General features: G+C 33.8%; 1 protein-coding gene across 1 annotated transcript; it reads left to right on the forward strand.

Annotated features, from left to right (window-relative positions):
• Positions 1-45891: 45891 nt before the first annotated feature.
• On the forward strand, positions 45892-52741 carry LOC149541900 (glutamate receptor 3.5-like). The gene is made up of 6 exons (XM_089796135.1): positions 45892-46188; positions 46316-47541; positions 50023-50300; positions 50422-50453; positions 51333-51736; positions 52015-52741. Exons 1-6 carry the CDS (start codon positions 45969-45971, stop codon positions 52378-52380), a joined length of 2526 nt encoding a protein of 841 aa, XP_089652261.1. The 5' UTR covers positions 45892-45968; the 3' UTR covers positions 52381-52741.
• Positions 52742-65535: the final 12794 nt, after the last annotated feature.

The following is a 65535-nucleotide window of genomic DNA, read 5'->3' on the forward strand; positions in this document are numbered from 1 at the left end:
CCAAACCTTCTCTATTACGAAACCACCATGTGATCATGCATAAATTCCCTTCTTTTGGTTTTTGAGCTTCTAGGCACCTAGATGTTACCATTCCAACCTATGGTAGAGGATGAAAAAGTGGAATCCAATGTATAAAATCCTATAAAGGTTAAAAGTACATCAATATTTACAATTGCAAGCCATAAATTTTCTTCAAAGAAATGTCTATTTTTCTTTTCTTTTCTGAAACATGAGTTGTCAACATAATATCCACACTGGTTGAAGTGCATAGATGTGGAACAATGTATACTGAGTTTCGAGTAAATTCAAAAAATCATGTTAGATTTTTTTGTCTATCACATTAAATTATGTGATGATATATCAACATTCAAATGCATTCTTCCAGTGTAATCTTCTTGATCATATTTTGAGCTAAGACTATTTTTCTTGTATCATAGACATGAATTGACAATAGTAAGCCTTATTACAACAAAGAAGATAGTAATTTGACTCTGTTCTTCAATGAATGTTATTTTTAATTGCATAAGAATAAATTTACAATTGTTCTACCCAAAAATTGTACTCTATATAATTACCCAGAGTTGTAAGGGAGCTTCCTTATCTTCTTTGAACTGATGATGACGCTCTTCTACTCCCCTTTTAAATTCTCAGATGTTCTAATAATTTGGAAATAGGCTTCAATATTTTATAGGCCACATCTTCCTTATCTATTGGAGCAATAACTTATCAACCTTATCTATAGGAGTAGTAGTGGATGGTTTTCCCACAATGTATTGATGTGTTTTAACATATTTTTAATAATCCAAGATGATCATTGAAAACTTGCTCTCTTACCAAATTACCATGTGATCATGCATAATGTTGGCGTTTTTTTAAAGGACTAAAACTACTAAGAAACAAAATGCTTAATACCAAGATGATAATACTCATACAATCTAAAGGTCAGCCAATTCTTGTTAACAATTGCATGTGTAAAGCATTTGGACCCAACTTCAACAAAACTAAAGGTGGTTTTCTACTCTTTTGGCTCTGCAAAACCAGGGTGGGTATACCCAGGGATGATTTAAGACTGGGAAAACTGTATGAGGATTACTTTTAGTTTCATTCTGATTCTCATCTCAAAATCCTCAAACACATACATAATTCTTAATAACTCGATAAACACATCCCATACAACAGATATGGCCAAAATTTCTTCTATAGATCTATAGATGTTCTTAACTATAGTGGCTAACTGAAGCTAAAACATTCCATGCAAACAAGTACTGGCCAGCTTTGAAGATCTATAGGAAACAAAAGTAAAATTGATTTAATTCTGCATTTTTGACAACCATTTGTGACATACTTCTCCTTTAGCTAAATCAATTGGATCAGTGCCTAATCCATTAGGGTTCAGAGTCTGTAGCAAATTCTTAGATCTAACTTGTTGCCTTACAAAAAATTCTATCAGCAATTCTTATCAGAATTTATCATTAAAAACCCTTTCCATTACTAAAGAAACCTTATCACATTCATCAAATCTTTTATTTAATCTATTGAATTAACAACAATGATAAATAGATATACAACCTAACTAGATTGCATTCAATTGCACAAGCCTTTACTTATACAATATTAAGATAACCAAGTAATTGGAAGGAGACAAGATTCAGAAAAAAATGATATGGGGACAATTCACAATTTGTATTGATTTTCTTTGAAAATTGTATATCATTTACAATAGACTTAGAATGACCTTCAGAAAGAAACAGAGCTCATTCTATATTCATGTATTCTTAGAGAATTGATAGAGAAAATACATCTTAAACTTTCTTTCAAAAATTTGGACCAAAGACAGACTAAGCATATCACTTAGAAAATCAGAATTTGGACCATTCTTTAGCCTTGGAATCTCACTTAAATAGTGTGAGATGCAACAAGCTTCAAGCTAAAAGAAAGTGACAAGTGTCTTACAAAAGATACTGACATATATCTATCATAAAAGAAAAAATAAAATAATAGAAAGAATATTACATCGAACATTCCTCGGTGAGTCCCTTTCTATTATGCTTCTCAATTGTTGAGACAAGAAAATATGATCCGATTCTTCATTTATTGTAAATCCTTAGAGTAAGTGGCCATGAGGTTAAAAAGTGACATATCATCTTCAACTACCTGCAAACTTAATTTAATCTAGGGACTTTCCATGTCTTCATTACTAATTATGAGGGTAACTTTTACTTTTGCATCTTCCTCCTCATCATCTTCTGATATTTGTTCTATAAACTGGTTTTCCCATTTTTTATAAGCAGCATCATCTAGCCAATCAAAATTTAGAGCCTCTCTTTGTATAATCAATAAAGAATTTGCAAATTCCTCTAAATCATCAAACTCTTTTCTCATGGCCTTATAAAATAACTTTATCTTTACTAACTCTTTGTTTGTCCTTGCCTAGAACCAGTGGCCAGTTTCACTCATGATGCTCTTGATCCTTTCATAAAATATTTCATCCAACACTTTTTTCCACTTTTCCTTTTCCTTTATTGTATCAATAGATTCTAAAGCACAAGGAAATAAAGTGAATTTTTCAGCAATATACTGGGAAAAACATAGTGTTAATCTTTTCTGCTAAGAATCCCTTTTATCATCAAAATCTTCTAGTTTATTTAACAAATCAAAAATTTTCTCTACTTGATGATAAGGTATTTGGACAGCAAATATACACATAATTGTGATATCATTATTCTTCTCCCTCCATTTCTGTGCAAGGGGAGTCAATTTATCCTTATCTCTATTCAACTCATCCATGAGGGTTGTAATTCTTGTCAGCTAATCAAAGAAGGTTGACCATTGTATTTTATCCCTTAAATACATCACACCCTGCTTTAATTTTCCTTCATATTGATTTTTTAATTCTACTTGCAACTCATGTAATTTGGTTTTTTCTTCTTCAAAGTCCTCTGCAGTATAGAACTGGGACCTTTCATGGGTGTATAGTATTTCAACAATACGGGTTTCTCTATCAAATGACTATGGAGGGTATGCAATTCTAGGTGCACTGGATTCTCCCACCTTTCTCTTCCTGAGTATATTCTCCATTTCAAACACTTTGTTTTCCAGTGACTGTATCTGTATACCCCTTTCCTCATATGCTTTTAAAACTTCTTCAAACCTAGCATTGAGTTGGGTAAATCTATCTTCTTCCTGGCCAGATACAACACCATCAAATTTCAGCACTTCTAAGGCCATTCCCATTATTTGTTTACTACTTACATCACCAGCCCTGTATACTATCAATGTACCAGTGTGCTCTGTAGTGGGAAACTCATGCATCCTGGTATTTTCCCTCTTTTCCATAGACCATATAACAAGGGCTTGGTGGTCATCACTAAATTTGACTCCTCTATGAGCTTGTAATATTTCTTGAGCAGCTGTTAGTTGAACATCTTTCTACTTTCTTACTAAATCAAAAACAATTGCATTTTCTATATCCCATTTTGTTAGAAGGAGAAGTCCTAACCGTCTAACTATTTGCCTCCCAACTTCAAGAGTAAAATGTGCAAAATCATTCAAAAAAATTGACTTCACCTCTCCCTTAATAACTGAGTCAGATTTATCTGGTTGTTTAGCTTTGATTTTCTCACAAGATTTCTCAAAATCTCCAATATTTAATCTCCACAAAAAACTGAGCAAAAGCCCTAGATCTTACAAAACTTTTATCATTAATAAATCTTTCAGAAGCCTGTGCAACTATTGGGTCAATTTCCTTACCTTGGTAATCAGCAATGGTTAGGTCCAAGGAAGGTGTAGGAGGTTCTTGTGGCTCTCCAACATCCAAGTCTCTAGAAGTGACAATCATATCCCCTTCTCCACCCATTTGTCTCAGTTGTTCCCTTAGAGATGCTTCATCATCTAGATGGATTAGGGATTGTCTTGGGGAGTATTGTTCCTTTTTAGAAGAAGAAGACCCTTGCTCTAATTTTTTCCTTTTTGGAGAGCGGGCTATAGATGGGCTTCTTGACCTTTTCTTTTGATGAGAGTGTGCTTGTTGCACATTTTGAATCATAACATAACCTACCCTCTTCTGCAATGTATATTGGCCAGGAGCTACCACATTTGTAATGCTTATTCTTCTTTGTACTTTTGCAGCCTTGTCTAGATGTGTCTCAACATATATAGCTTTCTTTTCATTCATGATTTGAATTGTTATGGAAAAACTATTAATTAATGCTTGTATTTTAGCTCCCCAGTATTTCTTATCTTTCAATGCGTCATACTGGTCGTCAAAAGTATTAATAAATTCTAGGGTCTTACTAAAAACTATCCATTTCTCTTTTCTCAATTCTTGTTCCTGCAATGTGAAGATATTTCTGATTATATCCTCTAGATAGTAAATCTGATGTACGATATGGGAAGCTCTTACCCTTTGTTTTAAAAGGTCATAAAATCCTTCAGGATCAATGAATCTGGCATGAGACTCTACCATGTTATATGTATCCAAAAAAAAATTTAGGTGCTTCCTCCCTTTTTTGACAAAGACAAAATCAAGCACTACAGTAACAATTGGAAAGAAAGTTCCATTCTTAATCAATTCCCTCTCATCTATAGTGCTTGTCTTCCATAAGAGCTTAGCAATCCCAATCTTCAAAGGCACATGAAAAGTCAACACATGTGGCTTTCCCACAAAACCATATACCCTTATCATAGTTGAAACATTATAAGGGATTATATCCCCCAATTATGACTAACCAACAACCCTTGTGCAAGATCTCTAGGTCTAACCAATTCCAACAATGCTTGTGGAATTCTGGGGCTGTCCCCTCTCAAAAGAAATCTCAGCCTAGATGCGAAAAATCTGTCAAACCTTACATAACTAGCATCTATGGCTTCTGAAGTCATATCCACACTCCATAACTGCACTGGATTCCTTTCTCCATCCTTTGTTATTTCCAACTCCATACCCTTGGAGAAGAAAGTGTATCCCTTGTATAAGCATACATGCATCAGCAATGAATACCAATAGAATGGTTTATTTACTTTTCCCCTCGCTATTCCAACCAAACCATTGTGAATCTCTTTTTATAGAAAAGTGGCAAAATCCAGAATGGTACTCATTCTAAATTGAAGGGTTTGAGCCATTATAAGTACAATAGAACCTATAATTTGATCACCTTCATCTATCCGAAAAATCTTGCAAAGAGAAAAATGTAGTTCTTGAGCTCTCAAGTTGAAATGTCTTCTCAACAATGGCTCTAGGGTACTGGCTGTAATCACAGGCAAATTACCAACCTTGGCAGCATGCTCTTATAGTGGCCCTATTCTTAGGTAAATTCATTTTGCATCATATCTAGCTTGTAGATCATCCATATCAATGATTTCATGCATAGTGTGGTTAGGGTTAAGGTTGAAAACCTCACTGAATAGCTTAGGGCAAACACTAAAAAGATTGATTCCAGAATGATTTTTTACCCATCCTGTAAAAGGATCATATTTGTTTGCTAGGTCTATCAATAAATCACTATCAAAGAAAATAGTGGGGACTATTAATTTACCAATATCAAACTCCCTAACATTGCTCATAGGAGTGTCTAGTTTTTGCTCTGAAAAACATTTCTTAACTAACTCTAGACCTCCCATGGAAACCTGGGCATCTCTTACCCAATTATCTTTGTCATAAAAACCTTCTACTACAACTATTCTGGGATGTTTCGGGATGAGTTCCCTACCCTTAGTTATTTCATGCACTGATAAGGAGAATTGTTCAAGAAAGTCATCATGCACAGAACATTTCAAATAATCTATTTGCCTAGTAAACTCTTTTTGGAGAGGCATTTTGAAAGAACCCTAGAAATTTCACAATAGAAGATACTTTAAATTTACTTAGAAAACCACAGAGTACTTACCTGCCAAAATTCTGCACTATGTGATAACTTCTACAATTTTACTTGATTGTTAACCAAGAATTTCCATGCCCTAGCTCTGAAAATTTTGTATGCCCTAATATTCTCTTTGTGATTTAGTGGTTGATTAATGGTGAAATCGTGGGCTCTTACCATACAATAAAATTGCATTCATAAGATCTGAATCATATTTACTCTTAGTAACCGTTACCCACAATTTGCATCCAAGTTTGAATCCCATCCATAGATTTTCACCGGATTGGATAGTCCTGATTTAAAAGGTAAGAAGCATTACAACTTTTAAAACAATGCTATGTGTCACAATTTTGCTTCCCCGTATTATTTAAAATCCCTTCATCTTAGAATTGCAAAGAATTGTCGTTCGTCGATCAAGACAAGATCGATGATTAGACTAATCCACTTTCTAATAAAAACTAGTCAGTTGTATTGACCAATAAGAAACTGCCATATGAGCCCATGCCGTCTGACCACATTCTATGCTAGCAAATCCCATATCTTCTTTTGGGCAAGCAAGTACTTGGCATCATTCATTACACATATCTTGTTGGCACATTCTTTCTTTCCTTATCTAACAAGAATTTTCAAATTGTGGGCTTGCGCTAGCCATCGATCTTTGAAAGATCAACGATGATACTGATCTTACATTGTAGGGCATCTAAACAAAATTTTTGATGTCACCATGGACACGTGTCTGCAAGATGCATTCCCAACTTTGTTTAAACTTCGCTCAAATTCAAAATGCAGGGAAGCGCCTTTCGTTGATCAAGATAAAGATCAATGATAAAAAACAACTCTTCATTTTATGCTCACATTATCCACTTGGGACAATGACATGACTACTTTTAACGCACATGTTTTGACTATTATGTTTATTTCTGACACCTTTCTGGCCTAGACCATGAATAGCTCCAGGTAAGCACATTTGGGAGAACCTATGGCATGACTCCTACATTCTTCATGGTCTGGTCCCATTGTGACATGCATCGTAGAGGCGCATTTCCCCTTTTCTTATCTGACTTGCAGCTTCATAATGTGAGATTGCACTAACTATAGATCTTCGAAAGATCTACGGTTGATAAGACTTCATTTCCATTCAGCAATCAAAACTCCTCCATGTGGCACATCTGGCAGTACATGTCATCAATCATTTATAGCGTGGCATACTGCTTTGCAAATACCTAACTCCACCTTGCCACATGTCAAAAATTTTCTTGCCCGCATTACTTATTTCCTGTGCAGTTTCAAATTGTAGGCATGCACTAGCCTTTTATCTCTGATAGATCAACAGTTATATAAAATTTTCCATTTGAGTAGCATATTGGCTAATAGTGATGAATGATGTTCCTCCACCTATTCCAACACATCTAACACACACCACGGAGGACATCTCACCATTATTCTTTTAACAGCAGGCCCATCTCGTCAAACCATGCCACTTGTCCAACTTTCACTTCCCTGCATTATTTATCTGTCGAGCATATTCTTCTTGCAAGGAAGCGCTAGCCCTTGATTGAGATGAAATCAATGGCTGATGCTTCTTGGTGATAAATTGCATATCTCTGCAGGCAAATCCACCAATGAAATTGTGGGAAAATTAGGACGTGTGCAAAAGTAATGACAAACCTGCAAAAGTTCTTGACAATTTATGATTCACCAAAATTTAGAAATGTAAAGGCTACGTGTCACCAAGTCGCATGCTTGCATTACTTAAAGGCCTTGCATCTTGAAATTGCGGGTATGCGATACTCGTTGATTTGAATAGGATCAATGATTAAAAAGACTTTGCGTCATCAAAGGTAATTGCTAACAGAATGATTAATCAATTAGTATGCTAAGCGTAGTCACGTAAGATCTAAACAAAAATATAATGACCTCATGCTTATGCAAGTCCTCCCTTGGGGAAAAATGTCATTGAAAACATTTTTCTAAAAACAATTTTGAGGGTACTCTAAAGCTAGGGCAATCTGATGACTTTGAAAAAACACAAGGAATAAAACCCTAATTTTCAAAATTTCAAGATTTAAAAGATTTTTCACAAGATTTTCCTTTAACCTCTGCATAGTGAAAAATCAGGCCAACACATAAATTGCCTTCTTTTGGTTTTTTAGCTTCTAGGGACCTAGACCTTACCATTCCAACTTGTGGTAGAGGATGAAAAGGTGGAATCCCATGTATAGAGTCCTGTAAAGGTTAAAGCTATTTCATTATTTACAACTACAAGCCATTAATATTCTTCAAATAGATGCCTATTTTTCTTTTCTTTGCTGAAACATGAGTTGTCAACATAATATCCGCACTGGTTGAATTGCATAGATGTGGAACAATGTATACCGAGTTTAAAGTAAATTCTAGAAATCATGTTAGATTTTTTTGTCTATCACATTAAATTATGTAATGATTTATCAACATTCAAATGCATTCTTCTAGTGTAATCTTCTTGATCATATTTTGAGCTGATAATATTTTTCTTGTTTCATAGACATCAATTGACAAAAGTGAGCCTTATCACAACAAAGAAGAAAAATAATCTCACTTTATTCCTCAATAAATATTATTTGTAATAGAATAAGAATAAATTTAGGATTGTTCTACCCAACAATCATACACTATATAATGTCCTAGAGTTGTAAGGGAGCTTCCTTATTTTGATATGTAATCCTGATTATGAATGTTAGGAAAAAACACTTTGAAGTGATGATGACACTCCTTTGCTCCTCTTTTCAATTCTCAGAAGTTTTAATATTTTGGAAATAGGCTCCAATATTTTATAGGTTACATCTACCTTATCTAATGGAGTATTATTTGGCCAACCTTATCTATAGAAGTAGTAGTGGATGGTTTTCCCACTATGTATTGATATGTTTTTAACATCTTTCTGATAATCCATCTAATTTTTGAAATACTTGAGGGAAGTACATGGAAAGTATCAATTAAATGTACATACTAAGTGCAAGAACATAACAAATCAAAAGACTTCTTTATAGATTTAGCCAACTATTGAGGAGTCACTAAATACCTTTGTCTTGTTGAGATACCCTACCAACTTGTGAAGGGAAATCCACAAGTTCTACTATTGTTCATTCAAGTTGCATCATCATTGATTTGACCTTTATGTACTTATGCAACAACCAAGGATTGTAGGATTCTTAATGGCTATAATGCTTTCTAATTTTAAAGATTCTTAGTTATATCCCTCATCTAATTATGGTGTTGGTTACTAAACTTTATGATAGGTATTGCATTAGGGTCTTTTTGCATCTGGGAAAGTAACTTTTTAGGGATTTTTGTATCTAGGAAAGTGATTTTTCATACCAATCATTAGTACTCAACAACAAACATTTGGATGAACTCAACTTGTGTGCTTCATGTTTGTGCTACTAGCTTATGTCAAAAATACATAATGATGATAACATCATCACTATCAATACACTCAATAGTGATGATAACCCTTATAATGAGAACAATATTATCACTATCCACACAAAAAGTGATGATGGTGCTCTAGATGTTGAGTAGGCAATAAATACTACAGCATCAGAGGTAGAATCAACTTTTTTTTTTGGTCCTATAATCAATATTCATGATATTGAGGTTGTTGCAGAAAACATCATTACAAACTGTGATGGATTTTTCATGGATCTGTGGTGGGAATGCTCTATGAAAAACACTATAGAAAACTAGAATATTGAAAAGCTAGAGGAGGTAGTCACTACAATGGATGTAATACATAAGAAATGTGTAGCATTCTAGAAAACAACTTGAGGAATAGGCCACTACTAATTTTATAGTATGGAAAACTTAGCTTTATGCAAAGAAGATTTTATGTAATATTCAAAACCAATGTGGCCAGCAAAGGAAAATTAGTCCAAATTCGGTTTCCGTTTGTGACTAAACAATGCTATTGTTTCAAAGTGTAAAAATTTTGCTGGCAAAGAATGATGCCCAAATATTGTACATATTTCTAGCTATTAGAATAGTGACACAATTTTGTGATGATGACAAATCTATGATCTTTAATTTTGTGTTCGAAAGTGCATCACTAATAATAGTATCACAGGTGGTACTAGAAAGTCAATATATTGTTGGAATAGGAATCTTGTTGTATAAGCCTTCAAACTTTTGTATAGAAAGATCCACTAGAAATCTTGTTATGTAAACCTTTAAAGGATTTTTTATAGCACTGAGATCATCCTAGATTACATTTAAAAATTGATATGTTCTTGATATTCTTATTATGTATGCCTTCAATGAATTTTTTATTTGGAATTTTTAGCTAAGTTTTCTAAACTATAGCTTCATAGCCTTCAAAGGATTTTGTATCACAATATTATGTATGAAAAGCCTGGAAGATCTATATACATGCCAATCCATTTTTTTTTGATCTTGAAGGTATTTAAACGTATTGTTATTAGGTATCATTAGTTGAGAGTCTTGATACAAGACAAAAAAGTAAGACTGGAGTATGTGAACACAAAGGAGAAGATAACTGATATTAATAAAATTGTATACATCACATCCCATTTTGTTTTATACTACAATTTTGTGTAGCTCATAACTACTCCTCTATTATCAGATCAAGTTTGAGTATGCATATTTGTAAAAGACTTGGTTAATAGCTTCACTTATTTCTAATCTTGTAGTTTGACATCAGTGGTGTCTTTAGCTATGCTTTGATGATAAGTATTGGAGGCTTGAGTATGCAAATTTGTAATAAACTTAGTCAGTACCTTTACATTTTCCTCATCTCCTACTTTGACATTAATGCTGACTTTAGCTTGTTGATGTAATATTATATTTAGGCTACACATTAGTATGCTTCAGATACATCAGATTGAATATTGTAATATTACAATTGCACTTATCTCATAACTGCTTCTATATTATTGGAATAAAGATTACAATATTACCTTAAAATCTTATTTACAAAAAAATTAGAAGTATTGTGTAGTTCAATTCCCGTTTCTCATTTCTATTAGAGGTATTGAAAGCTTGAGTGTGCCTATTTCTATGAGACTCGAATAGTAGCCTCACCTATTTCTAATCTTGTAGTTTGACATCAGTGATATCTTTAGCTTTGATGTAATAGACTTACTTAGTAGCCTTAATTTTTCCTTATCTCTCGTCATTACATTGATGATGCCTTTAGCTTGTTGTGATGATATTACATTTAAGTTACACATTTCTATCCTTCACATACATCAAGTTGAAAATTATGATATTACAATTCCATGTATCTCATGACTGGTTTTCCATTATCAGAATAAATATTGTAATATTACCTAAGAATCTTATGTACAAAAAGAATTGGAATATTTGCTTAGTTAGATTTTACTTTGTTTCTTGTTGTATTTTTTTTCTATTATAAGTACTGAAAGCCTAGGTATGCATATCTTGTAGAGACGCAGTTAGTAGCTTCACTCTTTTCTAATATTCTAGATTGACATTAGTGATGTCTTGAACTTTGACATTAATGACATCTTTATCTTTCTAAGCCGATCTTACATTTAAGTAACATATTAGCATTCTTGACATGGATCAATATTATTATTGTCATTTTATAGTTGCACATACCTCATAACTACTCCTCTATTTAGGGGATTCCCAAGTTAAAGATCAATGCAATAGTTTTATAAGAGTTGTGATAATTTACAACACATGGATTCCTTTCTAACAGGAGGAGCAATTGACCTTATTCATAGTCTAGAACATCCCACAAACCCAAACATACATATAGTTGCAACCTTTGATCTTAGAATTGGGCAAGAATAAATTAAGCGATATAGGATAGACATATCAGATGGGGAGTACAAAATTAACACTTCATTGCCTAGGAAATACAACCATCATATAGTACAATATTAACTGTGTATTGGGACGATACTACAACTAAATAAGTATAGTAGCCCAACAATAACTAAATCAAGGTGAGTGCAACTAAACCTCACTAATATGCACTTATTATGCTCATTGTGCACTGGAATGTTAAATTTGAAAGGTACCTAACCCATTATATATTGCATGTACAAGTGGGTGGTAATAGGAAGTACGTAAATCATTGAAATAAATCATGAACTTATTGGTGATGCCATGCCCATAACAAAAGTAATACAAGGCCAAGTAGAGCCTATGATATGTACTGATAATACCTCACATTTGACCTCAACAAAGTGACATAGAGTAAATTTTGGTATATAAAGCCCACCAAAGTCAACCCAAAGGCCAACCATTCCTATTGCTATCAAAGACCCAAATCCATACCAGACAAGATGGGCTATACCATCTTATGTTACAAATAAAGGTGATAAGAGGGGATATACAAATCATAGATGTGTTGGACTAGTATTCAGCTTTGATATCGTAGACAGTGAAGGATCTAAAACATATGTGACTAGTTTCAATGAAGTTGCTAATGAGCATTTCCCACATATACAAAAAGGTACAATGTACACAATTACTGGTGGAGATGTAAAGTCAGCAAATAAGATGTGTAATAAGTTGAATAGTGGAGTGGAAATCATAATGTCAATATAATCCACAATTTTTGCACTCAAAGATGATCCTACCATCCCAATGCATCAATTCTATTTTACGCCAATCATCAACATTATAAATATGAGTGATAACACAACTATTGACATTATTGTAGTTGTCACGTTCATAGGGCCATCATCAACCCTACGAAGAAGATATAACATAGAGGTGTCATGCCACACCATACGACTACTAGATATGTCTAACACCAATATAGATGTCACTCTATGGGGGCTACTGGAAAGAGGTTAATCAAATATATCAGCAGTATGAACAACATCAAAAAAATGTGATTATAGTAAAGAATGGCTGCACTAGTCATTATAATGGAAAGGTGATCACAACATCCACTGCTAACACATTAGTAGTAGACCCAAACATTGAAGAGGCCTAAGAGATTTGGGATTGGTATGATAGAATTGGAGGGAGCTTACAAAAAATATGCCTACAATAACTGTTCTAAGGGGGTCTCTAGAAAGGGTAACAATTTTGGATATCTGTTAAAAAATAGAGTGCATGACTAAACCCCTACATTGCATCTTGAAGACCACTCTCACAACTATAAAGGAAGATGACCTTTACTATCCAACATGCCCTTGAAAACTTGGAGAATAAAAAAATCACTAAGGAAATAGATGAAAAGTGGATGTGTACAAAGTGTAATGTAAGTCATTCCCAGTATGATTATAGATATTTGCTACAAATGAAGATTGAGGATTACACAAGTACAATGTGGGCCATTGCATTCAATGATGTTGCTACTCAACTACTTGATGTTCTTGCTAAAGAAATATGTTTGATTGATTCTTTAGGAAAAGATGAAAATTATGCTCATTGAGTCATAAGAGATCCTCTAAACAAAGATAAATTGTTTAGCCTAATTTGTAAGAAAGAGACATACAACAAGACATATTGACTTAAGGAAGCTATTGAGTAGATTGAACTTGTAGATTTTATGGCTGAGAGTGACAACCTTTTGAAAAAAAATAGAAACTTGAGTACTAATACCCATATGCAAGGATAAGTTGTTCCATGCTACATGTCACCTTTATATCCATAGTTGTACAATGATTGTACATAAACTATTTGATGCTCTATTTCACCAATTGTATAGTATCCAAGCATCTGTTATTTTATGCTCTATATCCATCACTATACATTGGCATTGTATAATTTTATAGAAAAATTAAGACTCATTGGCACTTCTCTTTTCACTGTAAACTCCATCAAACATAATATATAAACAAGATGTGTGAATACCATGTTTTGTTCATTCTATGTGAACTTTGTTATGTATCGCTACATATTATCAGATCAATTATAGAAGCAATATTATGGCAAGGAAAAAACATTTTATACATTGTGATCATGTTAGCTTGATAATCCATTTATTACATCATTAGTTTCATTCAACTTTTACTTTGTTGTTGTATATTACTGATATTTGAACACCACGTTTTGTTCAATCTATTTTTCATAAGGAATTAAATCTATCTCACAAATTTTATAACTATGGAGTTATATTTCATGTAATGTATTACTTAAGTAGCTTGACATTAATTTTGAACATATCATCTATACTCCTTGAGAATTGATGTATATAACTACCTTATGAAATAAGGATGGTTATGCCTGTCTATTATTTATCATCTTTATTACAATAGAAAATACTACTAAATGTAAATGATGCAACATATCCACAATATCAAATTAAAAAAAAAATGTAATCTAATGCCCAGATATGTTGCGCCACAAAACAGTTGTAGCAAAGGACTTCATCCAATCCATAGATCTCTACAGTATTTTTTACTGAAGCAAGAAACACATCCATAATTGTGCAACAAATGTTCATGGATAGGTGCCTTATTATGCATCAACCACCATCAGAATGTAATTTGGACCATATATTTATGGACCTAGATATTTTATAAATGATCACTTTTTGTGTCTATAATCCAATAGCTATAGAACATGTTCCAAGAGAATATGGTTCCAATTGGCATCCATAGCAACTCAACTAGAGTATGCTTCTTTATTCGCTGGAACTGGAGAAATATGGATAGAACAAATGTTGAGAAGACCCCAAATCAATACTCTAATTTCAATCACTATGCACTACCATGGTGAAATATTCAGACTACAATTTGGATCTCTCTCAAACATAATGTAGAATCGACAGGTAATACAAAGGTGGGGACCACATGCAGTCTATTTAAGTCTACTAATCGAAGAAAGGATTAGAATAATTTCCATGGAGCAAATACCCATGTGGACACAAACAAATTGTTTCTTTTCTCCAATAGTGCATCCTACTATGAATAGCTAGGGGCTACAATGTCATACATTTGAGCATCTTATTGGTTTGATGTGTTTTACCCAATGGCAGAAGAATTTGTATAGTCCCAAGTTGAGCATTGTGGAAGTTATCACAATGTTACCTTGCAAATGAAACAACTCAATAGCCCATGAAGGAAATTATCTTATTTGAGTCAATTGCTACCATATGTTCAATTTTTCTTGTACATTAATTAGCTTTACAATATATAGCCTTCAAGAAAAAAATATTCATTTAATTGTTATACTACTTTATCATAAGATGATTATGTAATTACACCATTACTCTATCATAATTTTAGCATGTTATTACACTTTCTTATTATAAAACTATATCTAATTCTTTATATTTGGAATCACAGATTGTACCTCAGTCAACAATTATGCTGGAAAGCTTTGTTTATTTCTTTTAAGATTACATAATCAATACCAAAGTTTACTACAATCTAAGGCTATCGTTTCTGCACTAATGTTAATATGCTATTACATCAACATGAGATTTTCCCAGGAAATAAAACATAGTTTTGTTGTAATCATTTTGATCTCTTAGGCATTGTACATGTTTTAAAATTTGAATTTTTCATTCTTCGACCAATCTCAATTTTCTATTACATTTTCATGTATTTACCATAGAAAATAATGCACAATAATGTTGTAAGCATTCTGATCTCTTAGGCATTACATGTGCTTTTAAAGAATCATGAAGTTAGATTTATTATATTGTAATTTCATAGGAAATAACACATAATTATGTTTAAATGATTTTGATTTGTTAGGCAGTCCACTTGTTTAAAAATGTGAATATGTCATTTCTACATTAATCTCAATATGCTATTACATTTTCATGTGCTTTTAATAGACAATAATATGTAGTAATGTTATAATCATTCTGATTTCTTAGGCATTACACATGCTTTTTAAGAATCCTAAGTTTTGATTTGTCGATCAATAAAATAAATGGACATGTCAAACAATGAAAATGAGCCATGAATTCAAAAAGTCAAATCTACAATAGAAGAGCGATGAAGGAAAATTCATGAATATTATGCTCTTCATACTAGCTCATAGACATGCACACCACATGGAATGAGGAAGTTTACAATAAACTATTAATGGCAGTAACAACCAAATGATTATTCTACCATCCTCTATTGATCCATATACTACATTAGAGCTACCATTGAGGCATGAAGATAAAGAAAGACCTCACATTGAGTCTACAATAGAGGAAGCAAAGAAGAAAGATTGAGAGTATTATGTTCTCCATAAAGATGATCTATTGGCCCATAGATGTACAAATAAAAGAGATCTTATTTAGTACCACTCCTTGGATGTTCAAACACAATTAAGCAAAGAAAGTAGAAAGAAATGGTGCTATCATGTATGCCACAGGGTTTTCGACAATGCAGAATAGGTTAATGAAAACATTACCAAATAGACACCTCTATTACCAATCCTTGTTCAAACATGTACTACTTCAAAGATGTGAGCAAGTTACAAGTGTGTGCGTAGTAACCATGATGATAGTATAGCTACAACATGGAGATTTAGACAGAGAATAGATGAACTATCTATTCTATGAAGATGCATACTCTATAATAAAAGCTACCCAGCCATGGCCCTTCAAACTGATGCGGGAGCACCTCGACCCTAGCACATTATGACAAGTTTTGTAATGTTGAAATGTTTGAGTCCTTTTTGGATTCATGACACCATGTGAAGAAATGGTGAAATTGTACTAAAATGTATTAAAAATGCTTGAAACGTATTTAAAATCAAGAAATATAGATTTGCACGGGGCAAATATAAGGTGGTTTCAATAACTACCTAGGATCTCTTTAAAAGAGAGAAATATGTAACCGAAAAGAGGAGGTAGAGAGATTACAAAGGAGAACTCACAAAGAGAGCACAAAAGAATAGTGAAGAGAATCGGCTCTCTGGCCTTTTAGCCAGAGAGCCATGCATGTGTTATGCATTTGTAATTAAGGTCTTTTGAAGTTAAATAAGATTGTGTTTAATTTCTCATGTTTCTCTACCTTATTACTGTTTTCACTTATACTATTAATGCATCAGTGTATCCTAACATGTTCTCAGACCCATGGAAGTTTGCAGAGTTACTATTGGATTTTCTAACATAGTTAATGTTGACTGTGTTGCTGGCATATCGATTCCATGAGTCAATAGTGAGAAGAATTTGTTATTGGGTCAATGGAAAGCACAGGAAATAGTTTCTAAAGTTGTGAGCACAAGTGAAGAAGCCGAGAGTTGGTGCAGCCCAATTTACATGAGGTGGCATGTTAGTTTGCAAAAAGGACTCGATGGCATCTACTATTAGCTGAGACTTCTACATGGATATCGTGGGAAAAGAAAAGGTGGCAACCATTAATGGTCAATAGACCTGATGATGGAGAGTCGGGCATAGTCATAGCACAAGGTGGAGGGTTTGAATCTTGTTGTGACAGAGATGAATGGCCGATGGGAAGTGGCCTCAGTCAGTAGAATCCTGTGCATGCTGAAAACCCGATAAGAAGGAAGTCATGGGTGGTGATATGCCTCGATAAAAACTAAAGAGGAAGCCATGGGTGAGCAGCAAAACACAAGAATTGGCATTTATGTTTTATTGTCTGCATAACCACCTTTATGAGAGCCCGAGTTGCAATTGGTGAGAGTGGTCGTGTGTAAATGGGGACCCGATAAGGATGGTGAGTTGGTGAGATGTGTCACCGTGGAGGTACATGCAATGTCCAAAGGAACATATAGTGGTGAGTTTTGTTATGCAATAATGATCTTTGAAGACCCGATTATGGGTACAGTACAATGGATGCATGTGAAGATTTTAAGCCCATCACATTGATGTGGGGTATCTCCAGTTACATTTTGTAGCCATGAAAGTGGAAAAGAGAGTTTCAGCAAGCCTGTTACATTACAAACATTTGCATCATAGCCTACATGTAGAAGGTGTTCTAGAGAGAGCAGACTAAACCATTTCTCTATGTTGAACAACATGGACTTAGGAGATCAATTAGATGTTTTGAAGAGATTAACACAAATAGAATAAATGTTGATTGCTAGGGTCAACCTAGTTATACAAGTGATAAAAGTATTTTTTGGATAGTACAAGTACCATGGGCACACCATTAGCTTCAAACAAGACAACAAGAGTATTATGATAGTCCTTATCCATCAAATTGCCCAATTAGATTTACTCATTGTTCGCAAAAAATACAACCAAATAGAATGTTATGATTGCTACATGAGTAGAAGCTATGTGAGGGATGCATTACTATATAAAATTAAATACAATCCATACTATTCTGATGCAAGTATAAATGAAGCAAGCTTACTCATGCAACTAGAATAGAGCAAAGATGGATCAGCCATGTTAACCACCATTGAAATTGTAGATGGCAGTGAAGTTCTAGAAAACAAGATGGATATATATGAAGACTGAGACAAGGATAGTAAGGTTCAGACATCATCATTCATTACTAAAATTCCAAACATATGCTGTGAGCTTGAAACAATACATTATGCATTGGATCTTGATGACCTCATAGGTTCTATGATCAGTTAGCCTAAAATAGAATCCTCCCCAATAAATAAGTACAATTCTTAAGGTCCACTTGATATGGATTTTCTTGTACACTTCCCAACTAGGGCTGCACAACACATGCATCTAGGACTAAAGGAGGTAGAACTCCATAAGTATGTATCACACTTGGTTCACTTCCATGACCAAAGATTTGGAAGACATCCACATTTTAGATACTTCATCCACAATCTCATGTTACACTAATGCACACAAGGCATTGCAGCTATATTCATGAAGAAGAATGTGGAAGAGAATGTAGCAACAAGTATCAAAAAATTTTGAGCACATCTACAAAATGTACTAAATACACAACTTGTAGATGAGCTTATGGACTTTGGGTCCTCAATCTAAGAAATTAGACCATACTTGAATAAGCACTGCTTAGAACTAAAGACCCTTATTCATCGACCAAGTGCACCTTTTCTATTCTTCACACTAAGTGCAACAGATACAAAATGGGTAGATCTCCAACAACTCTTCATTGGTGAGACCTCACCAAGAAAATTATCAAATAAGGAGTGTCTAGAAAATGTTGTAAACAACCCACACACTACGGCACTCTATTTACACAAATAATTTGAGATCTTTTGAGAAGAAGTTCTTCAAAAGCTACTAGGTGCAAAGGATTATTGGTATAGAACAAAATGGCAGAGTAGAGGTACTGGATGCATACATGGGCTCATTTGGCTCCATAATGCATCAAATGTTGATAAACTTAACTGGAATGATCAGTGAAAAATTTACAAAGCAAGAGTTTTCTTTGATGCATATGTAAACACATGGAAACCCCAACAGTAAAATAAAAGAAATAATATAGTATATCAATCAATATATGATGATCCATATTTTCTAGACATAGTAGAAATATTCTCCATAGATCCTTCTAATGACTATGAGTAACTTGTTAATCATGTCTAGAGGCACACAAAATGTAGTGAAGCAACATGTCCTCGTAAAAAAGGGACAGTAATGAAATGTTGTTATAAGGCTCCTTGGAACAAACAAAGCACGTCTACACTAGCATCAGATAGTGTAAGAAATAAGAAGTATGAACCTACATAAAAAAATGACAAACTAAACATACATAACCAACAAATGCTTCAAATCTGGTGAGCCAACATAGACTGCCAACCTATTATTTCAAGAGAATTAGTCATAAAGTACATAGACAAGTATGTTGCAAAGGCAAAGAGAACATCAAAAACATGCACCAAAATGTTATCAATAATATGTGCAACACAAGAACTAGAAAATCTAGCTCTAACAACATACAAAAAATTCAATATAGAGATAATTGTTGAATGGGACATTAGGGCACAAGAAACATGCAATATACTACAAAAACTATCTCTTGTAGACTGCAGTCATCCTTTCACATCCCTGAATGTAGGTATAAAGGTAGTCCATTGAATAACAAGGGCTACAACAATACATGAAAGCTACATACATAGCTACATGAAATGACTAGTTGAGCTAGAGGCATTGATGTTACTTGAATCTGCCAGGTCATTCACTTACTCTTCAAAATGCAAAGACAACCAATAGAGAAGAAGACTAATAGAAGCCATTTTTTATGTATATCATCATTTTTCCAGCACTCTAGAATAGGACCCTGAACAATTTAAAATATTTTACTAGATAGAACTGCTACTATATAGACATTTCTACCACATTGAAGAAGACATTGGCCTTGTAAAGGATGTGATTGAAAGAAACTACAAAGAAATGAATGTGAAAGGCTACACAGTTTAGCACATTGAATATTTTATTATAGACACAATAATAAATGAAGATGAAGAAGCTGATGAAGACACCAATGATAATAATGGTACTACTCTAGAAATTAAGGAATGGAAACTACTATCACAAATGGGACCAACATCCATCATTACTTTGAATGATTTAGAAATGCTTGGAAGACATGATTTCAACAACAACAACAAAGGGGAAAAAAATATGATTCCTCCCAACCTTCACCAAATAGAAACAAAGTTTATAGAGTTAACCAAGAAAAATGCAATGCCCATAACCACACCATTCTCTAATATAAGCCATGTACATGCATTATCTAGTCAGCAACAGTTAGCACTACACACAGTTATCAACCATAATAGAGATCCCTATAGCATACCATTGTATATGATCATTTGAGGCATTGTAAGAATACAAAAATCTTACCTAATTGGTTGTGTTAGATCTACACTAAATGAGAGTGCACAACAACAGTCTAGCCAACCACTTATGCTTGCTCCAATGGGCATTGCTCCATTCAACATACATGCCACTACAAATCATTTTACATTACACATTCCTATCAAATAAATGAAACCATTACAAGGACAAGCACTAACAAGATTTCAAGAAGAGGTAAATAATATAAAATATATCTTAATCAATGAAATGAGCTTTGTAGGTCCAAGATTATTACTAAAGGCAGACAACAGATTATGCTAAGCATTTCATTGGAACAACCACCTTTGCTTTGGTGGCCTCTCCATAATCTTAGTTTGAGACCTTGTACAATTACCCCCTATAATGGATAGACCCATATACACTGCCCATATAGGGGCACGATTACTTAAGAAAAATTTCATGACAGTTGTAAGCATGCATACATTGTATCACCAAGAAGGAGAATCAATCCAACAAATACAATTTCATGATGCATTGCAAACATATGGAATGTAGAACCAACACAATAGGATTGGGAGCTCTTGATGACTAGAGATTACTTTACGAGTGAATCTTTTCCATTTGGTGATCCTATCTCATGGGTTGATCATCATTTGGTGAATAGTGCATGTAATGTAGGTCAACCATGTCATCAAATGTTTATCAGATTTGGGTCCAGTGCCCATGGTAGTCACCCATTAGTTATTACATGATTGGTCAAAAATGTTAGTCCAATCGCCAACATAATATAATTTTTGGAAACATCTATTTAAAACATTTTTCCATCCTTTGCATGTTGTTTCTTATTGGATAACACTCTTTCGCCATTAATACAACCAAATAATTTTCCCTTGGGTTGGGCATTGCCTACTGTTTTCCCGATGTATGTCGACCACTAACTGCATTTAGTCAACTATTTTCTATTGCGGGCTTGCATAGGAAGGTGTGTTTCACCTATATTTTACATTCCTACTTGTTAATCCCAAATAACTCACCCACCTAGATTGGACTATAAGATATTATTATTCTACACAATTTGCTCTTTTCTGGTCTAGAGACCAGCATTTCTTGTTGCTGCCAAAGTTTCAGAGTGCTGAGTGCACTGTCCATTGACTCATGGACCATGGTTTTCATAAAAGAAAAGTAAATTTTAATTATTTTTTATGTGGACAATGGTACTAGTGCTAGTTATTTTTTTAGTTTTATTGTCCAGTGTCAACTAGTGACTAAACATCTCACATGCTAATGTTTTTGAATTTTATTGGGTAGTACTATAGACTATATTACCATAGCAGTAGTACCATTTTTATGAGAATGAATCATATTATTTTTATTACATGTAGTCTAAGAAGTCTACTATCATTGTTCATAGTCTTTGACTTGTCACTATTTGAGTTTTTTGTTCAACAACTAAGTTTATTTATTTTTTGTAGCCTTTATCGATTTAAATTGTCAAAAAAGAAGGGTAACAAGGGTTCTGGTATAATCCTTAAAGCTAAGAGAGGCCACCATTACCAATATGTAGAACCATATCAGCATATTTTGGTGGTGGAAATGTTGGCAACTTACAAGATTCACAAGCTAGATCCCTAGTGCTTATTGAAAGGGGAGATTCATCACAAGTTGGAGACCATATTGAAGAAGTTCAAGTTGGTGAACCTGATATCTTAGTCGAGAATGAACTTGAACATGATTTGGAGAAACTTCCCCTGAGTAAAAAGTCACAAAATGATATTATAGAGTTGGATTCAATTAATGACTAGTCAAGTAAGAAAATCAAAAGTGATTCCATAAATCATGTTCATGCACAAAAGGTGAAAAGAAAATTGGAATTAAAAAAAGATCAATCTCACTGGGATCTGTCCAAAAGAAATTTTTAATTAGAATGGGTAGAAACATATTGGCTCGTTGAACCAGTGGCCAATCCAATTGATAGTGAGCCTCCTATAGAATGAAAATGTAAGATTTTCATAAAGATAAAAAAGAAAGAGAAGAGATTGCAACTTAAACTTGATACCATAGAAAAGGATTTTGGTAAAGTTTACAAAAAAGAAACTATAGATGGAGTTGAAAAATCCTTGCTAACTTGGAAAACAGAGGACTACTATCTGCATATTAGGAATACCAAAATATACGAGTTACACAAGCAGTTATGGGAGAATCATTTTGCAGTAAAAGGTTATGTTGAAGATTTCATTGGGAAAGCAATGGAAGTGCAAAATATGGGAAAAGTAATTCAATTAAGTGTGGCCTTTTATATTTTGAGTAGTAGACATCCTATGAGGGACTACTCTTCAATTACTACCTTATTAAACTTTTTTAAAGTTTGAAACTATCCAAATAGTCACTAGTCAGTAAAAAATGAGTGGGAATGGGCTAGTTGTCTTGCACAGGTTGAAAAAGAAGATATGAAGGAAAAAATAAAACACTCAAATTTTATTACATTTTCTCTAGATGAAGTTACAACAATTGATAATACTTCTTGGGTGTGTTCATGTTTATACTGTAAACAATCTTTGTCATCAACCCTTTCTACTATCTATTGCTAAATTGAATTGTAGTGTGACAGCTGAAAATTTATATAATTTATTAAAGAGTACTCTAATTGAATGTGGAGGTTTGGATAACATGGAGATTGCTAAAAATTTGGCGTGTTGGAGTGAATGTAGCTTCGATTATGTAAGGTCATAAAGGCAGTCTTTGCAAAAAGATCAAGGATGATTTGGTACCCTATGCTATTCACATTCATTGCATGGCCCATTGAATGAATCTAGCTTTTGGAATTGTTAGTGATTTTGGTTGTGCAAGTAAAATGAAATCTCTAATCAAAGAGATTTACCAATACTTTTTTTGAAGTCCAAAATGAGTTTTGGAATTTCAACACTTTGCTCAAGAACTTAATGATGGGAGGAAGCTTCTTAAAGATAATGATACCAAAAGGATCTCTTTGGATGGACTAGCACATCAAGTATTCTCTGAATATCTTTCATTGCTTGGACTAATCCACTCTATGCAAGATAGATTCCCTTAGCTATATTCAAGTCTAATTAATGTTAGGATACTCTTAACTTTAGCAGCTATTCTTCCCATGCTATAGGACATGAAAATATTATTAAAAAGGTTCAGCAAAGAACTATGTACATTGCAAAATATAATAAACTATGTATAATGACATGTAGTATTCTGGATACTCTATATCGATTACTAATATTAGATGAATCAAAGTTTGCAAAGTAGATGGAAATAAAAAATTTGAACAATCCTAAGAACTTTTTACATATTGGTGCAAACAATGAGGTATGTGCCAAGATACATGGAGTTGACATGCCAATGTAGTAGTATGCCTACATCAACCCTAACTCCAACCCCAAAAAAGCAGGAAGTGAAGTAGAATAAGAACCAGAAAAGGTACTTTCACATGTTACAAATGAAGACTTCAAGAAGATCAAAGACTCTATGCTTGACTCTATCAAGTGAGTTTGCTACAATAATTTGTCAGAAATTAGATTCATATTCCCTCTAGAGGAACTACTCGAAGCAATGTCTATTATTTTTCCTCAATATTGTTCTCTAAATTATCCAACTAATTTTCAAAGATGGATGATGATTTTGATTCAAAAATTTTGCAAACCTAAAGTAATCAATAGAGTAACTATAAATAAAATTTTAGATGAATCTCAATTGAGAGATCAATCATATTCTTTTGCAAACATAATGAGGGAACAATATGATCTTATGGAGAATCAAAATGAAGAGGGAGTAGTAACAAAGCTTTCGAAAAAATTTGGTTAGAGAAATCAATTGAGAGAGTCAATACTATAATATTTCATTCTTACTAATTTATATTTGACAATGATATTGGGTTTAGTGGAGGATGAGAGAGTTTTTAGTACTTTGAACTTTCTAAAGTCAAAGGTTAGAAACAAATTAGAAAAACAATTGGATAATTGTTTAAGGCTCTATAATTTTAGGTATGAGATAGATAGTTTCCCTTATGATAGAGCTCTCAACATTTGGAGAAACAAATGTGGAAGAAGATAGATCGCCAACATTTCAAACCTAAGTGGCAGAGGTAGTGGTGGTGCCAGTGGCGGTGGCAGTGGCGGTGGTAGTGGTTCATATCCTAATATTAGAAGCAATGAAGATGATGTTGATTTTGGCATGCATACTAATATTGACAGTGAATTTGAAGAAAACACAACAAACAATGAAATTTTATATGTAATAAATGAGGAGGATTCTGATGATAGTGATATTGAGCTGATTCAAGCAGAATGACAACTATAGTAACTTCTCAACTTCAAGCTCTAACTTTTATTTGAGTCAAGTAGTAGGCTAGTAGCTTTGATCTAAGACTCTATCTACTAATTAATTATGTTTGTAGAAGTTAATTTATAGCCATCATTCACTATCCTTTTATAGATGGTTAAAATTTTTTTTAACATGTTGATGTTACAAACTTACATGTTGAGATTTTCATTCATTCTAGTTTATCTAAGAAATTGTAACATAATGCATTTAATAGACTAAGCTTTATTTTTAAAAAATGTTTTATAATTTATAATTATAAATCAGACTATAACATAATACATTCAACAATTACAAACAATTACAACCCTTTGCAAATGACTCAATGTCAAATGACCCTGAATTCCTTTTTATAGATACAAGGGAACAACAATACCTATAGGTTAGTTTCTAATTGTATATATAATTAGATTATTACTACATAATGCATTATGTGTGTACAATCATATTGTTAATTGTACAATTTTTTAAGTCGGAGTAGAAATTTTTTTTCCATCTACTCTATGTAGTAATAGTATGCTAGTGCCTGACTATCCAACTATCCTATTATGCTGGCTCTTGATTCCTATAATAATTAATATTAAACAAAGTTGAAATCAAATTTGAAATGTGAAATTAAAGAGCAAAAAGTAACAAAATGGTTATAATACTATGACTTACTCAGTTGGTACTTCTTAGTGTTATCAACAATAGCAATAGTTTGAGAAGATGACCCAGCTCCAATGATGTTCTTTAAGGCACTTCATTCTATGTCATTTGGAAGCTCAATTTTTTTGAGGTTGTAGCTAAATAGTTGTAACCTCATCAACAATAAATATTTTCAAGAGATATTTTTACATGAATCGAGGAATTTATATATAACTGCATTCATTGTTAATGGTGGTTTGATGCAACTTGCAATTCTTTTTGGAGTGGTTTGTTTCGGAAAGTTGCCAAATCAAAATTCATATTGTTGTGCAACGTTTTCATGTAATCTTCTTTTCCAATGAGTTTTCCATCTGAGTAAGCTAAATTTGGTAATTCAACATTTAGCAAGTTCAGTATTTGTGATTCATCTTCATCAAGTCTCTAGAAGTAGATTTGAGAGCTTCGTCTATTTCCATTACTTGTTCACAATTGTGACAGAAAACAAAGGTCATTATAGAAGCATCTAAGAAGTTGTTTATTCCTTGGTTTTCCAAATCCCTATAACTAGATCTCTATACTTTATTCAAATTTGTTTAGCAAGATTTTTTAAGGAATTAGTGAAGATACTTCTTTTACCCTTAACATCTTTTTTTACATTTTCAAAGACAAGTTTGAGATTACTATTTAAGTCAAGCCATTCAAACAAACTATCATAGTTCTTCATTATTTTGTCCCAATATTCTTGTTTGATAAGCTTAACCATGTTTATTATAGTATCCTTGACATGATGGTCTTTAGAAGATGTCATTATATTTTGTACAATTACATTCTCCATCTTTTTCTTCATTTCAAACATATCTATTTCACTCTTTTTCTGTATTTCCTCTAGTTTTCATTGCCAATTAGTTGCTCTCTTCCTCTCATCCTCCAATTTCTTCTTCAAATCTTGGATTGTCTTTCCAATAGAACTACCTTTTTTTTCTTCTCATCCTTGAGTTCCCTTTTCAAATCATGGATTGTCTTCATAGTGGACTCCTTTTTCTTTGCATTGTTCAATTCCTTCTTCAAATCATGGAGTGTTTGAGTAGACTCCTCTTTCTTTATGTTCTCTAATTCCTTCTTTAAATCTAGGATTTTCTTTGCAGTTGATTCCTCTTTTTTCTTTGCATTCTCCAATTCCTTATTCATATGGTGGATTTTGTTATTGTTTGCAATAGCACTAGACTTCATTTTCTTCACATTCTCCAATTCCTTCTTCAAATCAAGGATTGCTTTTGTAGTTGACTCCACTTTTTTCTTCATATTCTCTAATTGATTTTTCAAATTGTGGATTGTGTTTTCACTAGACTCCTCTTTTTCTTCTCATTCCCCAATTCCTTCTGCAAACTATTAATTATCCTTGCCTTAGACTCCACTTTTTTCTTTTCATTCTCCAATTCAATCTTCAAATTATTATTTTCCTTGACGGAAAAGTCCAGGTCAATTTTCAATTTATTATTGACCTATGCACTACTCTCTTCAAACTTAAACAACTCTGTAATAGAGGCTTTTTGGTGCTGAATTATTTTTTTTGCACTCATCTAATTCTTTAGTCAAAATTTTCAGCTATTAATTCATCTTTCCTTGCTAGACAATTACCTCTGTAGGAGAAGAATTCTTTATCCTATTTTGCAATTCTTTGAACATATTCTTTGTTGTTTTCTCCTTGACCTTCATCTTATCAAGGTTTGCCTATAAATTTTTTTTTTTTTTGTAAGGTTTCTTTTCCCTCTCCACTTCTAGAAGTGTAGAGTAGACCATTTTGTTGCTCTCTTTTTATATATTGATTTTGTCAATATTTTTCACTTTTGAGAAATCTATTTGAAGACTGGTAATTTGTACATCATTATGATTAATTACATTTTCTAGTGGATTATTATCTCTAGCTAGGGGCATAACAACCATGAAGTTTGTCACTTTGGTGTTTGGATCATATGTTGGAAATATACTGTTAGTAGATCCCTGACATTTAGCAACTACATCACTTTTGAAAGTCTTCATAATTTGCCTATTTCTTTTGTTTGTCTAATCAAACTTTGATGCAAACTCATTCAAACTAAAATCTAGGTTTGCTAACACAATTGACTATTTGAAAGGTGAATTATTAGTTGTATTTTTATATGCTCCTCCAACTCTAGTTAAACTTGCTCCACCTACAATTGTATTTTGAGGATTGCCAACATACTGAAGATGGCCCATTATAAATCTTAATGTTTTAGGACTATTTTCAACATTTTGTACAAAAGATACTAGTGTATACATTGCTAAAGTAACTGTTGACATTGCTTTCATTGTAATTATCATAAATTTTTTCTTTTTTTTACAAGGTTCATACATGCTAGTGCTAGTGCTAGTGCCAATGGGATCAACTACAACTAGATTTGAAGATTTAACAAATAATGTGTTGGGATGACCTTCACAAGCATAAGTATAATGTTTTTTGCCCTTTCTAGATGAATCATCTCCAATCTCATTAGAGAGTCCAATGATTGGTTTACTTCCTCTTTTGGGTGGGTCTGGTACTAGAACTAGATTCTAAATCCCTTCACAACCCTATACCTGCATAACCCATTTTTTAAAATCATAGTTGCCCTTTTACTATACCTTTATTTAATAGAATCACTCATTTGAAAATTAAAAATATGTCTACCCCTAGTTGAAAAAGAATTTTGAATACTTTGAATGTCTCCATTAGACTCAAGGTCCTTATGTCTTTGAATATCACTGTCAGTACAATTACCAAAATCATATAGTATAGTTGAATGCTCTTTATTCTAATAATTTTTGAAAAGTTCATCCTCCTGCATTTTTCTCAAAACCTACTGATGGTTCACCCAAATTTTGCCTCATTTTTCAAAAATTGGTCATCTTGGTTTGACATCACAATTTAGATGCACATGCCTCTTTAATTGCTTTCAGTATAGACCTCTCAGAAGGTTGAGATGCTTTCTTGTAGAAAGTTAAGCATGTCAAAGGCTCTGATTTGTGTGACTCTGATATGTGCAATGTCATAATTTTGAATGAAAATTCTTGCATTGAAATATTATTCTCTATTGCATGTTTCTCCATCTCTTTCTTAACCTCATCCCATGAATCCTTATTTTTTAACTTTTATATCAATGGCATCTTTTGATGCTGATATCTGCTTACAGAGTTCCCATTGGCAATACGTCTTGCTTTTATTATCTTCAGTGGATCATAATTCTAGTGATTGACAAAAACAAAGCCAAAATATGTGACTAATTAATTTGCCAAATGTGAGGCCTCCAATTGTGAAATGCAAGGAAATATCATTTTCATTTTGTTGTCCACTAAAAAGTTCATCTGCACTTTGCATCTATTGTACATATTTCAGTACAAAAACCATTTCTATAGAATGCATTGAAAGTTTTAATAGTTCAACTATTGAATTCTAAAGCTTTAAGATAGTGTACTCTTCAATGAAGAACCAGTCAACTAATTGAATTTGACTTCCTAGTTGAATGCAATCTTTACAAGACACACACAATCTAGGCATCAAAGTGCCTATCATTTTTTGGTAAATAGGTGCCAAAAAGAAGTCTATAAAAAGGTTGTAGTTATTATTGTTAGTATTCATCCTCATCCTATGTGTCCACTCATATATTGGACTTAGTGGAGTCTCTAATTTCTTTTGGGTTTTCTCATCAAACTTATAGACCTCAATATCCAGCTTATTGTTCTCTGTCTCAAATATTGGTTGACGCTTTGCTAAAAGAAGGTAGCACAAGTAACTTGTGTACCTAAATGTCTTTGTCTTGCCTATAGTTGTACTTTTTAAATCATTGGTAATTGTTGTTGCATAGATTCAACAATGTACTAAACAAAATTATATTTTACATTTACCTTCTCAATCGACTAACCTCAACAATGGATATTATAAATCATTTCAGGAACACTGGCCCCCACTTCCTTGTTACTATCCAATCTTAGACTTACTATCCAATCTTAGACAAAATGATAACAAAGAAATAAAATTTTGAACCCATGCCACAAAAATATCATATTGATAAAGAGGCTTATGATCTATGTCTAGTGTAACAGTAACACTAATAGATGACTATGATTTTATTAAACCCTTAATATATGAATCTTGAAAAACTCTTTCCAATTTTTTATAAGCATGTGCTAGTTTATCCAAGTCAATGCACTCATTAAAGCTTTCTGGTATAAACCCTAGCCCTAGGTTTAACAGAGTGAAAAATTTACTCTTAGTTATAGATAAAATTTCCTCCTAAGTGTTTTGGTTTACAATTGCCTTTCTATTTTCATCATATTTTTTATCACATAACATTACAATTTTAGGGCAAGGGAATACTTCAAGTATAATGAGGTTTGCTAATCTAGTAACCAAAGTAGTAGTTTATTTGTACGTACACAAATATTGTTGTTATATTTGTAATAATTTCTCCCCTTTTGTGTATTTTTCCACTTATTAAATAATGAATTTCTAATTCCCATGATTCCCAAATCTCCATGGATAATAGGACCAAAAATATCATGACATTCATTAGTGAAATTTGGAGTTTGTAGCACTTTCTTAAGTTCTATAATGTCTTTCTTTTCCTTTATGCCTGCACTCATATTGGAGGTTTTTGACTTTGTTTTGCCCATGCATGCTACTAGTTATTATACAAAATTCTTCTTCAAGGCCTATTTCAAAAAATTATATAATGTAAACCTAAGACAATAAGAATCAAGATTTCTATTGCTATAAATTGCACTAATTTTTTTTTAAAAAATTAAATACCATGAATTGAGAATCAAGATTCAACAATACTACTGCTAGCAAATACTCAAATAGTTGGTGGTTTCCTATGATACTCAAGTTTCACACTTTCAATCTTCAAAACATAAAATGGAATTTAGCCAATCATTGAAAAGTTTAAAATTTGAAAACCCTATCGTATTAGACTCTCAACTCGGAGAACTCTAAACTTCATACTCTAAAAACATAAAAGGTTGATAGTTAAAAGTTAAAATGTCAGTATTAAATAATTGATGGTTTTAGGTACTTTACTAATACTATATACAATGTACATGTAAATGACATAAAGACTCAATAATGTACATAACTATAATAATTTAAAAAGTTAAAATTTATTACATTAATATACATTTGAAATTTGAAATTTTTTCATTTAAAATAAATTAATTAATAAAAATCAAACTTAATAATCAATATGATTTTTGGGTTAATTTGTGAAATGTTATTGCTATTGTCAAGAGTCATCCGGAATCATGACACTTGTCAAGGACACATTGTCGCGATTTTGGGATTTTCTTGACAATGGTGATAGCATTCTCAAAAACTTACCCAAAATTCATCTTGGGCCTTTCATCTATCTTTTTCTTAACAATCGCGACATGGCCAAGTTGGGATTAAGTAATAAATTTTTTTAAAGACTAAACATAATTATAATTAATATTAACTGAGTCCTCACACTTAATTAAGCTTTGCAATGACTAGACACTTGTCATGATTCTGAATGAATCTAGGCACATGGGGAAACATTCCCCAAATTGACCTAAAATTCATCTCACGTCATTGATATTTCTTCTAGTCAATAGTCAGGAATTCGAAGTTGGACATAACTATAATGTATAAGAAAGAATCTTCGACTACACATGTCCCAATTTTGGGTAGAAATAGAATTTAACTTCAATCTTTTAAAATTTGTCTCACAATAGAGCCATAGTCATTGATCTATCATTCATTCAACACTAGATCAAATTGTGAATCGTTAAACCTTTCGCATAACTAATATTAATTATCTAAATTATGACCACCCTATCATGAACATAGAGTCCAATCTTCCAACACATTTTTACTATTATACTATATATTGTAATTAATTTAACTATTTGTACATATAAAAAAATCCAAACATTGATAAAAAATATACCAATACTTGAACACAAGAAAACTTATAAATGTTATAGAAAAAATAAATATATGAATTCATTAATGAGTAAAATAAATAACCTTTTGTCTCAAATGAAAATAAAAATATCATAGTTATTTCATATATGCGTCTCACTCAAAACATAATATTCTTAATTAAATAAATATTGATATCTTAGTTTACAAATACTACTCCTATGTGTACAACTATTGGGGTAGAAATGCATATGCATAGAGTAAATCATATCAATAATATGTCTCATAGATATAAAAAGTGAATACTATAAATGTTTTGTATTTTTTTATGAAATGTGTGAGATTGTCAAAAACTTTTAGTGTTCAACTAATGGTCCCTTTGTGTTGGTTATAGGTTGTATTTGATATAATAATGTGTTATTTTTGTCACAATGAATAATATTTTTTTGTTGAAGTATTGGTCATTTTATGTTATATATAAAAGTTATATACAACAAATATTTGTGATTAATAATAACTATTTGGTCCATTTAAGTTACACAAATGTTACATTTCATATAGTTATAAAATATTCTATTAACAACAAATAATAATTTTAAATTTAATTATTAGATATTTTTAGATTAAGCTTTGGTTGAATGTTTAAAAAGTCATTTTTTGGACACATCTCACTAGGTGCACTATTTTAACGAGTTGTGTGAGGAGTCACAACTTCAAAACTTAGTTGTAGCCTGTAGGTAGTTCAATGTCCATTTTACCTTTCTAAAAAAAATGAAGGTCTTATGATATAAAATGTAGGTGCTACATGTTGACAAAGTTAGCCCTCACGACTACTAGTTCCTCTCCCCTATCTTATTGTTGCACAATGCAAATTAAAAGTTAAATCACAAAGTGTAGTAACTAGTTGCAAACATACCAATTATTTGAAGTTCTTGACAATTTTCAAAATCCATGATTTGGATCAATAAAATTAAACATGTAAAATTAATGAAATATCAAATCTTCAAAAATATAAAATTATAATTTTTAAATTGTAATCAATTATCATTTAGCAATCATTAATTTCTTGATAATGATAACTTGATTTAATAATCATAGCATTTTTACTTAATTAAAATTGATTTAGATTATAATCAATATTTGCTAAATTGCTTCAACTTGATAATGATCAATAATAACTTAATTTAAATTTAAATAACCATGGCATTTTTCATTTAATTGAAAATATGATAAAAATTTAAAAATATTATGATGATCATGATATTTAAATAAATTTACATTACAAAATAGGAAGAAATGAATAAATTAATTAATATTCAATATTTTATATGAAAATTTATATATAAGTTATAATTTAAACTTTTTATTTTCAAATCAAAGTTCAATAATATATATACAATTTAAAATGCATGATCATTAATTGATTCATGATGTTACATGTATCATAAGTTTAACTTTAACAAACTATTTTTTTATTTATTTAATATTTTTAAATAAATTAATAATAGTTAAAACTATTATGACTAATAACTATTAACTTGCATGGCCCTGGCCCCTGCATTCATATATTATCAAATTTTATAGGTTTTGAAATTTAAAGGATATAGATATACATATTACAAATTTACAAATTTTCATTAGATAATTTTCAATTGAGTATTTTTTTATTATAAATTGTTAATCAAATATGAAACCATAAAGGGATTGTTGAAACTTTTTTTTTTTTTTGTTTCTAACTTTATAACTATTAACAGTTAATTCTTAATAATAGAGCGGCAGACTAACATTTCAACAGTGCATTGAGATGCCAAAAATGAAGTTCTAGACTAACAAGAACAATGATTTGAGAAGCAAAAAACTATTGTTTTTACTGATAATATTTTAGAGTGTACAATATACATAATACTGATTCGTAGCATAGATATTCAAAATAGCTGATTAAATCAGCCTAGTTTTACTATTTCATAATTTTCATTAAAGGGAAAGGCCCAATCCAAAGAAAAAATAGATATCTTAAGAACAATTTTTTTTTCCAAACGACAAGGGTCAAGGAAATAAGATTCAGAAAACAAGGAACAAGGAACCAAGAAATAGGGAGGCTGGAAGTATCAGTAGGCTAAGGGGCTGAGGGCTTGAAGTCTTCAATCAAAAAGGTCTTCAAGTCCCTCCATGAGGAATCTATTAGAGAAGATGGTTTCATTGAACTCATCCAGCCATGTGAAGTCAATCTCACTAACATCATCCAACAATAACCACTTCCGTAGAAAATCCCTTCGAAGTCATGCCCACTTCCAATGGTGAGCCAATTGTCGTTCATTCATGCCAAGCAAGAAGGGATGCTTTTGTACAATGCTCTCTATGCCTTACCCCCAACACTTGTTCGCTATGTCTGCAAAAGGGATGCCAATGCCCAACCCTAGTACCTACTAGACCAATACAAGAACTGTGACATCATCTTCTAAAAATGTTTCCTTAAAAACATTATGTAGAAGCATAAGAATGCCTACTTGATTTCCTCCAAGGTTGAGAAGAGACACAAGGAAGCTGGAGGTAATATCTGTGGACACATGGTACCTCTTATGATTTTTAAAGAATTCATGGTCAAGAACCATGAATAAAGCATGACAGATAAAAGGACCTTAGACATCTTCCTTGTAAACCATGACTAGGACATCATCAGGTATCATGCCTAAAAAGGACTTTTGCAGAGCCATTGTAGTGCATTTCAGGTGAATTGGCGTATCCATGACTAAGAAACTCTACAAACTAAATTCATATTCAAGAATTTGAGAAATGATGATGAAAGAGGAATTGAAGAGGCTATTTAATGGTAGTTGCATTAAATTGTTTGGCATTAATGATCTTTCATATCTTATTTTTTTGTATTCCTATTAATTTTCAAGTGTGCAAAATGTACTCACATTAATGTTAGACAATTGAAAGTGCCTGCCAAGGTGGCTATAAATGGAATGTAATAATTGTAACTGTCAGAACCATATTTATGATTTTAATCTTGATGTGATGTTCACTACATTGGGTACATTCTAGTTAATGTTTTTTGTACAAAAAGTTTCATGTGTCTCCATTCCAAAGAATTTCATGCAACTCTAGGTCTTTTCAAGTGACTGGCCCCGAAATGCATCTTCTGTCATTGATCTCTAATTAATCAACGGTTGATAAAACTATTGTATTAATAATACAAAAGCGACAATAGCTAACTCGGTAATAGTTACACTAACGTAATGACATTATTAATAATTGACCTTAGACAATACACAAGTTGAAACTTGAAGTGGCTACTCAGTAGTCAGTACAGTCACTACCCAATACATGTGAAAATTTTCTTTTAGATGAAACAAATGTTTAGTTTACCACTAAAGATTATCTAAGACCATTATTATTCATTTTTGTACAAAACAAGTAATTTTCTTCTGACATTATTAATCCATTTTTGGCAAGGGAAAAAATAGGTATTATTTATTTATCTATCAGCAAGAAAAAATATTAATTCGCCACATTTATAATGATTTTTTCTAGAGCAAGAAAAAATAACCAACATATAATATTTTATTTCCCTATATGGAACAAAAAAATTGCCCTTGACATTAAAATTTTCCTGCCCACAAAATGTTGGCTTCACCAGCATTTTAGGCTTTTTTTTATAAAGAGGTTTCTTAAAGTTATCCTCACTAATGACATGCACCTATATATGGATAACATTGCCTAAAAGGGAGAAATTTGATAATGCAACCCACTTGTTCTCCACTAATGAATTAGTCAAACAACATAATAGGAAGATGCTAAAGCAAATGAATTGCCCAATAACATTAAGTGTGGCAACGAGGACAAGGTTTATGACTAATAATTACATAGATGTTGAAAAACTAGGAGCACAAATGTTACTTTGTAAAGGTCAATGAATCATGCTTACAACAAACATATGGACACAAGTAGGACTTGTAAATAGAGCATTGGGTGAGGTAGTTGAGATCATTTATAGTCCTAGCTTAAAGCCACCTGATATACCATTATATGTAGTGGTATGAGTAGACAACTACACTGGCACACCATGGAATCAGACTGACCCCAAGATGGTGCCAATAACTCTGGTATCTCTAGGAAGTAGAAGACAAGTACTAATTAGAATGGCATGGGGAATGACAATACACAAATCACAAGGCCTAACTCTACAAAAAGCTACGATCGACATTGGGAAAATAGAAAGACAAGGGTTAACATTCACAGCTTTATCTAGAGTGAAAAGCTTAGATGGCCTCCGTCTTCAGCCAACATTCACCTTTGAGAGGCTTGGGAAAATGCATAACTATCCATACACAATCCTATGCAAGAATGAGAAAGCTCTACTAAAAATCATGTCTCTATAAACAAAGTAAGTAACAAAGCCTTTTCTTGTTAGAGTATCTTTTACATTATTTTTTCACATCTATACCCTTGTCTAAAAGTGTCTTAATGTTGTTTGTTTAATAGTGTACCTATGATCAATAATGTCATATAATGTGCTTCACACTTATGGTCTCCCTACTTGATACTATGATGCCTGCCAAATCCCACCATAAAATATATTATTCTGCTAGTTCCCCATATAGATAGAAGGTTGGATCAAGCACATCATGAGGAACTAGATCATGACCTTGAGATTATGGCCCTCGATCTCTAACTCAATGCAAATTTTTGAGGTAGGCAACTAGAATTGTATGAATCATTAAGACTATCATTTCCAAATCTAAAACAATGATCTTAGATTTTATTAGAGGCAAGATAATAGAGAAGTTATTACTTTCCATGGTTGAAATGATTTATTTACTTCACATTTATTGTTTAATGAATATTTTTTCTTTAATATTCTTCATTATTGCCTGTCACTTGGTTGAAACAATTTATTTACTTCAAATTTATTGTTTAATGAATATTTTTTCTTTCATATTCTTCATTACTGCCTATCACTTGGAAACATTTTGAAGGCTTTTCTTGGATTGAAATTGCTAAAGGAAATTGAGCTCAAATCAATGATGAAACAACTATTGTTGATCTTATGAAAGATGCAATGGTTGTAGCAAACAAATTAGATGTGATCCAACTATAAGGCAAATAAGCCCAGCTATGACAATACTAGTAGTAGTAATTTCATTCAAACAAAATGTAGCATGACACACCATTTATGTACATAACACAACCGTGTCATTTTCATATGTTTAAGTCATACTTCCATGTGCAATTCTAGTAATATGTGTTTTGATTATGATCTCGAGGATTTTGGAGAAAACCAAGAATGCTATTGCTTTTGGACTACCTCTCAATTCATCTCTTGTGTACTTAGTGTTGGTAATTTGAATATATAAATGTTAGAATAAACTTGAGTTCATGGATATATCATGATGAATCCAATTATTCTATTTATAGTGAACATTATGTGTTTATTGTGCTTTTGTTTTGCCTCCTCTACCACAACAATGGCATTGCTACAAAGGATTTTGAGCACTATCAACAAACATATAATAATGGTTCATTGGTGTTGGAGAATGAAGTGAAGATTGCAATAGAATGTAACTTGTTCAAGGGAATGAATCTAATGATTTCTATGACAGCCTTAACAAGTGATGTAATTGTCTTAACCATACATCAAAGAGTTCTATTGGGGCTAAAAAGATATGCTTTCATTGGCTGTTGCTATTGATAATGTGCTTCACACTTATGGTCTCCCTACTTGATACTATGATGCCTGCCAAATCCCCCCTAATATAGATTATTGTGTTGGTTCCTTATATAGATAGATGGTTGGATCAAGTGCATCATAAGGAACTAGATCACGACCTTGAGACTATGGTCCTCAATCTCTAACCCGATGCAAATGCAAGATGCTTCCCATGTATGTTATGAGCTGGCCTATGCTATAGCAAATGAATTAGATGTGATCCAATTGTAATGCAAATAAGCCCAGCTATTACAATACTAGTATAATTTATTTTGTTCAAACAAAATGTAGCATGACATAATATATATTATGATTATGATCTCTAATCTTACGATGTTTCATATGCACCTCATTCTCTAGATTTAATTTGTGTAATCTTGGACCTGTAGAAAGTGCTAGTTTTAAGACTTCAGACTTAATTTTTTATGTAGATTTAAATTTTAAACTTAATTAAACTAAAATAGTTTATATGATTGTGATATTTGTATCAGAATTGAACTTTGTAATGTTTTAGTCAAACACATTAGCCACATATTTCATGAATAGTGTTCATAGAAGCCATCTCTCTAATAATGAATGGAAGACTTATTCCACATTGGATCTAAGTGATGCTCGCATAGGTGAAGCTTCTGAACTTCCTGGGAGGTCACCCATTCTATTACTCCTCTAGCTTGAATGCAAATAACTATGGAATTATCTCCATGGTTAATCTCACTCTACTTGCAACCCTACATGCAAAACATTCACCAAGTGTTGTGTCTTATGAACCATTCATTAGAAAGCCACTTAAGCCCATAATTTGATAAGTTGGAGCTCATAAATTGATAAGTTTGAGATATTTTTCCATTATAATTATTTTAGTTTGTCACTTTTTTTTTTTCTTTCTCAAATAAAAGTATATGTATCAAGTTAAAATTATTTAATAATTAAAAGATATTTTCTATAGCAATTCAAATTGTGATATTTCCATCAAGAATCATGTGTATGGCTTTCAATTCAAACTCATTGACTTATATTTCATGTTCACAAAGGGAAGTGGGTCGATTAGCCAAGTCCCCTATTAATGTTAAGTGATGGGGACACAACCCAAGAATAGAATGGAACCAACAGAAAGGGAAAATTATATTAACTGAGAAAATAAGCTAGTACAACCAGTACAGAGAAAATAAACTTCAAAACATGCCCTAAGGGCTTACAATAGCATAAATCTGGAGATAATTTCTCCTTTTAGGACCTCTTCTCAAACTCCACTCCAAACTGCCTTTTACAATGCCAAAAATCTCCTTAAATAGACCCCGGACGGTTAAGGACTAGGAGTACGTTCTAGAAAGTGCTAGTAGGCATCCACCGACAAAATAGAAGGTTCTGGAAGCTGCGTTAGAAGTCGGTGCAAATCTAGAAGAATCCAGAAACGGTAACCGAACTTCCGGGAGGCATAACTTTTGAACCGTAGCTCCGATTGACGAACCGTTTACATTTTTGGAAAGCTCTCGAAGCGCTCTATAGCCCTATGGACCACCTTCTCTCATCTCCCATTTTTTTACCCTTTTTGAGGTCATTTAATGCCCCAAACCTGACTTTGAAGCATTCTTAGGAGGTCTCCAAAACTCAAAAAATTGCAATAACTTTCAAACCGTGGGGCCTATTGACCTGATTCTTTTTCTGGAATGCTCTAAATCATGATTACATTCATCTGGCCAATTCACACCTTCTAGTTTACCGAAATGATGGCCCAAATACATGCTCTTATTTTTTCAAGATTTTCAAATGCCCTGATAGTTGAACTATGAGAGTTGGAACCTTTATTTGAGCCAAATGGGTATCCAAAAATGTAAAGACATGAAACAGGAACTAAGTCTAAGTACATTTTTTTGGGTGACATAGGATTGCCCTTATACCTCTAGATGCTCCTGCATCAGACACCAAGGGTAGATTGAAAAGTGACCCTGTCACTTTATGGATGGTAGAGGAAATCCCAAATGGGAAACCTCAGTTGCTGAAATCCAAGTTGAGTCCTCGATCGGCCATCCTTTCCATTTGACCAAATACTCTTCATACTGCCTGTTTCTGGTACTCCTACCCACATGATGATCTAGAATGTCTTCTATCTCCTCCTTCTTAGAAGCAGGAATTGGACATGGCTCTAAAACCAGCTCCTCATCTGCACCATCATCATGATACTCTGTTAAATCTGCAATGTTGAAAATGGGAGAAATGTGAATACCATCTGGCAGCTCCACCTCATATGCATTTCCTGAGTCATGTTTCTTTAAAACTTTGCAGGTGCCAAATTTCTTCATTTTTAGCTTGTAAGTACCAACTGGAAATATTTCTTTTTGTAAGTGCACCATGACTAGATCCCCTACTTGGAATTCCTTATGTCTTCTCCTTTGATCAGCCCTAGCTTTATACTCTTGATTCATCTTGATAATGTGTGCTTGAACCTCCTCATGTAGATGCTTGATGTGTTCAGAAAATTCCTTAGCTTCAGCACTTGTCCTCTCCCCTTATTCTATCTTCCTCAATTCTGGTGCAGTCCTTGGGCTATTCCCATATACAATTTGAAATGGTGATTTTTTAGTACTCCTATTTACAGAGTTATTATAAGCAAACTCTGCCTGTGGTAGAATCAAATCTCATCCCTTGGGCTTATCTCCAACTAAACATCTCAGCAAATTGCCTAGACTTCTATTTACCACTTCTATTTGCCCATCAGTCTGTGGGTGATGCGTTGAACTGAATTTCAAGTCTGTTCTCAACTTCTTCCACAATGTCCTCTAGAAATACCCCACAAATTAGTATCTCCGTCAGAAGCTATACTCCTTGGAAGACCGTGTAGTCTTACCACCTCTTTGAAAAACAAGTCTGCAATATGGACAGCATCATGAGTTTTGTGGCATGGAATGAAATGTGCCATTTTGGAGAACCTATCAACCACCACGAATACTGAGTCATTACCCCTTTGTGTCCTTGGCAATCCAAGAACAAAATCCATACTTATGTCCTCCCATGGCCTTGATGAAACAAGCAATGGCTGATAAAGACCCATATTTTGACTAAACCCCTTGGCAACTTGACAAACCTGGCAACTTTGTACGAACTTCTTCACATCCTGTGAAATTTGAGGCCAAAAATAATGTTCTCTAAGAATGGAAATGGTCTTATCTCGACCAAAATGTCTTGCCATCCCTCCACTGTGTTTCTCCTTAATCAGATTTTCCCTCATGGAACTCCTTGGAATGCACAATTGACTACCTTTGAACAACATGCCATCCTGAATCAAATAGTCTAACCACTTGGTTCTATCTATAGCAACAGGCTCTTTACAAGCTTTCCATGCTTCAGCAAAATCAGGATCCTTAGGGTACAAATTTTTGAGTTCATCAAACCCAACTACTTCAACCTGCATTACTGTAAGCAGCGACTGTCTCCTACTTAGTGCATCTGCAACCCTATTAGATTTTCCACTTCTATGCTTCAACACAAATGTATAACTCTGCAAGAATTCTACCCACTTCATATGCCTCTGATTCAATTTACCTTGGCTATTTAGGTACTGTAATGCCTGATGATCAGTATACAAAACAAATTCCTTTGGCAATAAATAATGCCTCCATTTCTTTAAGGCCTGAACTATTGCATAGAATTCTTGACCATAAACAGAATACTTCTTCTTTCCATCATTCAATTTTTCACTAAAATATGCAATAGGCTTACCTTCTTGGCTTAGTACAGCCCCAATAGCGCTGCCACTAGCATCACAATCCACCTGGAATACTTTTCTAAAATCTGGAAGTGCCAACATAGGTTGTTCAGTCACCTTCTTCTTCAGCAATTCAAAACTTCTCGCAGCTGCTATAGTCCATTTGAACTCTTTTCTATCCCCTCTTATTGTATCAGTTAGGGGTGCACATATGCCACTGAAATTCTTAATAAACTTCCTATAAAAACTAACCAGACCATGAAATGATCTTACCTCAGTAGTAGACCTCGGAGTAGGCCATTCCAAGATGGCTTTTACCTTCTCTGGATCCATTTTGAGACCTTCAGGTGATATAACAAACCCCAAATAGACTAATTCCCTTTTTGCAAAGACACACTTCTTTAGATTAATTAACAGTTTCTCTTCCCTTAGCCTTTCAAGGACACTACGAATATGCAGTAAATGTTCTTCCAAAGTCTTGCTGAAAATTAAAATATCATCCAAATAGACAATAACAAATTTTTCCAAGAACTTCTTAAGTACCTCATTCATGAGCCGCATGAAGGTGCTTGGGGCATTCGTCAATCCAAAGGGCATGACTAACCACTCATAAAGACCCTCCTTGGTCTTGAAGGTTGTTTTCCACTCATCTCCTTCTCAAATCCGTATCTGATGATAGCCACTCTTCAGATCTATCTTTGTGAAGTACTAAGCTCCACTCAAGCAGTCCATAAGATCATCCATCCTTGGTAAAGGAAATCAGTACTTGATGGTTATCCTATTTATAGCTCGAGAATTTGTACACATCCTCCACTCTCCATCCTTCTTTGGTGCAAGTACTGTAGGTACTGCACATGGACTCAGGCTCTCTCGAATCAAGCCCTTCCTCAGCAACTCCTGAACCTATCTATTTAGCTCCTCTGTTTCAGTAGGAGTCATCCTGTGAGCAGCCTTGTTAGGCAAACTAGCTCCTGGAATCAGTTCTATCTGATGACTGACTTGCCTTACTGGTGGCAATCCATCTGGAACATTATCAGAGATAATATCTCCAAATTCCCCTAGTAAATCTGAAACTTCAAATGGTATTTCACTACTACCTTCTTTATCTTTCCTAGGAATCAAAGCATAGCACATATGCTGATGTTTCATGCCATCTAAAAACTTCCTTCCATCAACAAGACAAATCATAGCACTGCTACATACCTTTTCACCTTCCTTTTTCATGCGCTTCAATTTGTGGCGAACTCCATCCTTTGTCAGAGAGTATGTGTTTGCATGTTCATCATGTATTTCATGTCTATCAAACTGCCATGGTCTACCCAACAATAGATGGCAAACATCCATCGAAATAAAATCACAGAGAACTTCATCATGGTAACTCCCAATTTTGAATTTTACTAAAAATTGTTCACTTACCAGGACCTTATGATCATCTTTTACCCAAGAAATCCGATAGGGTTGGGGATGTTTCTCCCTCTTGAGCTTTAGCTTAGAGACCATCTCTTCTGATACCAGGTTATCAGTGCTACCACCATCAATGATCACGTCACAGCATTTATCCTCACACTTGCATCTGGTACGAAACAAACTCTTTCATTGTCCTGGTTCATTCTCACCACTTAGTAGGACTCTTTCATTTACCAAGGTCTCTCCTCTTTCTGCATCCTCTAAATGTGATTATTGTGCATCCTCATCCACATGAGCAACCCTAGCTTGGCCCTCAGCTCTCCTATCTGTCCTTCCTTGTCGTTGAGGGCATTCAAAGGCACGATGACCTTCTTCATTGCAATGGAAACAGGTACCACAGAAGCCTCCTCTTCCTTGTCCACATCCTCTACCTCTTCCTCTTTGATTTCCAAAGTCTTGATCATGGGAGCGGTTGAAACTCTCATTCCTCTGGTTTTTGCTAGTACCCACATCTTCATTTTTCTTTTGGGTTTCATTGCGGCCTCTAGATGATCTACCACTTCCCCTTCGTCCTTGACCGCGCCCTCTTTGTCTTCCTTCAAACCTTTTACTCAGCTTCTCTTCAACTCATAGGGCAAACTGGTATGCTTCTTCAACGCTGGTCATTCTTACCAGACTTAATTCCTCCTGGATGCTAGGTCACAACTCACTAATATAACGAGCAACCTTCTCCTTATTTGCTTCTACATGCCCTGCTCTAATCAAGAGTCGGTAAAAGTCCTTTGTATATTCTTGGACTGATCTTCCTGCTTGCTTTAACCCATGCATCTTCTTAAACAGATCAAGCTCGTAGTCCACAGGAATGAACTGCTTCTTCAATTTGTCCACCATGCAATCCCATCTTATGATCTTCTCCTTTCCTCTTCTAAGTCTTTCCAGTTGAACCTCTTGCCACCAGATTTTGGCATGGCCTTTTAGTTTGGCCTTTGCAAACTTAACCCTATCTAGGTCCCTTATATCCTCATACTCAAAGTATTCTTCCAGTTCATTGATCCAATCGATCAACTCATCTGGTTTTAGATTTCCTAAAAATATACCCACTTCAATTGTAGGTCTTTTCCCAAACTTAGTAATGGCCCTAAAAAACCTTTCCTCTATAAGATTCAGAACTTCCCCGTCAAATTCCTCTTCTGGTCCCATTACTTCTTCTTCATTGTCATCCTCACTATTGTCACCTGTGGCAACATTTGCTCCTCTACGAAGCTTCTCTTGCAATGCTTGTACCTGCCTCTGGAGGGCTCTAACCTCCTCAGGATCAATAGCTCTGGCCCTTCCACCACGCTCTCTTCGTGGAGGCATCTTCTAACTCGAACCCACAACCACACAGTCTTGGTGCAAACTGCCTCACAGTCGGCGCTCTGTCCACACACTCAAGAAAACTCGCTCTGATACCACTTGATGGGGACACAACCCAAGAACAGAATGGAACCAACAGAAAGGAAAAATATTTACTGAGAAAATAAGCTAGTACAAACAATACAAAGAAAATAAACTTCAAAACATGCCCTAAGGTCTTACAATAGCATAAATCTGGAGATAATTTCTCCTTTTAGGACCTCTTCTCAAACTCCACTCCAAACTGCCTTTTACAATGCCAGAAATCTCCTTAAATAGATGCCCGAGGGTTAAGGACTAGGAGTACATTCTAGAAAGTGCTAGTAAGCATCCACCGACGAAATAGAAGGTTTCGAAAGCTGCGTTAGAAGTCGGTGCAAATCTAGAAAAATCCAGAAACAGTAACCGAACTTCTGGGAGGCATAACTTTTGAACCGTAGCTCCGATTGACGAACCGTTTACATTTTTGGAAAGCTCTCGAAGCGCTCTATAGCCTTATGGACAAGCTTTCCTTGTCCCCCATTTTTTTGACTCTTTTCAAGGTCATTTAATGCCCCAAACCTGACTTTGAAGCATTCTTAGGAGGTCTCCAAAACTTGAAAAATTGTAATAACTTTCAAACCGTGGGGCCTATTGACCTGATTCTTTTTCTGGAATGCTCTAAATCATGATTACATTCATCTAGCCAATTCACACCTTCTAGTTTACCGAAATGATGGCCCAAATACATGCTCCTATTTTTTTGAGATTTTCAAATGCACAGATAGTTGAACTATGAGAGTTGAAACCTTTATTTGAGCCAAATGGGTATACAAAAATGTAAAGACATGAAACCGAAACTAAGTCTAAGTACATTTTTTTGGGTGACACGGGATTGCCCTTATACCTCTGGATGCTCTTGCATCATTAAGTAACATCTTTCATCATTTTCAAAATTTTAATCTATATATCATTTGTACATAAAATTTGTGATATGTTTCGTTTTAAAATGAAGTCTTGCTGAAAATTTGTTGGAATTTTTTTACTATGTAGTGCTCTAATTTAAAATGATATACATTTCTTGGTTGTTTGACATGTTGAATTGGGTCCATGAATATTGTTTCATTATATACACATTTTTTAATATAAAAAATGTGATCTCTTATTAAGGGAAGGGATAGAAATATAAATTTAGATGGAGAAATAATGAGTGATAGATGGATGAATGTAGAGAAGGGTGTGTATTTATAGATAGAAAAAATGAAATAGAGGGGAAGAGAAAGAGGGAGAAGATAGAGAGAGATAAAGAGTGGTATTCATAGAGATAACAAGAGATACCAAGATAGAGAAGGAGAAAGGGGGAGAGGGAATGAGAGATAGAATAAAATATTGAAAGCTAAGAAGGAAGAGAGATAAATAGAGATATATAGATGGTAAGATGGGTTTATAGAGAGATAAAAAGATAAGGAGATGTATAAGGATGAGAGGGAGGTAGAGATTAATCGATCAATAGAGAGATAAAAAAATGGATAAATACACATTTATAAATAGATATGGAGATGGGAAGAAAAAAAAAGTGGGAGAAAAAAATAAAGATAGATGAAGGGGGAAAGGGAGACATTTTGATGAAAGAGAAAGATAAGGATACATGACCATCTAAATTGAGCAGATATATTAGGCATAGAGAGGGATGGAGAGATTAAAAAAATAGAGATATTGATAGAGGGAGATATGGTGGGTAAAATACAAAGTTGTAGAGCTTACAATGTATATGAAAAGGGGTGGTGGAGAGAAATGGATGAATAGATAGAGAGATGGAGATTTTTGAGGTATGGAGAGGCAGGTGGAATATATGGACAGAGATGATTATAGAATTAGAGTATGGGAAAAGTTGATAGATAAAAAGAAAGAGACTGAAATGAAAAGATAGAATAAATCTAGAGAGATACATAAGGAGAAAGAAGAAGAGATAGAAAGAGATCTAGATATTGAGATATATTGGTAAAGAAATAAGGAAATACAGAGAAGATGAAAGGAGGAGATTAAAAATGGGAGAAATACTAGATTAACCATCCATACATATATGACTTACTCATTACACACTAAGATACGATTATTGCTAGTGATATACTGAAGAAGCTTCCTCGCACCTCCCTCCCTTCATTTCTTTCGTCTTCTTTCAACCGGGAAAATACCCCGAAGCTGCTACTCCGGGTCAATTCGCCCGCCAAGTCCGCATATTATCTAAAGTCAATCCACTGAATAGAATTGGGCGTTTGACGAATTCGAAATGTTGTTCGCTTTATTAATTCCCAAGTGTATTTTCAATTTCATCACAATGAGCCGCTCAAGCTGTGACTTCCACGACAATGGCAAAGATTCACAGCGGCTCTCTGCTACTCATATGCACTCTCTTCATTCTACCGACCTTCGGTGTTTCTGATGACATACTAAACATTGCTGCCATACTAAACGTGCATACACCTGCCGGAAAAGCGGCCAATACATCTTTACACTTTGCTCTACAAGAGATTAATGGCACTCGCCTCAATCTCACAATTCTAGAATCTCAAGGATTTGTTGGAAACGGTGAGAGCATTGCTTTAAACCATTTCAATGGTTTTTTTTCTTCGTCTTTTTCACGTGATTTTAGGTTTGTTTCACAAATTGTTGTTCAATTCTCACAATAATATACTTGGGAAAATTTTTGACACAGTTCTGCAAGTTTTCAGAAGTGAGGTTACAGCAATTCTTGTGCAGGACCCTAAGATTTCAAAGTTTCTGGCCCCTCTAGCGGAAGAAATTCATGTACCCATCCTCTCATTCAGCGGCTCACATGGACTCGGAACTACAAGTCATGGGTTAACATATTTACTCCCCACAAATCAGAGTCATTATGATGATATGAAAGCCATTGTATCCATAGCAGGCTATTTCCACTGGAAATCAGTGGTCGTGTTGTACGAAGACAGTGAGTTGTGGTTAAATGGTGTTTACCAATTGACTGAGGCGCTGCAGGAGTTTCAAGAGGACTGGGGAAGCAACAGAACAACAATTTTAGAAACTGTAGCACTTTCGAGGGAAGAGCAAATAAGGGGAACATTGTTGGAATTGAAGAAAAGTTGCGTTAGGGCTTTTATTGTGCACACAAGTGGGCACCTGGCTCTCAACATGTTCTCCATTGCACAAGATCTTAGAATGATGTCGGAATCTTATGTTTGGGTTGTCACGGATTCCATTGCTTCCTCTTTCGATTCTCTGTCCTCTTCTTTCATCCAAACATTGCAGGGAGTTGTGGGAGTTAAAAGCGTTGCAACACCACAGTTGATAGAATTAAACGAGAGGCTGGGACTCAATTTCTCTTCAGACGATGGCATCAACAGAATTGGGATACAAGCTTACAATTCTCTAAAGCTCGTTGCAAGTGTAGTTTCTAGCTTGGATTCACAAAATATAGAGATTGGATATGATGGGAAAACTCCCACGAATGACACGGATTTCCCTGGTTCGAAGATGGTTTTGAGAGGAGGGGAATCGCTTCGTGAGAAGATTGTTAAGGAAATAACAAGAAGCGATGGTTTAGAAAATCTTGAGTATGAGATTGTTAACGTGGTTGGAAAAAGTTACAAAACAGTTGGGTTTTGGAAAAAAGACACCGGGGGGCTTGAATCTCCAGGAAAGAAAATAAATAAGCTGGGGGCCATTATCTGGCCAGGGGATACAACACAAGTTCCGAATGGGTACAGAACACTTAAAATCGCAAAAATCAATGGGACGAGGGCTTTCAATATCAGTGAGTTCCTCGGCAGGCTTTCAGGCTACACGAATGATACATTTCAAGCCGCTGTGGACTCACTCCCTTACAATCTTCCTTTCTCCTACGAGGCCTACTCAAATCTATCCAATTATGATGCATTGGTATCAGCGTTAGCCGATGGAAATGTAATTCTCTACAAACTGTCTCTGGCTTTTGAGAATTTAAGGTTTCCTGAATTACAAATTAGGATATTTTATATTAGAAATTAGAGTTTAATGATTTATTTGTTTTTGGATTTAATTATGTATGATTTTTTTGATATCAAAAATTTTCGATTACACTCTGTGATTAATCATTTTGTTGAAATAAATTAATTATCTTAGATATGGTCGGCACAGACCAGCCGCCCAGCACTGACCATTCATTTTTCATGTGCAGCGAACCATTCAGCCATCCATTTCAACTGTCCACCACCATTAATATTGCAGCTGACTTCTACTTTACATTTATGATGTATTTGCTTATAAATAGAATGGATTGGGCTGTGATCAGTAGAGCCCATTTTCTGGGTTTCTCCATGGCTTCTCCTCTCTATGACTTTCTCTCTTGTTTAGTTTCTTTTTTGTCTTGTGCTGTAATTTTCATCATGCTATCAGAGCTTATGGTAAATGATCCGAAAGTCTTGAGAGAGCAATGAGTGAAATATTGTGATTGAAAGATGTGGAGTGAAAGATTGTGATACAATTGCTAGTGTCTTGTGTAGAAGGCTGCTGTTGTGAGAAGGCTGCCCATTACAAAGCTGAATTGAAGATTGGTGAATATTAATTTGTTAAGTGAGCTAAAGAGCAAAAAAGTGCTGTAAGGAAGTTGTCTCTGGAAGATTGTTGATAAGTAGTGAAAAATATTGTTGTTGTGAGAAGCTTGGAGTTTGCGTTTTTCTTAGTGTATGCCTCAGATTATTTATTGCAGTCAAAGGAGAGTTGTGCATTGTTGCTGATTTGAATAAAGATCAGAAAAGTGTTAAAAAGTCTAGAGAGCAAGAAGAATTTGAAGGAGTGTTGAGTTGAAGTGTTGGTTGCCCCTTGATCATTAGTGGCTTGTGGAGTACCTCTGTGCAAGCGGGAGTGCCAGTGTGCATACACATTTCTTGTGAAAAAATAAAAAATGTGTGAGAGTATTTGATTGAGTTGTTATAAAGAAAGATGAACAACATTTGAATGGTAATTTGTTGATGGTACAACGTGGTCTTAGCATGATGCATTCTGAGAAGAACAAGTCAAGAGACTGTTATGAGAAAAAGAGAAGCCATGAAAAAAAGGAAGCTAAAGTTGAAAGTGAAAGCTAATTTTGTTATTATTAATAGTACTTTATTATGTGTTTTTATTTGAAATATGTGTAGAGTATTATAAGTCATTTGTAGGAGTTAGCATTCATTATGAAAAGAGATGGCATGCTAGAATTGTTGTCATGGTGCAAAGGTCTGTGTGTGTGCTGATTGGATAAAAGTATTGGGATTGGAAGTGAGAATTTGTTTGTCTAATTGTGAAAGATATGATGTTCTTGATAGTGGTCATGTAATAGAAGTTGATTGCATTGATATCCCCCAACCAAGTGATGAAAATTGAATTAGTAATAATTGTTAATGGGCTATATGTGAATGTATGGGGTGCATTGTCAGTTGTGCCCGACACCCCAAGGTTTTTTGGTTTGACATATTGATGAACCATGTATGTGAAAAGGATTCCTATAGAACTAGCGAGTACGGCGGCTAGGTACCCATGTATCTCGGTAGATGGATTTCTTTTTATATGGACTCAATAATTAGTTTGATGCAGGTACAAAAGAGAAAGGCCTAGAGTGATGATAGTTTCACCATAGTAATGATTCGTGGTCATTAGAACCAGTGAGTGCTTGGTTTGTGGTAATCCAAAACCACTTGAGTGCTTGAAGTTTGTGGTGATCTTAAAACCACTTGTGTGATGTTTGAGAAGTTTGTGGTGAACTTAAAACCACTTTGATATTGCATCGGTTATGGGTAATCCGTACAAAACCTAGAGTGATTATGATGGGAGAAACAAGAAGAGTGAAAGCATTTGATAATTGATTGTAAATGGGTACCTAACAAGGCTTAAGGCCAGGACCCATCATCTCTAGACTATGGAGGGATTTCTAAAAAAAAAAAAATATGATAATTAATTTATGGAGGGATGTTGAAATAAATTAATTATCTTAGATATGGTCGGTATAGACCAGCCGCCCAGCACTGACCATTCATTTTCCATGTGCAGCGAACCATTCAGCCATCCATTTCAACTGTCCACCACCATTAATATTGCAGCTGACTTCTACTATACATTTATGATGTATTTGCTTATAAATAGAATGGACTGGGCTGTGATCAGTAGAGCCCATTTTCTGGGTTTCTCCATGGCTTCTCCTCTCTATGACTTTCTCTCTTGTTTAGTTTCTTTTTTGTCTTGTGCTGTAATTTTCATCACATCTTACATCTTTTTATCATTCTGATAATAGATCACATGATCTGAAATGTTGATATTCAAAAAACATACACAATCAAATCTACAAACAAATAAATCATTAGAAATGAATTGTGGAAATCTGTTATTGTTAATTAGAATTTAATTGATCTTCTGGTTTTCTTTGTTTAGAGTTTCGATGCGGTGGTGGGGGACGCAACGATACTTTACAATCGGTCCTTGTATGTTGGATTCACACAACCATACACCTATACTGGTCTTGTGATGATGGTGAAAATGGAGAGAGTGAGAGGGAAGACGTGGACTTTTCTCCATCCATTCAGTGGGGGGTTGTGGGCGATAGCGGGGGTTTTCTTCGTCATCACGGCATTCCTTGTGTGGCTCATGGAACATGAGGACAACGACGAATTCAAAGGAAAAGTTAACGAACAAGTTGTCACTTCATTGGCGTAAGAATACATCTTACTTATCACAGATCTTGAATTCATGGCAAGTTTTTTATTAGCTGGTCAATAGCGCTCACAGTTTAATCTTAAGACGGGGTTCTTACACTATCTTTATCATTTGCAGATTGTCGTTGTCTGCCTTCGTGTTCGCCCAAAGTAAGTATTTTTTAAATTCACGGTCACAACATATTTTAGAACAGGTGTTTGTTGACTGATTCTTTTGCCTATTAGAATAGCTTCTTCAATTCATAGTGGAGGAGACCTGTAAATAGTAGAATCTGGGGACATCGGTGAGCATATGCCCTCATAAATTAAGTGTATAGAGGATTTTTGTTTTTCCCTTTCTTTTTCTTTCCTCTAATGATGCATCACATGTCGATACAAGCACTTTAACACAATCAAATTGATTTCAGATATTTTAATATCTCTATTTGATAGAATATAGAAATCTTTTGAGATATTTTATTATCTCTTAAGATTGATAAATTGAAGACAGATTAATTCTATAAAAAGAGTACTTAATAGTCTCTAACTATCTTATCCATATGATTAAAAAGGAACAAACATTTTATATTATAATTTCAATTAGATGGCCTTCCTTTTTTTAGCTTTTAACCAATTAAATAGCCTCCTCTTTTACCAAGCCATTGCAAATACTTCTGCAGCTACTCAAACCATTTGTAGAAAAGTCTGTAGGCAGAAATTTCTTTGAAAACTTCCGGCCTTGTCCTGGGCAAGTTTATGCACTGCTGATCTAAAAATGAAAAAATACCTATATTTTAATTTAATATGATTTTTAGACTAGTTAATAAATAAATAAGATCAACTATGCATTATAACCATTAGATAGACAATTCCAACACCCTGTAATACCAATTGCTTCAACTCTAAACAATATTACTAAGGAAACTTCAGGTGTAATTTTTAGCTGCTTGCTTTATCATCCTGTGTTCTTATGAACGAATCAAGAACCTAGGCCGTTTCTCAATTCAGCTAATAGTATCAATTATCTTGTGGATGTGTAATGACATACAGGAGAAGAAGTGAAGAGCACTCTGGGCAAGGGAATAGTAGCTACATGGCTCTTCATCGCCCTAATATTGAACAACAGTTACACTGCACATTTGACCTCAATTTTAACCGTAGAGAGACTAGCTCCTGCCATTACAACCATGAAAAGCCTAAGCACGAGCAATGTGAAAGTGGGTTACATGAATACTTCATTTGCCAAGAGTTATCTTCTACAAGATCTAAAAATCCATAAAGATAGACTGGTTCCTCTAACGAGTCCACATGATTATGTGCAAAAGCTATCAAAGGGTGAAGTGGGTGCCATAGTGGATGAGAGCTTCTACATTCAAATAGTGAAATCTCTTTATCCATGTGAGAAGCTCATAGTTGTAGATCGAGGATACTTCGACACAGGAGGCTTTGGATTTGTAAGAATTTCTTCCATATCTTACTTTGGACCACTCTTAAACATCACATATTAAGAAAGAAATTAAGCTTAGAAAAATAAATCAATTTTGCCTATTCAAAACTTTTAATCTATGAATCAAGCTTTAGTGTATGAAATTAAATGACCTTTCACTTTATTCTACACTTTTCTTCCATCTAGATAGATGCCCAATTTTTATATCTTAATTTACTCTACAATTTATTTTCTCAAAGTAGAAATAGATGCCCATGAGTTTTGAAATTCCCATGTCTGTGACAGTTTTTCAGGAAAGGTTCACCATTTCTAGCAGACATAACTGAGGCAATGCTGAATGTATCAGAGAACCATTTCAGAGTACAGAGCATTCGCAACAAATGGTTGGGGGAAGCAACGTCATGTCCAGACATGGAGTCAGGGCTTCAATCTGACAACACTCCCATCACACCTGCAAATCTGTGGATTCTTTTTGTTCTCACCGCATCCATCTATGTTCTCACAGCGTTGATTCATATCGGTCGAAAGTTGCACCGAATCCGGCAAGATTTGAGGGCAGCATCGCACGGACAAGATTTCTCTACGCGTGTAATGACAATGATCAGATCTTTAAAACTTGTGAGGGCCCCCTTTCCATCCATTGAAATCTAATGCGGATTCCGCAAGTTGTGGAAGACTCGGAATTTTGGAGTCAATGTTTGTTTTGATATATTCATCTGTGTATAATATCCTCCCATCCCAAAAGCCATTATTTGTATTTTGTTGGAATAGACAGATTCAACACTCTACATTTGCAGAACTGCAGTACCAGCTGTATACTCCTAGAAATCTGAATATTACAAATCCATATCTCCATGTAGACTAAGGCCTACGCCTCATGCAACCATCCACTTGTCAAAACCCTGGAACCTTCTTTTATTAGTTTTGTAGCTGGGAGTCCTCTATTTATAGAGGCTATCTAATCTGCATCATTGTGCAACCAGATCTATATGAATAGTGAAAGTTATTTTTTTTGTGATTTGCTGTCACCATTTTTTTCATAGTTCTATATTTTAATATGGTATCAGAGTATTATTGACTCTTGGGCTGTGGCAGAATTTTTTGTGTAAATTTTGTTCTTTTCCACTTTAGGTTATAATCTGATTGAGGAGCATCAAAGAAACCTCTTAGTGTTTGGAAAGCCAAGTTAGGTAGTGGAATAGATTGTTTTGTTTTTTGAAGTTGCTGCTTAAAGGAGAATAAAAGGTACCTAGTAAAAGATTACTCAAGAGAAGGGAAGTTGGTTGTTGGTATGTTGTCTATTGCTATAGTAAGATAAGAATGAGATTGTTGGAGGTAAAATTATCTATTTCATCAATGTAGAGAAAAGGTCATAGAGTTTGGTGTGATATTGTTGAGATGGTGATCATGTCCAATAATCTTACATTTGAATTCTTAAAGAAATAGATGAGGAAATATGAAATTGTTACTGTGTTTCTGAAATGTGGTAAAAATGCTAGGTTAATTCAAAGAAAGTGTTATTTGTAGATTAATAGCAATGGGGAAGCAAGGTAAAAGAGTGTTAAAGACAAATGCAAATTTAATTTCTGAAATAGACATTTTAGAATAAGAATTAATAAATGTGAAAAAAAAAAATGGAGAGTTGATTTGTGAGAAGAATTGTTTGCAAGAAGAACTTACACAGTTAAGAAATGAAATGAATATAGAAAGATGCAATTTTTAAATCAAATTAATGACTATATAGAAGCAAATGGAGAGCTAGAGAAATAATTAAAGTTATTGGATAATGTTAAGAAAAGAAATGATGAATTAGAGAAGAAAATGAAGAAAGTAAAAGAAGAAAACAACTTGTTAAAGGATGAACTAAATCAATCCATTATTGAAAGATATGCATGTGTGAAAGAAAAATTAGTATGCAATGTTTCATGTAGTATAGATGATTTAAACTCACCACTAGAAAAGTGTGACACTGTTGAGGTTATTTGTGATAAAGAATATGAAAATGTGGCACCAAATACTATTAGTTGTGATAATAAGAATGTTGGATGGAATATAATGAAGAAAATGGGTTACAAAGGTAAAAGATTGGGGAAACATGAACAAGGAATCATAGAGCCTATTGAGCCAATAATGAGACCAAAGTATGAAGGACTAGGATGTATGATAGATGAAAGTAATGATTATATGGAATCAATCAAATTTGTTCAATGTAAACAATATATGCAATGTTCAAATTGTAAAAGGAAAATACACACAAAAGACAAGTGTTGGTATCTACATCCATGCAGTCTTTGTGGATTAAAAAGTCATTATGAAAAGACATGGTTGAATAGAGAGTGTAAAAATAATTCTATGTAGAGAACCTATGAAGATCATATTAGTCATGGTTGTAGTAAGAGGAGCATTATCGATTATGCCTGACACCTCAAAAGTTTTTTTTTTCTCGATTTGACATATTGATGAACCATGTATCTGAATAATATTTCTAGAGAACTAGCAAGCACAGTGGTTAGGCACCCATGTGACTCGGTAGATGGATTATTTTCAATATAGACTCAATATTAGTGTGCATGAGAAAAGTTTAGAGCTGGTTTCCCCATCATTGGATCAATGGTTTTGCAAAGTTTGAAGAGTCTTTGGGAATCCAAAACCACTTGTTTAAGTAAATATATTGAATGGTTTGTGGTAAGCTAAAACCACTTATTTAGGTGAAAAATCTAAAAGTCTTGAAGGGTTTGTGGTAATTCAAAACCATTTGTTTTAAGAGTTTGAAGAGTTAGTAGTAAGCTAAAACTACTTAACAAGAGAAATGAATCTTCCATAGTGATAGTGATAGTGATAGGGGAAACTAAAAAATTCTATGTTGTAAATGGGTATCTCAAAAGGCTTAAAATTTTTAATTAGAAATGAAGAATGGAACTTGGGAATTAGCAACACTTCTAGAAGGAAAGAATGTGGTCAGTTACAACTAGACCTACAAAACAAAGTTCACATCAAATGGAGCAATTGAAAGATGCAACGCAAGGTTAGTGGCCTATGGCTTCTCACAAGAAGAAGTTACTGACTATACCAAGACACTTCCTTTGTTGCTAAAATGACTTCCATTCAAAGTATTATAGCTTTAGCTGCAAAGTGTTGATGGAAAATGTTTCAAATGGATGTAAAAAGTTCTTTTCTATATGGTGACTTAGAAGAAGAAATTTATACGCAAAAACCACTAGGATTTGTTAAAGATGGTGAAGAACATCTAGTATGTAGATTGAGGAAATCTCTATATGGACTTGAACAGGCTCCAAGGGCATGGTACTCCAAAATAAATGAATTCTTTGTAAAAAAATGGATTTAAAAGAAGCAAGGCTAACCCAAATGTATATGTCAAGCATATTGAAGATAAAATTGTTATCATTGTTTTATATGTGGATGATCTAATCATTATAGGAGATTCTAGCCAATGTATTGATGACATCAAGACACAACTTAAGAAAATAATTGAGATAACTAATCTTGGATTAATGCACTATTTCTTGGGCATGCAAGTTTGGCAAGAAGAGAGTAGGATCTTGCTCTCCCAAACCAAATATGCTATTGATGTATTGAAAAAGTTTAATATGAGTGATTGTAATCCATCTAATACACCATGTGAAGTAGGTTTAAAATTAAGTGCTCATTCAGATCAAATGAAAGTGGATGGAAAACTATATTGGCAACTTGTTGCTAGTCTTTTGTATCTCACAATACTTAGACCAGACATTGCATATGCTACTGGTGCTATATCCAAGTACATGGAAAATCCACATGTTGAACATTGGAAGGCTGCTAAGAGGATCTTGAAGTACACCAAAGGGACTTACAAACTTGGCATTGAGTACCAACATGGAGGAGACCCTACTTTAGTAGGCTATGCAGATTCTGATTATGTAGGTGATATTGATGATATTAAATCAGCTTTGGGATATATCTTCCACCTTGGATCCAGACCAATCTCTTGAATTAGAAACAAGCAATCAATAGTGACACTATCATCAATAGAAGTTGAGTATATTACAGCATCAAAGGCATCTCAAGAAGCTCTATGGATCAGAAGACTACTTGAAGAGACATGTCATCAACAACCTCATCCAATTACCATATTTTGTGACAACCAAAGCACTATCAAGCTTGCAAAGAATCTTGTCTACCATGCGAGATCCAAACATATTGAAGCTCACCATCGCCTTGTTCAAGACCTCATGGAGAGTGAAGTAATCAAGCTACACTTCTGTGGCACTGAAGATCAAGTTGCAAATATCTTTACCAAATCATTGTCTACAGTCAAATTTCTCAAAATTTGAACCTTTTTATGTCTCAAAGAAGTTGATGTTTAAATTTATTCTTGTAATAATTTCTCCCAAACAAAATTTTTTGTGGCAAAAATTAAGGGAGGCTATTGGAATAGACAGATTCAACACTCCACATTTGTAGTTAGTAGCAACCAAACTGTAGTCCTAGTTGTATACTTCTAGAAATCTAAATATTAGAAATCCACATCTCCCTATGGACTAAGTCCTACGCCTCATGCAACCATCCACTTCAACCTTCCTCTACAAGTTTTGTAGCTAGAAGTCATTTATTTATAGAGGCTATCTAATGTGTATCATTGTATAGCCAAATCTATGTGAATAGTGAAAGTTATTTTTTTTGTGATCTATTGTCACCATTTTTTTCATAGTTCTATGTTTTAATAATACTCCAAATCATGACACGTTTAATGCATCATGGACCTTTACAGAGTTAAAAGATATGAACTTAAATGTTGAATTCTTGCCAACAACTGTGACGCCTATCTTTTATTGTGAGTTTTCCTTCTCTCAATAGAAATTTAAGATTATTTCAAGTGGCTCATCTTCAACATATCTTTTTAGAGGCTTATTTTTCACGTTTAGTTCCAAACAGAATTTATTAATGACCATAAGGAACTCCAGATATAAGACAAACACATACAACTATCTAAGTGTTGTTTACTTGTTATGTCGAAGGCATTCCCTATATGAAGATGAGGAGTTCTTTATTTATCCAACTACTAACAATCTTAAAGAGGTAGTGACTACTATTGAATCAATCTAATATGTCTATTTTCTTGCCATTTCACACATCTTGTTTCTGGATATTTTTTATAATATGCTAACCATCAGGTGAATGTATTGTCCTTCCATTAATGTAAGTAGAATAGGGCAATTTTATGTTTATGGTCTCATGGTTTTTATGGATCTACTTGTTCATCACATTCATGCTAACAATCATTCTCTTTTGCTTCACTATTTTTGCATTTTTCATCACAAACAAGGGACCAGGGCAGCTTGTAGATAAAATGGTTGCTTCATCAGATAGATTTGTGATCATGTTTACATACATTTAAAATGGCATTGTTATTGTGGTTTTTGAAGATGGATTTGAGCATGTTATGATGATGAAGTGCATCGTATGGTGCAGCCTCACCCTAAAATGACATATATATATATATGTATATATACATATATACATATATATGTATATATACATATATATACATATGTATATATGTATATATACATATGTATATATACATATATATATACATATGTATATATACATATATACATATGTATATATATGTATATATACATATATACATATGTATATATATATGTATATATACATATATATGTATGTATGTATATATGTATATATACATATGTATATATATGTATATATATATGTATATATGTATATATATATGTATATATGTATATATATGTATATATGTATATATATGTATATATATATATAAAATGTATGATGAATGAACTATTGAGACATACTGTGACAAACATTTGTACCATGAATGCCAAAATGGTGTTGTACAGTGGTACGGTGGTACTAGACAATACAGTGATGATAGTGTTGGACAATATGGTGGTGTCGAATAGTACGGTGAAGTCATATTGTGTATGACAATGATTGGAGGTAAGGGGCCTAAGGATTTGATAGCGAATGGAGTTTCAAAGGCCAAAGGGAGTGACTCGATGCCAAAGGGATTGCCAACTTGAAGAGTGACCGTCAGATGGATAAGTAACCATTGGGACTGTAACCGTCCTATTCTTGATAGTTAAAGCACTAAATTCCATAATGAATTGCATAGTGTATAAATGTATGTGAGACTCATTAAGGGGTGAACAAGCCTAATGCCTGGCAAAATGTTGCTAAGTTTATAGTTGATAATTATGATTGTATTGTTGTAGAGGTTACAAGGGCTAAGGCTATGAGCCTAAAGAATAGTGTCATAGTGGTCGAAGTGGGGTTGATTGTAAAGGCAATTTGAGCCAGAGTCTATTATTTTTATGTAATGTATTGGTTACTATAATACATAGGGTGACACTTTGGTTCTTGGTTGGTTGGTTTTTCTTGAAAGGGTTTCCCATGTAAATCTTTGTCTCATGTATTATCTTGTGTGTGCCTTTATTTTCTCTATTCTTATTTTTCCTATGCATCTCAGTAGATTTGATCTTAATATAATTTCCCCAGTAAATTGGCATTTGAAAGGCATTTCCACTAGTAGCTTTCCTAACAAGTGGTATCAAAGCCATTACCCATTACCATTATCTTGTTGGTAGAGTTGGTTTATTGGGTAGGTTTGGTTGTTTGGTACCAATTTGGTTCTAGTGGGAGTTTATAAAGTGTTCATCTAAAAATTGAGATGGCAAGTACAATAGGGAGAATAGAGATTGAAAAACTTAATGACACAAACTTTGAGTTATGGAAACTTAAAGTGGAGGATATGTTGGTAGATTGAGATCTATGGGTTGTTATGTCTAGTAACAAGCCTTCAGGCATGAAGCAAGAAGATTGGGATTTGAAAAATTGAAAGGCCAAAGGAATGATAAGGCTATGTCTTGCAAATTTTCTTCTCTTGAATCTCCATGAGAAGAAAACTACAAATTATTTGTGGAAGAAGTTGGGAGATATTTATCAAGGAAAATCCTTGGTAAACAAGCTCTTCATGAGAAATAAGTTGTACACCTTGAGGATGGATGAAGGAATGGCTATAGTGGACCATTTAAACACATTCAATATGATGATTGCACAATAGACATATGTTGGTGTGTCTGTTAGTGAAGAAGAGTATTGCATGCTACTACTATGCCTGTTGCCTAATTCATAGGATCATCTTGTGATGGCCATTGGAAGTACTACCACTCAATTAAAAATGGATGAAGTGGTTGTTGCACTTCTGTCAGAGGAGATGCAGAGAAAATCTTTTGAGGTAGCGAAGGAGGCTCTCATTGGTAAAGGCAGACTGAAGGATAAAAGCAAGAAGGACATGAAGCCTAAATTCTAGGAAAAATTCCAAAGTGAAGTGTTGGAATTATGGGAAAACTACTCATGTTCGAAAGGATTGTGAAGAGAAGAAGAAGAAGAAGAAGAAGAAGAAGAAAAAGAAGAGGAAACTTGAGAGTTCTTCTAATTTTGAAAGTTCTAATAGTGATGGTGAAGATGCCAGCAGTGTTGCTTTGGCTAATCAGTCATCTTGATGATGACTACTTGAAATAATTCAATGTTCATTTGGAAGATGGTAGTCACGATGCGATAGGTGACTCAATACTCTAGCATGGTAGGAGTTGATGGTAGTGATGTGTGTCCCATGTATGAATCAGCACCATTGTACAGTGGGAGTTGTTGGCAGTGACGTAGATGCCATGTGTAACTTGACACCACAATTACAGTGGGAGTTGTTGGCAAATGAAGAATAATAGTTGATCTTCATTAGTATTATAGATGTTGAAGGTGCAAGATTCTGATGTTGCAGAAGGATCTTTTCACATTTGCTAAAGTGCTATTTGGAGATGTTAATCTTCATGTGATTGAAGATGTTGACATCTAGAAGGCTCAACAGAGTCTTTGATAAGGGTGTGGTTCATGTTTTCATTTAATAAATGGAGCATGTAATCTCTCTAGTTGAGATTGTTTAGATCATGTTGTCATGTTTATGTTCTCGAGGCCATGGTTGGAATTTTTGACATTGATCTTGGTTTAGTTTCTTTGTTATGAGTACATTGATCATTTGTCAGATACTTTTTGATATTGTAACGTTCTATTCGAAGTTGGCATGGATTGATTAGTTGTAGGTGCTCATGGAAAATTAAGAGGATGATGGTGTTATCTCTTGTGATTAGAGATGTGTTTGTTGGAATGGTCAGTGCTACTTCATCAAGTGGGAGATTATTATGGTGATGAAGTGCACCATATAGTGTAGCCTCATCATATGGTGAGTCCACCATATGGTGGAGGTATATCACCATACGATGGCATATATATTTTTAAATGTATGGTGAATGAACCATTGAGTCATATGGTGACATACATTTGTGCCATCAATGCCAAAATGGTGTTGTAGAGTGGTAAGGTGGTGCCAGATAGTATGGTGATGATAGTGCTAAATAATATGGTGGTGTTAGATAGTACGGTGAAGTCATCTTGTGTACAACAAAGGCTGGAGGTAAGGGGCTTGAGGATTTGATACTGAATGGAATTTTAGATGTCGAAGGGAGTGACCAATGCTGAAGGGATTGCTAACTTGAAGAGTCACCATCGGATGGATGAGTAACCATTGGGAGTGTAACCATTCTATTCTTGATAGTTAATACACCAAATCCCATAACAAATTTCATAGTGTATAAATATGCAAGATTCACTAAGGGGTGAACAAGCCTAGTGCTTGGAAAAATGTTGCTAAGTCTACAGTTGACAATGATGATTGTATTTCTGTAGAGGTTGCGAGGGCTGAGGATATGAGCTTGAAGAACAATGTCATAGTGGCAGAAGTGGGGTTGATTGTAAAGACAATTTGAGCCTGAGCCTATTATTTGTATGTATTGTATTGATTACTATAATACATAGGGTGACACTCTAGTTCTTGGCTAGTGGATTTTTCCCAAAACGGTTTCCCACGTAAATCTTTGTCTCATGTTTTATCTTGTGTGTGCCTTTATTTTCTCTTCTTATTTTTCCTATGCATCTCAATAGATTTGATCTTTATATAATTTCTCTGATAAATTGATATTTGGAAGGTGTTTCTACTAGTAGCTTTCCTAATAAGTGCATCAAAAGTATTGAAAAGTGTCACAACACAACTTTCTTTGGACAAGCCATAAGCTTGTTAAGGCACATGAAGCACATTAGGAAGCCCCAAAAATTAAAAGAGAAATTCGCTTCTCAGAATATGAGGTAGCTCTGGATGTCTCAGATCAACGTTGATACAATGATCTTGAATCTGTATGATTTGTCAATCATTTATTTTTTCTGAGAACAATTTTGTAAAGAGATATTACTAAAAAGAAGCAACCCTTCCCTCTATTATGTGGAACACCATACACAAAATTCCAAAAATTGAAGTCGATTAAGTTAATTTATAATAGATTTATGATGTAGGATGGCTTCTGTTAGGTTTTTGTGTATCTGCTCAAGCCATCATCAAGTAGATGGATAAAGAATTTGAGTTGCAATTATGGAATCTAAAATATGACATGCAAGGACGTAATCAATAATAGTTATGAAAAGAGGAATTAATAAACCAAACCCAATTACTCCAAATTCCTTCAGAAATAGTGTACATTAAGGTAGCCATACCGAGGACTGGTTCAAAACAATTATAATGAAATAGAATTTTAACATTGTTAGGGCATATAGTTTAGGTCCTAACTGTGCATTCAACACTCCAATGGGAAAATGTATAGTGCCACACTAAATTCAGTGGATACAAGATATGAAATTTACAAAATCCTTTTTTGATTCAAAAGTTGGGGGAAATAGATTAAGTTTAGTTCAAATTTTTTTTCTTAGACTTCATGAGTTGAGAGAGCTATTCTGAGAGAGCTTTCCTCAAATAGTTTTTATCTAACATTATCTTTTTATTATTTATTAATTAATTTAACCCTTTTTCTATAAAAAAGAAAAATAAGTTCACTAGCATTACATAAATATTAAGTTTACTAGCATTACATAAATATGAGCTTATACAAAAAGTACATTATGGCATGTCTTGGTATAGTTAAACAATGATAATATGATTTTTAATTTTACTTTTAACATAAAATTTTTTGACCAAGTCAATAAGTCCTTAGTTTACTAGTCATGTTGAAAAGTTCTTGAAGAGCCCACTAAGGATCAAGTCTTCTTGAAGAGCCCACTAAGGGTCAAGTCTTGTTGAGAGGAATCAAGTCTTGTTCAGTAAAATAACTGAAAAGAAAAAAAAGCATATGCACATAAGCATAAGTGTGAGGGTCACATCACGACATGAATAACCATAATAAAGGGCATGGTTTGGTTCTTGAGTTGGGAGGTATGATAGGATATTTCTTCCTCCTTTTTTATAGTTTTTCATTGAATCAAAATTAAAAAAATTGTCTCATATAAAAACTTATGCAATAAGATATATTTACATTTAGTAGGTTATAATGGGTTCATCATGGGATGATACAACCACTTCACATTATTGTGTTAATTTTTTAATTAAAAATATTTTATTTTTATATAATAAGAAATTGAATATCTTAAAGGTTATTGGATTTAATTGTATAGATTTTTTTTTTTAAAGTTTATGATTCACAATCATTTCATTCTCATGATTTATGATAGATTTTCAAACATTATGACGTATGATGTATGATGAAAAATGGTTATATGGTCAATCCAAAGACTTCAAAAATTCAATATTACTAGTAATTTTACACTATTGTGCAATGGGTATGTGGAAAAGATGTGGAAGGTCAAAAATAAACAAAAAATCTTGGACTAATTTTTGTATATATTTGTGCATTACATGAGTTAAATATGTAGCCCATATAGGAAATGTTGTTTGTGTAAAAATAGTCCTAATAGAGAAGTGATATGGAGAGAGGGAGATGGAGGAGTAGAAAGGGGAAAATATATATGGGGGTGATTAAGGGTGTGGAATGTGAATAGGTAATGATGCACCACATAGAACTATTTAGAGTTGTTGATAAATTCTATCCTATCGATAATTATATAATATATTTGACTACAATAGAAGAAACATTGACAAATCCTATCTTGTCAAGACATGTATCTCATGGCATCGATGCAACAAGATATTATGGTGTCATATCCCATAGATTTAATTAAAAATATAGAAAAAAATGCAATAATTTTAAATGAAAAAGGGAATGCTTTAAAATATGAAGATAAACTACATGTATATAAGAAAACAAAACCACATGATTGTATTCAAAACAAAAAAATAATGTGCAGTTGGTTACTATGATACATGCCAACACAAAACAAGTTGTCAACACATTGCATGCAATGAACTCATGCACTCCCACTTAAAATTTTACTTTTTCTAAAAGAATAATTCATGTTAGTATATGAATTAAAGTGAGAGTGATGGAGTTGAATCAAAATTTCCTGATATAGAGATGAAAGATAGAGATATTGAATTAAATATGAAGATGTAGAGATAAAAAGGTACAAGAAGGGATTCATCAGGGTAGACTAATTGTTAGAGAACATGAGATGTGTCTAGATGGACAATTAATAAGTGTATGCATGTGTGTTTTTATGTATATGCATGTTTGCACATAAAAGTAGAAAGTTAGCTAGACTAAGAGGTAGGAAGGGGATATATATTGGAATAGAGAAGGACAATTAGATAACAATATAGAGATAAAGGGAGATATCAAGAAGGAAATATAAATGTGTAGAGATTTAATGAAATTTAAAGAAGGCAATTGAGTGAGATGGATGGATAAAGAGAGGGGCAGACATGTCTAGAAATGGAGGGGGAAGAGGAAAAGAAAAGATGGAGATATATATCTAGAGGATGGGAGGAGGAGAGAGAGAGAGAGAGAGAGAGAGAGAGAGAGAGAGAGAGATTACCTATTGTTCAAATCTCATGACCACACACATTGGTCACAAATGCAATAGCAAGTTTTAGTTATTCATAATATATGTTCTACATATCAAATACATAGCATCATGTTTTATATCGCATGATAATACAAAAAAATCATATACTTACCACATGTTATAAATGATAAAATATTTAATACAGAAATGATAGGTAAACTGAGTTGCAAGAAATGGAAGAAATAAATAAATTAAAAGGAGGATCAGTTCATTACTTTATCATTGTCGGACTTCATCCATAGTCAAAACCATCACAAATGAATTTTCCACACCAATCATGCAAACATGATGGGAACCAAGCAGAAGATTTGATAAATGGTATTATCTCATTCACATGAAATGCAAATTGTATCCAGAAAGAAGATGTGTGAATTATGTAAACAGATTAGGAATGTGTCTGGAAGCTCCCTTCCAAACTACTTAGTTATTTTTCATGCTAGTGAGTGCGAGAAATATATGTTCTAAGCACCTATTTAAACCCCTTCTTCTTCTTTCTTTTTCACATACCACACTTTCTTATATGTCTCTACTTTGTATTTTCCAAATCCATGCTCCCTTCATTACATAAAATGGCTCTTTTAGGGTTGTTGAAGTGTGTGATGACTTTACTGCTATAGAGGATGCCACAACTTCACCTCTTTCTCAATGGAGGAAGTTGTTTTCTCTAGTGGAAGAAGAGCCCTTTGTACTACAATACAACAAGAAGTGACATTCCCAAGCTAGTGAATGGTGGGATCAAATTTGAAGCATCTAAATCATTATCCTATGAAGTAATTAGGAAATTTAATAATACAAATACAGCCTATTGTCTATAGCTACAATTGACTCTCACTCTATATCTCAATATCTATACATACTCTATGTTCCTCCCTCCCTATCTCATCTAAGTCCGACATGTGCATGTGCCCACACACACAATGCAATTTTCTCTCACTATCCATCATTTTCTCTCCCATTCCTCTCTCTTCTAAGAAATTTTATAAATACGAATTAAAATTTTTTCCTCTCCCTATCTATCATTGTCTCTTCCCCTCCTCTCTTTTCTAAAGTTTTTTAGAAAAATGATTTTGAAATTCATTCTAATTATTACAAGAATGAATAAATAATTTTTTTTAAAATTATATTTTGTATGAGTTAGTGAGAAAGAGAAAGAGAGGTGGCCCAAGGGGTTTAGCTTAGTTGGTTGAAGAAATGAGTTCTCATTGTGGACAACTTGGTTCAAATCCCAAGAGAGACATCTTTGTGGAATTCTAAGTTGTGACTCTTGGTCTTGTGTTGGTTGTATTTGTCTCATTTGTAAGAAGTGGATTCTAAGTTGTGACTCTTAGTCTTCCAATTGTTGTTTCTAGTGTGATTGCTCAAAAGGAGCTTCAATAAGTTGTAATTCTTGCTCTTAAGGAGCACGTGATATATAAATGATTAATAAAAGAAGAGAGAGAGAGAGGTGTGAGGTGGAGTGTTAATCGGGTAGGATAAAAAATAAAGTTCTCAATTGATCACATATTTTATATGTGTATATACAAAAAGTAGGTCACAATTTTCCCTATTGTCCTCCCAATTAGGTAGGGTACAAATTAATATTTCCAATTGACCACATATCTTGCATGTGTATATAATAAAATAGGCCACACTTTTCCCTATTTGACACCCCATACCTATTCGGTGTAACTATTGCACACTAAGGTGTGATTTCTAGTGTTACAATGATTAGGAATTTCGACATTTAGTCACTCTTATTGTTTAGCGCCCACTAATTCAATGGGTTGAATACTTGAAAGTTAGGATCATAAATGGTATAAATTAAGTTTGGAAAAATAAGTCATCTTTGACTATTTAACACTTTTAGCTTAGGAATCAAGTCTTAGT

Source organism: Cupressus sempervirens, chromosome 8, assembly GCF_028749045.1.
Source record: "Cupressus sempervirens isolate cs-2001-9-10 chromosome 8, ASM2874904v1, whole genome shotgun sequence".
Taxonomy (NCBI): Eukaryota; Viridiplantae; Streptophyta; class Pinopsida; order Cupressales; family Cupressaceae; genus Cupressus; species Cupressus sempervirens.

What these genes read in the sequence shown, in the direction of transcription:
- LOC149541900 (XM_089796135.1), top strand. Translation starts at nt 45,969, where the DNA reads ATGGCAAAGATTCACAGCGGCTCTCTGCTACTCATATGCACTCTCTTC. An exon ending in CAGCGTTAGCCGATGGAAAT is followed by an intron (nt 47,542 to 50,022) that starts GTAATTCTCTAC and finishes TTCTTTGTTTAG; the next exon opens with AGTTTCGATGCGGTGGTGGG. An exon ending in TGCCTTCGTGTTCGCCCAAA is followed by an intron (nt 50,454 to 51,332) that starts GTAAGTATTTTT and finishes AATGACATACAG; the next exon opens with GAGAAGAAGTGAAGAGCACT.